The 69814-nt window shown below is 52.6% G+C and overlaps 1 protein-coding gene across 1 annotated transcript; it reads left to right on the top strand.

Moving 5' to 3' along the window:
- The first annotated feature begins 24731 nt into the window (after window positions 1-24731).
- MNT (MAX network transcriptional repressor) lies at window positions 24732-67614 on the top strand. The gene is made up of 6 exons (XM_086475247.1): window positions 24732-24804; window positions 39561-40137; window positions 43113-43154; window positions 43883-43994; window positions 64354-64546; window positions 66145-67614. The coding sequence occupies exons 1-6, from the start codon at window positions 24732-24734 to the stop codon at window positions 66858-66860; spliced, it is 1713 nt and encodes a 570-aa protein (XP_086331373.1). The 3' UTR covers window positions 66861-67614.
- Window positions 67615-69814: the final 2200 nt, after the last annotated feature.

Below are 69814 nucleotides of genomic sequence, written 5' to 3'. Positions count from 1 at the left end.
ACACAGCTCTGCTCTTCATGAGGTCAAAGCTGAGTAAGGGAATCTGAAAGAAGGGTCCATACGTTTATATATAGCTTGATCTGACTGAATGGTTAAAATGTAAGTGAACAGCGAAAATAACATTCCTTTGCAGAGGAAGAATGAAAGACCTTTGGTGAAATACAAGTAGTTTTTCAGTGCAAGTGACATTATGAATTAATCTCTAACAGGAATGAGGGTGATGGTTATAGTGTTCCTTTCCTACTGTCATTCTGTCTCCGGAGCAGAACTTCCTGCTTAAAACAGTCGGCAGAGAAAGAGATGAATACCAGCATTTTAAAACGGCAGGTGCTTTGGTACCGAAGCCTTTGCTGCCAAACAGAATGCATGTTTGTTTCTACATGACCTCTTTATTTACAGAAACTTTTAATGTTTTGCCTACTTCACATGTTTTGTAGCAGCAAACCAGAATATAAGTAGATAATGGGTTGTTGCAGTCACCCTGGCGATGATAAACAACATGCAAAATGCCCAAAAAGGACAGATCAGACTCTCTGGAGCTGAGCTCCGTTTGGCCTTTGCAGGAGAGCAAGGCTCCTGCCTCAGCTTCTTGGCCCTGAGCTTACAGATCCCTGTAGATGTTAAAGCCGAAAAGGAACAGCTTCGATTTACATCCTGATAGTGATTTTCAGTGACCTTTTATGTAAATAAACTCTCCTCCTTCACCCTCCCCTCCTTTTTTCATACCCCCCCAGAGCATCCCAGACCTCTGCCCTTCTGCACCAGCACAGTTTCCCTTCACGAGGGGAATTCCTCACTCACTGTTTCTGGCTGGTTTAAGGTTATTCTGTGCTACTTGTCAGGCTTGGCACACCAGACTTTCTTGACCTGATAGTTTTGATGATTTTTATTTGTGACTCTGGAAACGAAAAGCCTTTATAGTTCCATGTGTAACACTGGCATGAAAGTCTGTGTTCTGCTGTGGTCTGGCTGCAGTCGTGCTACTCAGTCTGTTACACTCAGCTGTCTTTACAACCGTTTTAAAATTGTCCGCTCTACAGTTTAGCAAATCTTCACCTATTTCCACAGATGTAGAAGCAATTCCAAGAAAATTGTGGTTTTGCTTAGTTATGTAGTTTTCCCTGTGCTGCTCTATTCTACACATTATCCATTCAAGTTTACATACGCCTGCATAGAAAATGCATGACTGTTACCATAAACAGTAATTATTTTGAGCCACAACCTTTCTTCCTGTTACCTTCTGGTTTTATGAGCTTCTCTGCCAAGACTAATCAATATGTAAACCTCAGCATGTTTGTAGCTAGTTCATCTTTTTATATTAAAAGTTGTATTTCATAGCTTCCAGGTCTTGTCATTTCATCACAGCTTTCATGATATTCACCTTTTCCTTAACTCCTGCAGGCAAGTGTTTTGGTAATTTAAATATTCTTTTCGGTTTTACAGTTGTTGATAAAAGCTTGCAAATACGACCCGACAGGCCGGAAGATTTCTAGGGAAAGCGCCAAAGCTAAACCATTTAAATGAGGCACTGTTTTAAAGCCTAACTCGAGAGTCTTGATTCACGGTTGGGAATTGCAGGACTGTATCCCCTCTGCTGTTCATTCCCTCTGTTAGCGATACTGCTGTTCCAACCCAGGGAAAGGCGGTAGGGACACCCTGTCGTGGTGTCGGCGCCCCTGGAGCAGCCCAGCTGTGGCACCTTCGCCGCCAGCAGTGCACAGTCTGCGCCGGTGGCGCGGGTCACCGACCTGCCTCGGCCTGCGGCGTGTCTGGCAGCACCGGCATTGCCAGGGGCGACACTCACTGAGGAGAGAGGTCGGGAACAGCCGCAGCAATTCCAGTTTCCATTCTTGTGCCTGGCACCGTGCTTTGCAGCTCGGGGTGCCATTTCTGCGCTGGTAAGGGTTGTTTGAACCCGAACTGGGACTCCTGCTGTCTGTTTAGGAATCCACTGAATCATTTAGACTTGTATTAAGGTTTGTAATCTTGGCTTTGAAAAAAGGAGCCCTGACCTTTGGCCTGTGTCATTTGCCAGGCTTCCTCCGAGCTATGCCGTCAGGTATTACGGGGATAATGAGGTGGAACAATTTATTAAGCTGTCATCCCTGGGCAAACGAGTTACAGTTGTTTTGAAGCCTTAATGTAGTGGTCGCAGGTTAACCGTCTTGTAAAATCCCTTAGGCTTTTCTTTTCAGGTAGGAATAAACTTACTGACTTACCATGTATCACAGAAAATAATGGGTGAAATCTATAATTAGTGTCAAAACTTTGTGGATTTTCATAGGGTCAAGAATTCACTGATGGCTTCAATGCTGCAATTCATTGCCCCTACAGAGCTCTATGCTCGCTTTAGAAGAGCTCTGTCCAGCCCTGCAGTCTGCAGGTTCAAGATCTAAGTTGACAAATGTGTTCACCTGGTTTTGACTGTGCTGCAGTCAGTGTTTTCAGACATCAGACCCATCATTAAGATGATTTTTTAAAAAACTATACTTTTATAACCTTCTATATCCTTAACTGCAAAATTTATTGTAATTCACAGAAAAAATAACTGTGGCATTGACTTGCAGCTATTTAGTGTTACTCAACAATTTGGAAATTATCTCAGAAAGAATAAAGTTTGATTCTAACACAGGCTCAATCAATACAATTCCTCCTAATATGCCTTTAAATATTCACGCTACACACAGGGGATAATAGTTATGTAGTGTTGGCTCGCAAAGTCTGGAAAGTATAGTTTGCCTCAATCTTATAGCAAATTCGTTAAAAGTATTATTTTCAGTATTTGGTATTTTTTATCAGAGAGCGCTGATGACCCAGTGTTTGACACCAGCTGTCTCACTTGACATTTTTTCCTGTTGATAATCATGAAGAATTTCGTATGTGGTGGACATTTGTGGACAAGCATAATTCTTATTGTCCTCTTCAGGACTCAGTTTTCTAGTAGGTAGTAGATCAAATCAGTGTTGTGAATTTAGCCAAAAATCCCACCAGCACCTTTGGCGTGAGATTGCTGGATGCTATGCAGAATGCTTCTGGTCACCTAACGTAAACCATAAGAGCTTTCAGTGCCTGTAAGGACGAATTTCTTCAGGAACAGCTCTTCCAGAGTACTGTTCTTAGCTGAGGCATAGGAGCTGTTTCTGTATGAAGTCAATGAGAAATTGCTGCTCCACAGCTAGAATACAAGGGCAAGAAATCAGCAAATTCGATTTTGAATCAATTAAATCTTCAGTTCAGCCTGGTTGGCAGTTCCATGTGTGTTCGTTCTGCATAGAAATGCAAATTTGCCGTTTGAAAAATGCAAGTATATTCAGATGAATCAAAATACCATTGTACTTTCTTTCTGAACTTCAAATGCTCTTTTTGGTAGTCCATCACATACACACTTGTTTCTATTCAACATTTTCAGCTAGTGTGTGCATAAAGAAAGTTTCATGATGAAAACACCTGCTACAAGTGTGTTCCGTTGCTCTCCAAGCATGTGCAATTTGAACAGTGTGTTATAATCCTGGATTAGCTTTCTTCCCAGCAGATGCTTGCTAAACTGCTGTATCCAGTCTAGATCTTGTGTCCCACGTGTTCTTGGCTTGCTCAGTCTGCACAGAAACACTGTCTGGCTGGCTCTGGGCCTCTCCTCATGCCCTCCAGATGCAAACCAAGTGTCTGATACCACTTTCGGCAGCGGGAGCTACACAGTCTGGTTGCTTAGCCACTATCGTTAGTCCTTGCTTTCTGACTCTTTCATAATAGCGATTGATATGCTGATGTTATTTCACAACTGTGCACCCTCTGCTTCACTGTTTTCTTTGAAGCACTGACAATGGAGAACATCAGGACATTTACGTGCTAACAGCCCCAACAGCAGATGTGATCAACAAACATAAAAACCTGGAGAAACTTAATGCAGATCCAAAAATCACCAATGATTTTGTCAGTGTCTTCTGACCTCTGCTTGACCTAGTTCTCTTTGAGTCTAGAGCTATTCCCTCCCCTTTGCCTTTCCGTAAGTCTTCTTTCCAGAGGACCACGTGGGTAACTTTTAACTCCCTTGTTAGCCGAGCTGCTGCGGGGAGAGCAGCCCACCTAGAAGAACGAATTCCGTGGGGAATTATGCTGCCTAGTGCCTGCAGATTTTCTCATTTGAAGAGGTGATTATCCTGTAACAACCTCTGCCCACTCTTTGTTGCCATCCATTGACAGCGCTGTAGGAATCACAGTTCAATGATACAGCATAATTTTGCAATCGTCTCACCCGCTCTTTTAAAATCAAAATGCCCCATGCAATTAGAAGCTGACCCGTGCAGCCATACGCTGATTAGTCACGTAGTGCCATGTAAATCCTTCTTTAGGATCTGCATTTTGGAAAATAAATCTGCGGATCCCTCGTCTGAGTTGACTCCCCACAGCTGCAGCGGGTCGGTAACGCCCTTACAGTCTCACTTACTATTTTTCCAGTTGTTTTTCTGTCTTCCGATGTGCAATGTCAGTTTTGGTGGTCTGCTCTTTTATTTTTTCTGAGAAGACGGAGAACCAAAAAGTCACTGTCTTGCATAGTGCACACACCCATCTCTCGTCCCAAAGAAACGAAATATTCAGCAGTTCATCCGCATTCACTCCCCGATCCGAGTTGAACTCAGGGCAGCGCTGACAGCCCTCGCCGTCCTCAGCCTTTACCGAGAGTGCTGCGGGCGCCCCTGTTTCTCACACAAGCTGCCATCTGTCTGGCCCACTTGCACGCAGTTGTCCGTCTCGGCAGGACTTATTTTCACGTGCTCCGAGTCTGCGGCGGATCCCGTGCAGCTGCTCCTTTGCCAAGGTCCAGCCACAGCCCCTTTCACAGCCGGTGCTGCCGCGATGCAAGATCAGAGCTTCACCCGCCCGGTTGCCCGCAGCGGTGAGTACTCTCGCAGTGCAAACTGTTTTTTCTCGTTTTGGCAGTCTTCTGGAGCTCCTGTGAACCTGTAAAACTGTCTGCAGCGTCCGCGGGGATATGATGTCATGGTGCCTGTCCAGCAAAAGCATCCTCCCTGTTTCAAATCCCAACTAATTATTATCCACCCAGACACTCCCCATCATAATCCACATAGTCTCTCTCCAGCCCTCCTAGGCTAAGCCAAACATCTTGAAATTTGAGATTCTCTCTCATTTCCCCCAGGCTGGATCTTGTGGTGTTTGCCCAGATTTAGCACGGGCTGTTCCCAGGTTTTGGGATCCGATGGAGCTGCAGCTCCTCCGTTAATCCCTCCTGGGTCACTTGGGCAAAGGTTGGCTTTCATAGACATTAGTCAGCTTTATTGTTGTCGAGGAGGCAAAGTATTTTACTCCTTAGAAGCAAATAATTGGAAAATTAAGCTAAAATTTGATTCATCACGTTGTTTTCCTCTCTTGAAATAATTTAGAATCACATTAGAAGTGACTGATGTAATAGAAACTGGATACCGCACTGGATCAGACCACCCAGTTCAGAATCCTACAGCTATTGAATTTCTTAAGTTTTCTGTTGGTTTTCTCATAATGGGAGTACATCTGGTAAAATGCAAGACCTGAAACTTCACTGGGAGCAAAAACCGTTACATCACACTAGGGAACAGAAAAGCTGCCAGGAATAGAGTTCAGTCCTTCAGAAACATTTTCTCACTCACGGTGGAGTTTCCAGCTTCCAAAGCAAAGTCCGCGCTGGCAGGCAAGCGTCTGTTTGTTCACAAGAAATCCGACTAAACCCTAGTCCAGCCCCCCCTGTGCGTGGAAGGACACGTGTACAAGATGCAGCGTGTTCATGATTTACAGCGTACTCAGGCTGGCAGAAAAGCCGGTGTATCTGGCACCTGGAGGTTTTGTTTCTACCCATGTCGTGAAGAAGAGATAACTGTGGATCTGCAGAGAGTGCAGAGTCGTGTTTGTTGCTATAGTTGAATGACGGATACGGTGGGATAATTTATCAGGCCAAGGTTTTACCTGGAATTAAAAAAACCAAACTAGTAGCAAACTTCCAGGTTAAGCCTGTAGGTCCAAAATGCCTGATGACCTAGTCCAGTGCTAGCAGATTGATTAAATCCTGTAGGCAAGTGCTTAAATATCAGACTACTTGCCTTTTAAATATCCATTTAAAATAAATGGAACTTACATGAAGAGTACTACCTATCATGTTTAGGGCCGAGAGAAAGTCTAAGTTACGATATTGCTGACACCACTATTGTACTGGGATTAAAATATGGCTTTTGATTAGTAAACAGATGGATTTTGATCTGCATCATGAGCCTGAATGAATTTGTTGCCAGTTCTTGAAGCGATTTGTGTTCTTGGAATCAAACTACCAAACAGTAACAGATGTGAGTACATTGAGCTGTCAAGAGCTTAATGAAGTAAAACCGAGATCACTAACCAGTTCTAGAGGAGGGTTAAGGGGATCCCTTTTTGAAAGCTAATTATTTAGGACAGCACACCTGTCATTAGGCAGCAGAAGATACCAAAAATTAACCATTGTCTCGCATGAATTCTCTCTCTGCCACATGTGGTTGAGATGATAGACAGAGTTGTAGCTCAAAATTAATTGAGCTTTCAAATCTGGAGAAAGTGGGAGAAAAGAATTGATCTAGGGTTATTAAAAACAATTGAAATCACTAGCACAGCATGCCTTCCATTACTATGAAACATTTCCTTTTAATTCTTAATGTTATAAAGACATTTTGGTATCCAGAGCAGTGATAGTTAAACCCAGCACCGTAAAAGCAACCGCACGGAGACATCTGCTTTCAGCACGCTGTGGCAATATACAGAAGAGCACGACCTCGCAGGGAAGGGGATGGGCAGTACAGGAAAAACCTGGGTTTTGGGGTCTGCTCAGGTCTCTGACAGCGGGCAAGTCACTTAGTGGTGAATCTGGAAGAGAAACACTTCCCTGGTCCGCCTGGTCTGTGCAGGCTGTGAGCTCCCATCGGGCGAAGGCTGTCGTAGTGTTTGGATAGAGCCCAGCGTAACGGGGCCTTCGTTCAGCCGCAGGCTCCCCGGGCTGCTGTGGGGACACCGTGCCGTGAGCCGGGACCGGTTATACGTATAACGCCTTTGTCACGTGAGTCTGAATGAAGCGTGAGCTTCGTTAGTGGTTGTGTTTGAGCTTCGGCAGCGCTTCGATGGCCCCGGCCGTATTCCTCAGTGAAGGCAGGAGCTGCTCCTCTCCCTGGCCTAAAGATGTAAACGTAAAGTCACAGTTAAAGCTTTGAAGACGCCGTCTGTTGCTTTTTGTCCCAAGTGACATGTGATGTAAAAGCCAACCCATGGGGTCAGGCCTGCAGAGCCACCCAGGGAGCCCCCTCCGAGCCTCGGCGGCAGCCTCCTCTCCCTTCACACGAGGAGGAGCATCAGCCCACGTGGCTGGAGGGGGGTAGATCACCTTCTAGCAAGGGACACTTCTGTTTGCAGTGCTTATTTGATCCTTCCAGTGTGAAAAATTTAGGTTAATCACCAGTCTTTGTTAATCTTGTTGCTGCTGTAAACATAGCCGTTGTGAGAAATCAGTATCTGCTGGATTAAAATCACCTTTTCTGAGTGCTTTCCAGTGAGCGATGCTTCCCGTAGTCGTGCACAGAAGCAGCGTGATCTTTTCCAGTTCTTATTTTCTGAGGGTGTGCAGGGGTGTTGGGCATGAAGCCATCTAGAAAGATACGTAACTATGAAATAATACTGCTGTGTAAATCAGAATTCTGCTGACAGAAAATGTAAGTTTAAATTTGTGTCTAAAATTAATCTTCTCTAAGTAGAATCCATCAAATCTGTATTTCCACGACATCTGCACTGCTCCTCTGGAGGCTGGTGACCATGCCAGTGTCTGCCTGGGGATGGGAGGACTCTTCATGGTGATGATGGTCTGGGGGACATGGTTCTGTACAGGTTTCTCTGCGTGAGTAGTTTTACTCGTGTGACCCATACTATTAAAATCAGTCACCTACTGCTGGCAAATATAGAGGCTTTAAAACACAGGCATGTAAAAGAGGCAAAGTGGCTGGCTGGCAGTAAAAGAGTGGAAGGGAGAGAAAAATCTTTGATAGTATCTCTTTCTGCGGCACGCACACGATGCGCATTTCTGACCCTAGGTCTGCTTTACAGAAAAGCGGGTTTATTAGTCTTAGGAAATTGCTGCATTTTCACAGGAGATTTGGGTGAATGTATAATCGCCTCCATTGGAGCCTTTTATCATTTAGCGTCCTACTGATGTCTGGTTTTCCTCTCCACAGGAATCCTGCCCCAAAATGAATGTAAATTACCAGGCAGAAATCTTTGATCACTCACCAATTACTTCTCTTCCTTTCAACATGTAAAGCTCTGTATGAGGTAACTCCAGTAACGTCAGTGCAGAGAGTAACATTTAAAATCAGCATATTGGGAAGTTGGTTACCTGTTACTTATCCCTGAACAGAAAACCTCCTCTGTGGTTCTTCTTTCATGCTATTCACCTCAGTGTAAACACAAACCCAGCGTGTATGCCTGAATAGCGTTGCTTACTTTCTACATCTACTCTTACAAAGACGTAAATCTTGTAGACAAACCTAAATCTTTGGACTTCGTAGGTTATTTTGGTGAGAAGTAATACCTTCTCATAAACAGAGAGCTTGAGGTGAGAGAGGACTCTCACTTCTTACCTTAAACTTTGTTTTTTTTTCTTGGAAGATGGTGGGAAGCAATAAAATAATTGATATCTGCTTCAGCTTAGCAAGTAAGCATGGACTCAGCTTTAGCACTGCCCCCGACCTCAAGATCATAGGCTTGTGCTTAAAATGCAGGCACCTTGCTCGGCTGGAGCCTCTGTTCTCAAAGGGATCATATTCCTCCTTCAATTTTTGGAACTGTGAAGAGAAAGATTTACTTTCCTTTTGAATGAAGGATTTTTCAGTTGTAATTCTGCGTGATTTTTATATTTGTAAAGATTTAGTGATACTTTCGGAATGGCAAACTCCATTTTTGATGTTGAGCTGTCAGGATGACTCCAGCCAAGTTACATGTAAAGGACTGAAGTCACCTGTGAGTTGCCCCTTGAAATGAGCTGGGACAGCAAATCGCCATGCATTGCTCTTTACAGGATTAGGGTTTATGTCTGCAAAATTTAGACCTTCTTGGCTGAAAAGAGTTCAGCTGATTCATGCTGCCTCACCAGCGGTGGCTGCTGGGCGGGGGGCTGGTTGAACCGACTGCTCGAGCGGAGTGAGGAGCGGCCCGACAAGGACCGTGAGCCACTTCCCTCTGCCAGGAAGCCGAAGCCAGCATTGCTGCTGGGAAAACGCGACGTGGTGGCATCGCTGTGGCGTGCGGGAACTTAGTGCCCCAGCGCACAGAGCCCAGGCCCTGAAATAGCCGCTGCGTGCACAGAGGAGGAATGGGAACTGGCAAACGTCCAGCCTGGGAAAAAGTGGTGCTGGAGCTGCCGATGCTATGTCATGCTTTAGTTCGTGCTGCATTTACACTTGCTTCACCACGTTTCCCGTCACTTGGGAATTATTTAACAGGACAATATAGACTGGAAGAAATTTCTTCTTCAATATTGACATTTTACACTTTTAAACAACTTCCTTCTACCCACTCTTGTTGAGTTTTAACATATTCTCAAGTTCTCATCTTGTAGTAAGTTTAGGGGTTTTATTTTTTTTAACTCTACATTATCTTACTTATCCCTTCCCAGAGGGAAGTGTCCCACATACCGAATCCAGCAGAGTGGCAGCCACAGAATTAGACTCTCACTTCCCCTGTGAAAACATTGCAAAGTTTCCCTTGAATTTTGTTCTACTTTCGTTAAACCTGTACAGTGATTTTTATCTTTAGAGTAAGTTTTACTTACTCCTGCACTCCCAAAGCAGAGATCTGAAAAGAAAAGTGATTATTAACTATTTATATTACAGTAACTATTAAAAAGTCCGGGGGCGTTAGTGTGGGTACCACTGCAACAGGCAGGCCTTGTCACGGAAAACAAGCATTCAGGGTAGCAAAAGCCAAACAGCACCAAAACAAACGGTGGGAGGATGAACAGAGAAGGGTGAGAAGTCCCTTTCCCAAGGCCACAGCAGACCCAGGACTGAAGCCGGGGTGTCACGCTCTGGAAGCGGGTGCATGGCGCCCTGCGGAGCCCGGCAGACAGCCTGCGGCTCCGGGGGCTGCCGGGTGCGGGGGCAGCAGGGCTGCTGTGCTGGGGCGCCCAGCCGGGAGAAGCGTGGCCGAACAGCCAGCAGAGCAACAGCGAGGGTGGTGTGATGTACTGGTTGGGTTTGTAAGCCGGGGAGTTCTGTGTAAGTGCAGGTGTGCGCCTGCCAAGCGGCCTTACGCTGCCCTTGGTGTGAAACCGGCACTGAAAGATACGCTGACAAAACCTCCCGGGTAAAGGCAGCTTACGCCTGCGCTTGCGCTGTCGAGCCACGGCAATCTTTGTGTTGGGGTGGATCAAAGCTCCCGACTGCCGTGCTGGTGGCAATGTTTGCACTTGACTTGAGTCTTTAGATTTAAAAATTCATTTGACGATTTTTACAGCAGCGTGAGTACTCGCCCTGGATCAGTTACAGGAGATGAGCAAAGTACCTTGGAAGTGGGAACCGCCGGGTTCTTTCCAAGGCAGTAACACCAGCATCACTATGAGAACAGTGCTTTGCTTTACACCCTGATCAGGAATCGAGTCCGTGCAACCAGCGCTTTACGTTGCTCTCGTTGTGGTAGGAGGGCTCTGTGCCACTGCAGACTGCTATTTTTCCATGAATAAAACAGTTCCATTAGGGTTTTTTAGTCTTCTTTCACCCTTTATTTTACAGCAAAAAGAAAACTTTTCCTGCTAGAATGTCTTGAAGTAAATATGTTGTAGGAATTTGGTTTTGATGGGTATTTCTTCATTCATAATCAGTAGATAAATACATTAAGCTGTCTTTATCTGGAGGGATTTGAAAATCATGTTAAACCCAACAGTCACATCACCGCTCAAATGACATAGATCACTTACAGATTGAGGTGCTCCCTCCTCCCCCAAGCCACAAAAACCTTTCGTAAGGAGAGGTGTTACCACCCGCCGCCTGTCTCTCCAGCTGTCAGGATCCTGAGTCAGTTCATTAAGAACGTGCAGCTTTTTAAATTGTGCACCTGATTGTGTGTTTTCTGGGGACTGTTGAACTGAACTGGAAAATATCCTCTCTGTGCTTTTGGCGGGTGGGTGACGTGCCCTGCTGTGGAGGAACGTGCTCTCTCCATCACTTCATCACTCCCCTGTAACTATCCCTGCTGGAGCCCGGGCTTGCAGGCGCTGGCCTGGTGCTGGCTCAGCTGCCTGCCCTCTCGGAGCCCAGCTAGCCCAGCAGTGGGCCCTGAGAACCCAACCAGTACATCCAGTGGGCAACAGCTGTGTGCTGGGCTTTACGCTGGTCTGGCCTGTACGCTGGGCTGTGCCCCAGAGCAGTTTCAAATGTCTCTCTGTTTGTTTGGGTTTTTGTACCTTAGAAGAGAGTCACAAAAGATTCCAGTTAAAGATAGGGGGAAAATGGATTTTCTTACCTTTGAAAGGTGTTTTTTATTTAGAGTTCAGTTAGAGCACAACAGCACACTGAATATACAGTATGCTGTTCGTCCTGTGTGCAATCTACAAGAAAAGGAGCAAGAAAAGAAATAAAGCAACTTTCCCTATGTGTGCATTTAAAAGCAAAACCCAACACTAACGGACACTCAGGGGACAAAATAAACCGAAGGGTGGTTCAGCAGCGATCATTTCTATTTGACTGGAAAAGCATTCGCAACAACCCTTGCCTTTTGTCTAGGCGACAGCCCGTGCGGGGAGAGCAGAGCTTCAGCCAGCTCCTGGCTCTTCAGCTTCCAGAGCTGCTGGCTTGATCCGTTGGGTTTGTGATCGTTAGTTCTGGTGTTACCTAGGGGGGTCACCTCGATGGAAAACGTGTGAGTGAGCGAGGAGCAGCGGCTCAGCCATACGTCTGCGTTCGTGCACGTCGTGTACCCCCTTCCCTCGGAGCACCGCAGAGGGCTTTACGTACACCAACAGCCCGTGCCGTGCCCACCCCGCTGGGAGCCCACCCCTGCGTTACGGACGAGGAACGTGTGGTGCAGAGGAAAGGAGCTTGTTTAAATCAGAGGTAGCTGGAATAGTCCAGCACAAACATTTCATTTCGGACCCATTGCTCTTACTCTCCTTCCAGTCCTCCCTGCCACGCTCGCAGGGTGAAGCCATGGAGGGATGGTGCGTGGGGCGGGTTTGGGTGCCGGGGGCGCTGCCCAGCCCCTGCCCATGCTGCCCTCCCCATCGCTGGCCGTAGGCTCCTTGTTGGAGTCATCCAGCAGCGGCCCTGGGGCTGGCTCGGCCGATGGGGGGTCCCTGTCCCTGCATGTGTCTGTGTGTCCGTGTCTCCGTGTCTCTGTGTGCGCACACGTGTGTGCACGCGCGAAGCTGCAGCTTCCTGGGGCGGTGGGTGCAAGGGCGTTTCTTCGGGGGGCAAAACAACCTCAAGTTGCTAGTGCAGCCCTGGGATGCAGGCAGGCTGAGGAGCACAGCAAGAGCGAGAGCCAGCTAAGCAGAAATATTGGCCTACATTTTTTTCTCCTCCTGGTGGAAGGCATGCGAGTTTCTATGGCAACTTGTGTTTTCTGTTCGTCAGGCTCTTCAGGCCTACTGACTCACTTCTGGGGGAGCCGCTCAGAGAAGAAGGATTGTTTTCTTTCCCTGCCAAGTCAAGTGGCTCCCTTTCCGCAGCCCACCGCTCTCGTCTGGGCTCGGCCGGCCGGTGTTGGAGGCTGGCGTGGCTCCGCAGAACCGTTTAGGGCCACGAGAAGGGACAGTCAAACGTTACCACATCCTCATCCCCTTGAGAAATCACTGGCAGTGACTGAGTTGCTGTGCTTTACAGGGGGCCGCCAGCCTAGCAGAAGCACTGGGGTGCCTTGGGCCGGCTCCGGCGATGGCGAGGGAGCATGGTGGCTCCCAGCATGCGGCCATCGGCCCGTTCGGGGGAAGGCGCGAGCTGCTGCGCCGGTGCCGTGCGTGGACCAGAGCACGCCCGACAGAAGGAACCGAGGCCTGGGGGGACACTGCTGAGAGCAGCCGTCTGCCCCGGTGGTGGCGGTAGGGGGATCGGAGCTGGCGAGGGCAGGGCTCAGCGGAAGGAGTGGACGTGTGCCCAGAGCCCAGAGCCAAGCAGCGCAGAACGCATTCACTCCTCAGCACCTCTGTGGTGACAAGCCTTTTTTTTTCCTAATCTACTAGTCCATTTTGTCTTTTACTGCCATATGAGATTGTCAGCCTGGCTTTAACAGCTACATCCCAAATGCCTTCCCTCACGCAGACCAGTGTCCGTTGCTAAAATATTTGATTTATGGCTTCGTGGTGGCATCTTGAGCTTCCTGGATCAAAACTTGCATGGGAGTTGCCTGGCGTGCCGTCCATGGTCTCACCTGATCGCCCCAGTTTTTCTAACTGGGGACCTTCCATAGGCAGAGCCCAGGGATGCCGAGTAACCATCTTTCCTTGAAGTAGAGGGGGAGCTTTGCCTCTGCTTCTCTCAGGCTCCGCTGAAATTTCCAGCTATTATACCCCAGAGAACACCCTCACACGACCAGCAGTTCTTCCACAGCTTTTTCTTTTGCTTAATCACAGACATACAGTACACTTTAAGGGAGATTATCTTTACATTGTTAGCTTTAAAATGCAGCCTTCTTCTGGCTTTGCAAGGTCACGGCAGCTATCTGGTTAAATGGTAGAGCAGAAATAAAACGTTAACGCAGCATGACCTCGGTCAATCAGTTAATCTTTCTCTACCCTATTTACTCCAGCAAAATAAAAATCCATCCCCACACACTGCAAAGTGCTTTGAGATCCCGGGGTGAAAGGTACATCATAAGCCAGAGTATTAATTATTGAAGCCCTATAGGATGCTTGGTACTGGAGGGAATACAGATGAATTTACTGTCTGTCTGCTGATGTACTTTGGTGGCAGTGGCACAGCTGTCAGTAAGCCGCACAGGCTGGAGTGTGCAGGCACGGTGCGTTGCTTCTCCCTTCTTGTGATTCATCCCACTAAGGTTTAGCAATGACCGGGAGGTACGTGAGGGTTCGAGCAGCAACGGTGCTACTACTTCAGGGAGTAAGAACATTTAAAACCACTTATGTCAGCATTTTCTATAGAGCTCCTTAGTACTTGCACTTGCAAGGGGGAGGAGGGTGGGGGTGCAGCCAGCACGGAGAGCCACAGTGTGTGCTGCCAGCCCAGCGTGTGTCCCACAGACTGGTGCAAGTGCTGACAGAGCGGAGCCAAAGGCTCGCTCCTCTTGCTCCGTGCTGCAACTGCAGTTCTTGAGGTTCTGTGGGAAAACCTGGTCATAAATTGCTTTTCTGGTTGTTACATTAAGCTGGATTATGCAGCGTGAAGCATCGATTTTTAGATTTCAGAATGCTGAATAATTTATGGGCACACTGCCTCCTAAACTAGGTTGTGGCAGGTTGATTGCTCTGGCCCTTCTCAGAACAGATCCAGACAACGACTCTTTTAAGATACAGGCAAACTCGGAAGTCCGTACTTTGTCGTGTCTGCTTTAAAAAAGGGGGGGTCTTTCCTAACATTGTGTTATGTTATTGAGGTCTTACTTTATAGTGTCCAATAGCGTTATCCCACTGCAAGCACAAAGCATGATTTTTAGAGCTGCTGTTCCTTAAAACCTGCTTTTGCTATCATGCTGGTTTAATATGGCCATATATTACAATATAGAAATGTTCAATACAAGCATGAGTACATATAGGCAGAAAGGGAAAATTGTATTTTTATGACCCATGCAGATGTTGATCATAAATCTAAATGAAATCCTTTTTCAGAGCTTTCGTCAAATTGAATTGGCTTGTGCCATTCAAAAACGTCTCTTTTCACACACGTATGTTGAGGAACACATTTAAAAATGTATTGACACCTAAGTTCTGTAACTGGGTGTTTGCACTGTCACTGTGCAGAGACTTTGTCTCCGAAGAGCCCAATACAATCCTGTAGGGGTTTAAGTCATGTACAGATATTAATGACAGGTATGCAGTTTCTCTAACAACTTCATTTTATTTTGAATATTCTGCATCTTTACTGACTGAAGCAAACAGGGCAGAATGTGTTGATTATCCTCTTGTGCTGGGTCAGCTTTGGTTAAATCATGAAAAGCAAGAAACATCTATTAAGTGTGCTTTTGCTGAGTCCTTAATTTAAATGAACTTGCAGGGAGCAGCAAATATTTTTTCCTCCCATTTTCTCTAGAGCAGTTTCCACGTCCCTCAGAGGTCACAGCTTCCCCAGAGAGGAGCCTGATGCCTGAGAAACGCTGCTCTGAATGAGTCCAAAGGCTGATATCCAGCAGCACTCTAATAATCTCACCTAAATACAGCAGCCTCCATCCATCAAATGATTGACCCTATATATGAAAACCCCTCAGTAATTGTAATCACACAATGCCGTCAGCAAACTGGTCTTTACGCCGGCCTTTACCAAGACGGTGCATTATCCTCACACAATGAGTTATTGACACCGTGTCTGAGGGTGACATTTACGGTGGGGTTATTGACAGAGACTGTTGGGAGCTGGAGAGAGCTGGCTGCTTACGGCGCTTTGCATCCTGCCCCGGTCGCGCCTCCTCACCCTCGGCTTTATGAACACGGGGGCAGAGATCGCTCCCCGGCAGGGCCGAGGCAGCGGCCAGGGCTCTGCAGGGCAGGACCGAAAGCAGGGGTCACCTGGAAGCAGGGGTCACCCGAAAGCAGGGGTCACCTGGAAGCAGGGGTCAGCCCCTTTCTTACAGGGGGAAACCCCGGGTGGCCCCTGCCACCGCAGCACTGGCTCTCTGCCTGCTGATACCTTGCTCGGTAAATCAAGGCCTGTCTTACACCAGTCATCCCTCTCCGATGCCCAAGGTCACTCGTCCACTCACATCCTCATCTCTTACCTGGCTGTTCCACCAGCATGTGGTTGGTTTGGTTTTATTTTCATTGTAGACTTGTACAGCTTTTAGTGGTTCTGCATTAAAGACGAGGACTAATGTGATGTATACAGATCTCCCAAATGCTCTCTGTGAATTTAGCAGTCCCAGATAGAAATTGTTCCCCCCATATTGCTGCAGAAAGGTAAGTGCAGTATCACAAACCATTACCCAATTAGTTGATCAGTCGAGAAATGTTTGCAGAATTGAAATGATATCAGCAAAAAACCACAACAGCGCTGACACGATGGTGGCTTTGAAATAGAAAATGATAGAACACCTTTATTATAATACAATAAAATAAAATAAAACCTCATTGCTATTTATCGTTAGATTCGAAGCTAGTGGTTGCCTGCTGTTAGACAGCTCTGCAAGCGCGGGCGCGGGGCTTCGGGCACCCCGGGCTTTGCTGCTGCTGCTGCTGCTGCTGCGTGGGATGCTGCGCTCTTCCCCCCGCCCCCGGTGCGGGGTGTCCCTGGTGCGGGGTGTCCCGGTGCGGGGTGTCCCGGTGCGGGGTGTCCCGGTGCGGGGAGGGTCCCGGTGCGGGGTGTCCCGGTGCGGGGTGTCCCGGTGCGGGGAGGGTCCCGGTGCGGGGAGGGCCCCGGTGCGGGGTGTCCCGGTGCGGGGTGTCCCGGTGCGGGGAGGGTCCCGATGCGGGGTGTCCCGGTGCGGGGAGGGTCCCGGTGCGGGGTGTCCCGGTGCGGGGCGTCCCGGTGCGGGGTGTCCCGGTGCGGGGAGGGTCCCGGTGCGGGGGGTCCCGGTGCGGGGAGGGTCCCGGTGCGGGGGGTCCCGGTGCGGATGCCCGGGCCGGGCCGGCCGCAGCAGCGCGGGCTCCATCTGCCGGCGGCTGCCGGCCCTGCCGGGGCTCGGCGAGGAGAGGCCTCGGATTGCGGAGCTGGAGAGCCGGGGGGGGCCCGAACGGCCGCCCCGGGGGGCCCCAAACCGCCGCCCCGGGGGCCGGGAGAGCGGCGGGAACGCGCAAAACCTCCTCGTCGGGGGTCGGGCTCGGCCCCGCAGGGGGCAGCCGGGTTCGGGCCGGGTTCCAGCCCCGTGGGCAGCCACGCGAAGCAGCGCAGAGGCGAACCCAGCTCTGAGGGGAGGATACGTGGGTTTCTCCGCGCATTCCCAGGTGGGAGCCTGTCGCTGCAACAGGCGTTTCACCGCAGACAAGCGGGCAGCAGACCGGGAAGACGCGCTCAGGGCTTGTTTCTTACTTGGGGGTCGCTCCCCAGACCCGGGAGACCTCAGCGTGCAGCCTCCGGACTTCGCATGGACCTTCCCCCCGCTATTTATCGACCCTTCTGGGAGCACTCTGCAGCCGACTGCAGTCCGTGGCAGCTACGCGGCGTTGCCTTGCTCGGCCGTGGGCACCAGGTCAGGGCTTTACCTCCACAGAGATGGGCGAAGCTCCTGCTGCAGCGTCTCAGCACGGACCACAGCCAGAGTCCAGATCCTGAACCAACGTGCGAGGAAGGACCGTGGGATTGAGCAGCATGGCCCCAAAAGCCAGCACTGACTGTGCACGCTGGGGGCCCAATAAGTACTTCTGAAGGCCAGAACGACTTTTCGGTCCCGTCCAGCTGAGCCGGTCTCTCTCAGGCTCCTCTGGTCGCACCGTGTGCCGTGGGCGGTAGAACTGCTGCGAGTGGCGGTGGGAGAATGCAGCCAGAAGGCAACGCGGTGACGGCGACGGCGCTGTCACGCTGCCGCAGCCCCTACAGATGGTTGTCCGAGTATCTAAGGCTGGTTTGGCAATAATAGAGATTTTACTAACGTCCATGGTACTGACGTGATAGACACCAATATATCGTACAGAGCTTTGGTGTCCACAGGAGTGACTGAAAAGTGGAGAGTGGCAAAGAACTATCCTTAATGCTTCTGGAGAGTTAATATTAATACACCTCACAGTCAGACACTGAAAGCAACTCAGTCTGTTTGGCTCGCCCAAAACATCAAAAGCCAATTGCATTACAAAATACAAGAAGTTTTCTGTGAGGAAACACAAGGTACCTGCACACAATCAGTTCCTGAGAGGGCCGAGAAGGCTGTAACGGGGCCGAGCGGCTGGCCGCTGGATTCAGGCTTCCTCAGAGGGAAAACAGAGCACGGCTTTTTACCGGAGGCTGTCAATAGCCACTGGGACAAGTGGCAGTGCTGACTGCTCCTGCTCACCGTATTTCCAGGTGACCACTAGGTATTTTTCAGAAGATACACCTTAGCATAACGGAAGCCGTCTTTATGTCATGCTGAAGTTACTGGACCAGTATGGAGGTTACTGGGTAAAACTGGGAGGAAACAGAGACCTTGTGAATCCAGCACTTCTCGATGCTGCCCCAGGGTGGATGTCGGGCGCTGCTGTGGGGAGGAACGGGGAAGATTTTCAGCCATATCTGCAGGTCTGTGTGAGATCCATTCATCCCATAAGTCCTGCCAAACCACTCTTCATGAATTAAATATTTACTGTAAGAATTTATTCATCATTAAGACCATAAATAAAAGGATTACAGAGAAAGTTAGAATGGTTCAGTCAGGAAAGAGCACTAATTATTTCCACTGTTGTGGGTTTTTCTGCATTCAAAACTTGAATTTAAAAATGAAAATATTGGGATAAATCCCGCTTTCATGTGAGTACAGTTGGTGTAATTTCTTATTCAGTGTGAAGCCTGAAAAAGAAGAATAAACACTCATCATTTATGTTCAGTCATAATTTAGGCCCTGAGCAATGAAGTATTTAAGCAGACGACAAAACTTTAGGCAGTCAAGTATTCCCACCGACCCCAGAAGGATTATTCCCAGGCTCGAAGTGAAAAGTTGTTTATTCAGAGCAGGGGAAGAGCAGAACAAAGCGAATTCCCGAGCACTGGGAGCTGAGCCGCGGTGCCCGAGCTGGGGAGAGGGGCGATGAGGGTTTACAGCGCGGGGCGCAGAACGCAGAGCTCCGTCCCCGCCCGGCCACGGGCTCGCCGGGGGTGACTCCCGGGCTGGCAGGGGGGCGTGTGGTCTAGGATGAGTCACGTCACCTTGTCCAGTCCTGCCCCAGCGGCCCAGCCTGATGCAAGTGCGTGTGAGGGTGTGGCACAACCCAACGGCCTGCGTTGCTCATCCTCCTTCCAGTTGAACTTTTGTACATACTATGAATAGTGACAATTATTTAACTTGAGGAATCAGTTTAGCCGGGGTTCTAAAAGACATTTAGTGTGCTTGCATTATCCAAGGTGCTCTAAATTCTAATCAAATACAAATGATTTTGCCTGAGATGTTTATCTTGCCAGCAAAAAGCTCCCATTTAGGGATTATTTTTTCTCCCAACAGGCAAAACTAGGAAGCGATATTCCATAAAAGCTCCTTCCTGATGAGAAAAAACTCAGAAGACAGGTAAGGAGCGATGCCTGCAGACCGGACACAGCTGCACGGCACGACTGTCCACAACCGGCAGTGAGCAGTTAGGGGCGAGAGCGTCGGACAGATGTGGAGACCGGGCTGCTCCGCGGCTGCAGCTGCAGGCGACGGGGTTTCTCCAGGGCTGTGGCACAGGTTTTAAAGAACATCCTCGTGCCAGCAGCGTAAACACCCGTCAGCTGCTCCCCGCCAGCCTCAAACCACCTCCGGCTCCAGGCACCTCCTGCCAGGAAATGAATGTGAGTAATTTCTGAACCGGGGGGGGAAAAGTCTTAGTGATGAGTATTGCCAGAAAGCTGAACTTACTGACGGTCACGTGATGCAGAAATTCTGAGGATGGTTTTGTGGAAGGAGAAGCTGTGAAGCTGTTTGCTGCATAGGCAGAAAGGAAATAAGCAGAATAACAGGAAGGAGATGGTCGAGTCTCCAGCAGCATTGCAGTTATTCTTCCAAATCTGCACAGCTGAAGCTGGTTTTTATTAAACACCCCTCACGTCCCTAGTACAGAGGATGATGTTTAGGATATTGGGTGATCCTCGTGGCACTTCGTGTGTAGGTGGCATTGTAAGAGAGCATCAACCTCAAAATGGCCATTTTTCATCTCCCTTGAAATCTTGTCTCTTTTTTTGCGGGGGGAAGGGTCGCTGTAAGGAAAGATAATGAGACCTGTAGTCACAGCATCACAGGCTGGTCGGGGCTGGAAGGGACCTCTGGAGATCATCCAGTCCAACCCCCCTGCTAAAGCAGGTTCCCCTACAGCAGGTCGCAGAGGAACACGTCCAGGCAGGTTTTGAGTATCTCCAGAGAAGGAGACTCCACAATCTGCCTGGGCAGCCTGTCCAGTGCTCTGCCACCCTCAGAGCAAAGCGTAAAGTAAGTAACCACTGGCTGTTTCCCTGCACTATCAATATATGAATATCATGATCATAATTATACCTAAATAAATCTAAACCCATTCAAACTTTATATGATGCCATCAATAACCCTGAAAACAAAGAAATGCATTTGACTGCGTACAGTAAGCCTTTGCATTTGTTGTGCCATTCAAAATGCTTAAACGTTTTTTTCACAGCCCAGCTTCCCATTTAAGTTACTACCCAAATTCACCGCTCACGGTGTATGGGAGCAATTTCAGTCATGCTCAACTCCATTAATTTTAAACTTTCTACAGCCAGAACATAGTAGAGATTAATATCTGAACACCATCTGAATATCATCCGATGTCATCTGACTAAACAGGAAATTATAAACAGATAAGAAGTTAAAATGCCCTTGGCATTCCCTCGGAACGGGTAAAAAGACACACCTCTGAACCTAGTGCATACAGGAAACAAAAGCTTTAAACTCCCAGAAGTTACATCTAACCTTTGGAGAAGATGAAAAAAACATTAGTCAATGATTTGACTGAAAGTTTCTGAGCCATAGGTGGAAACCAAAGGGCCCTCCTGCACCCGCCGAGCCCCAGCCGTGCCCCAGGCTGCCCCAGTGCCACCAGCAGAAGCCGCAGGAGCCGCTCGCCCTGGGCCGGCTGTTCCAGCCCGCAAGTGATGCCCGCCCCGGGGCTGCTGCCGGGAGGAGCCCAGATAAGGAAGGGCAGCGCAACCCCGAGCAGAGTCCGGGAGGCCGGGCGGCCTGCGGGGAAGGACGGCTCTGGCTGCAGACCAAGCCGCTCTGCTGCTTGGCGTCCTCGGCCCCCAACGCCTGCCTCTGGCTGGTTGCACAGATAGCCCAGTGTCTGCTCTTCACAAGTGTGGGGCGTAAGGGGGTAGAAATTGGAGCTCTTTGTACTTTTAGCACATTGCTGCAAAGTTTTAAAAACTCGTAAGTGTTCACAAAGTCCGTCCAAATAATGTAAGTGTTCTGGTTTGTGGCTGTCCCTAGTAACGGAGTCAAATGATTCAGCGAAAACCTTTCTTGGTATAATCCTCCAGAGGTAGATGAATACACAGTTGATGGATTTTGGATGTGTTCCCAAGCTGCTGCATTGGTTGGGTCCAAAAACTTGCAATAAATTAATTTAATCAGGAAACATCACTCCGATAGGAGTGTTTAATGGCACTGGTTTATACTTTCAGCTGCCAAAGTCAGGAGCCAGCTTAGCAGTCGAGAGCCCACAGACCTCAAGGTTTCAGAACAAACAACTCTCCTTGGAGATTAAAGCGTTGCAAAAGAAGTTACCAGACAGGCAGAAGGGAAGTTTTGCCTCCTACTAAAGCAGTTAACCCGGCACAGGACTAAACTGTTCAAATGTATCCGAAAAGGATCCTTTTAAAAGCTGTGCTCCAACACGTACACCCTTTTGACCACTGGCCATTGTGTTGTCAGCGAGCTCCTCTAGTGATGCATTTTTGTGGGTTTTTTAATCTCACCTGCTCAAGCCCGAGCCTTTGCAGCCCTCGCAGGAGGGCAGAGCCGGCAGGTCTCCGAGCCGGCGCTCTGCAAGGGCCCACGTTCTGTGCCTGGGAGGCGGCGTTTGCGAAGCCGGTTTGATCGCAGAATGGCGATTCCTTCTTAAGACTGAGGCCATCTCGGAGAACACTCGGTAAACCCGTGTGGTTTGGAGGATTACGCACAGTATGAAGGACAGGAGAGAGGCGGTGGGAGAAAGGATCTCTGGTTTACTGCCCTTACCCACATAGACCTGGTCTACAAAACTGCAGCCCACGCCATCAACTTAGACTGCAACAAATGCTTGTCCCAGCCGTGGATTTCAACCCGTGTTCCTCTCAGACAGACAGTCGGTCACCCTTTGGTGCTTGTTACCCCGCTGTCTGGGCGCCCAGCCTTTTGAGGTGCCCCACTGACCAGTCTAACAGCTGGAGCCCGGCGGTCCTGCAATACGCATAGCAAAAGCAGCACCAGCTGCAGGCCGTCCTGCCCACAGCTCTGCTGGTTGCGTGAGCGTTGGCTTGCAAGGTGCCACGATCAGACAAACCTGGGTTTTGAGGGTAACATATACAACACATGGAAAATATATGTAAATATGGCCAGGTTACAAAGGGAAGGACCTAGGAAACGTCAGATTCAGTTTGCCCTGGAATAGCTTTTACGGAGCTCTATAAGGATCCATGTATTTTATGACTGACTCCTGCTGGCAACCAGACTGCTTCGACACAGGCCTCCCGCGGAGTTCAGCCCGCAGCCTGGACGCCCGCTCTGAAGGGTCAGGGCTGGGCGATGAAGGGCATTCATGCTGTTAAAACGCCTCCGTTTCCTGCAGCAGCTGCGAGGAGCGCGCTGAGGCGATTTGCAGAAAGAGGACAGATGACTGAAAAGCAGCTGAGAAGTTCCTCGGAAAAGGAAGCCCGTCCCTGCATTAGCTACAACGGCCTGGCGGTACCGGGTGAGTCCCCAGCCAGTCGTGTGGGGCAGGGCGATGCCGATACGCTCGCCATGGTGTGGGGTATTCAGGTAACGCAGAGTGAGGTCACGGCCAGGCCCGGCAGGCAACGGCCGCTTCCATCCGCAGAGAAGGATCTGGTGCGTGCGCCGTGAGCGAGGCCACCAGCCACACGCTGGGCGAGGAGGACGAGACGACGTCCTGACGGGCGGGCGCGGGCGGTGTGGAACGGGTGCACCCCCAGCAGCCAGCCCCAAGCTCCACAAACCAGTACGGCCCAGCTCACGAGGGTTTGGACTTGCCGCCTTCAGTGCCCACTCCTCACTGTCGTTTTTGGTCTGTACATTCCTTAAGCTTTTTCAGTAGAATGAAAATTCTCACATGAAAATCTTTTCTTTTTCCAATCCCATTCCTTCCATAGGAAGCATTGTTTTTTTCCAATCAGTTTTTATTTCCTTTTACTTCAGTATCTTTTCCCAGCCCAGAAACCTAAGTCAATCAGAGGCAGACACTTAGCACAGAAAATTTCAGTGTGGATAATTAGAGTTTAATGTAGTTTTTTTGCAAAGGGCCTTACAAAGGAGAAGTCAGCCGCCGTGACCTGTAGGCAGCGCTTTCCGCTCCACCGCGAGGTGTTTCCAAAAGCGCAGGCACTACGCGTGATGACTTTCTGTCGATGCTTTTCAGCAGGCTCCCTCCTCCCTTGCTTTTCCTCAGGATTTTCCTTCCCGGGCAGGGGAGCCCGACGGGCCAGAGCCCCCCACGGCGAGCTCCCGCTGGCTGGGGAAGGGTTCTGCGGAAACGGCGCAGAGGGCAGGCCCTGGACAGTGACCTGCTGCCAGAAAACCCGTGCTCCGCCCCAAGCCTGGTGCTGACCAGACCTTTTCTGGGCGGCAGCTGGAGCGTTTCGGGGGGGGGGGGGGGGGTAACCCACGCCGCGCTGGCGCGCCCGGTCCCTACAGGACGCGCGCTTAAAAAAAAAACAACTTTATTTTCTCGGCTGGGGGGTACCTGCGGGCATCCCCCGCGGGAGGCGGTGGGGAACACCCGCCAGACACGCAGCCCCGTGCGCACGGGTCTCTCTGCGGGCGCCGAGCAGAGGCCGAGCGCCCCCGCACCGCTCCCACCGCCCCCGGTGCGGGGCGGGCCGCGGCGGCGCGCCGGCTCTCCGCCGCTTTGCCTGACTCCGCTCCCTCCCTCCCTCCCTCCGCTCCCCGGGGCGGCTGCCGGGCCGTGCCGCGCTGACGGCCCCGCTCGGGCAGCGGCGCGCCCTGCGGGAACTTACTCAGAAACGCGGATTTCGGTGAACGGCCGCTCACCGGGCCCCGCGGCGTCTGACCGACGGGAGGCTGCGGGGGCCGGCGGCCCGCGAGGGGGGTGGGGGGGGTCGCCACCGGGCCGCTGCCTGCCCCGGGAGCGCCGCCCGTTCCGGCCGCTCTGCGACCCGCGGGGCGGCGGCGGGTGGGGCGCGGCGCGGCCCCTTTAAGGCGCGCGGCGGCGGCGCGGGGCGCCCATGTGGAGGTGCTCCATGCCTTGTTGTCCTCCGCGCCCATTGGCCCGCGCCGCGGTGACATATTGTAATGGGCCGCGAGCGCACTGCGGGGGGAGGGTCATCCGGAAAACCCGGCGACCGGAGCGCTGCGCCGCCGGCCCGGCCCGGTCCCGACCGCGCCCGGCGCCCTCCCGCGTCCGGCACCCGCGCCGGGGCGAGCCGGCAGCCGCGGCCGCCCCGCGCCGTCGGCGGGGCCGTCGGGCCGCCCCCGCGTCTCGTCGGGTGGGTCCGTCCTCCACGTCCCGTCCCGCCCCGTCCCGTCCGGGCGGCGCCCGCCGCTCCGCGCCGCGTCTTGCCACCGCCCGCCGCGTAGTAGCGGGGCCGCGCCAGCGCCCGCCTGTTGTGTTTCTGTTGCCGCCCGCCATCTTGTCGCCAGCGCTGCTGCCGTCGGGGCGAGCCGCGGGGCGGCGCGGCGCCTGCGGCCGGGCCCGCGCGACCGGGAAGGCGGCGGCGGCGGCGGCCGGGGCCCGCGCCATGAGCATCGAGACGCTGCTGGAGGCGGCGCGGTTCCTGGAGTGGCAGGCGCAGCAGCAGCAGACCGCACGTGGTAAGGGGCCGGCCGCGCCGGGGCCGCCGCCTGACAGCCCGCGGCCGGCCGGGGCGCCGTGGGGACGGGGGCGGGGGCGGTCGCGGCGCTGCCGGGGCGAGGCGCTGCCGCCGGGGCCCGGCCGGGGGCGGTGGCGGGGGGAAACCCGCGGCGGGCGGCTGCCGCCGCGCGGGGAAGTGACAGGGCGTGCGGGGTGGGGGGGGGAGGGCGGTGTGTGGGAAGCTGGAGGGGGGGGGGAGGGGGGGGAAGCGCGGCGCCGCCCCGGCGGGGGCTCCCTACGGGCGGGGCGGCCCCCGGTGCCCCGGTCCCCGTGGCCGCGCCGGGGGGCGCCGGCCGCCCCCGCCCTTCCCGCGGGCGCGCCGCCGCGCGCTGCGTGTCCCCGCGCCGGCGGCGGCGGCGGAGGGGCGGGGGCGGGTCCGCGCCGCGTGACGCACCAGGCGCCGCCCGCCACCACGTGCGCGCGGCCCCGCCCCGCTCGCGCGCGCGGAGCGGCGCCCGCCCCGCCCCGGCGGGGAGCCCCGTCCCGCCCGGCCGCCCCCCGCGAGTCCGCGCCCGCCCGGGGCGGGGGGGGGGGCGGCGGGGCCGGGGCGGGGAATCCCCGCGGCGGCTGCCCCGTTCCGCCGGGCCGTAGCGGCTGCCCCAGCGCCGCCCGCCCCGCCGCTCTCCCCGCCGGCCCGCTGCGCCTGGGGGCGGCGGGCGTTCGCCGGCCCTGCCCCGGGCTCCTGCTTCGGCTGGGCGTGGGGCGGGGGGGAGGTCGGTTGTCGCCCGGCAGCGCCGTGGCCCCGCGGTACGGCCGCCGGCTGGTGGGTTTTGCAGAACGATCGCCCCCATTGTTCCGGTGATGAGTCATGGATGTTGCGGAGCGAGAGCTCGGAGACGTGCGGGGGCAACGGCTGCCGCGGGCGAGACCCAGCCGGGCGTTATGGTGCTCCTTTCGCAGCCTGCGGCCCGGGCAGGGTGGGTGACAGAGCCCCGAGCGCCCGTTCCGAGCCCGTGACAATCCCGTCGCCGTCGGTGCTCGGTGGCCCTTGGCGTTCGCAGCTCGGTGGCTCGCAGACGTGGAGGTGCTCGGGGTGTCGCAGAGGTTGAACGCTGGTGTGGGGCAGGGCCGTTCGTTAGACCTGCTGCTGGGGGGGATTTTAGTTATTATCCAGCTGCCCCGCGCTGGGGGGACGTTTGGTAAATGGATGCAACTGGTGAGGCTCTGGGACACGTGGGGACAAGTGTGGACTGCGGGGCAGGAGTCACCCAGGTCTGTTGTGTGGGGTGACCTCGGGAGGCAGAAATGACTTGTAAGTGGGACACGAGCAAGGCAATGCACCAAAGGAAAAAGGGCTCTGTCGTGACAAGGAGCAGCACGCGAGGAGGTGGAGACGCTGTTTTACACCCAAGCCCGCTCCGTTTCGCTCAGCAGCCAGCGCAGCACGCCCTCGGCTGTGACCGGGTGCCCTGTGCTCCGCTGTGCTGCACCCAGCTCCCGTCTCTGCTGCTGCAGACATGTCGGGGCCGAACGGGCTGGTGGAGCGGCAGCGTCAGTGCAAACGTGGCTACTTCAGGGAAGTGGTGAGCACCAGGAAGATGTGTGGCATGAGAGGGAGGAGCCCGTCGCTTGAACTTTGGGTAACAGGAAGATGTCAGGGGAGAGCACAAGCAGAGAAATAGCTGGGGAGGACTGTCCAGGCAACAGTGAAGTGTCCTAGATTAGCTTCCTTCCCTCGCTGCCTTCCTCCTCCCCCTTCAGATGGGCGTTCAGAGAAGCTTTACGGTCTCCTTGACACCCACAGTTGCACTGCCTAACTCTGGGGGTCCAGTCTGGCCTTAAAATCAATCCAATTTGGGAACAGCATTAAAAATGTAAAATGAAACTGATTTAAGGCTGCTGGAGGTGCTGAAGCGTGCTCGGCCTCGGGCGGGAGAGCAGGACAGGAACCTGCTCGGGAGTCCCTGCTAATGCGATGGTGAGCTGCTCTGCGGCCGTTCCCCGGGGGGCTGCCCAAGCTGGTGTCCAGGCTTTCCCACCACCGAGGTGGTAAAACACCGTCAGCACTTAAGCTGTTGCTTTTTCAAACCTGGGAGTAAAGGAGGGATACATCTTCCATTCAGCCAGACGTTCACCATCGTGTCTTTATGAGGAAGAAAACAGAAGGAAAAAACAGAGAGGTTTAGAAGAAGGGAGAGCAGCGTGGCTTTGGGAGGGAAGAGGGTTAAGGCACGGCTGGTCCCCTTCGCGGGGATTCCCGGTGACTTGGAGCGCTGCAGTGCTCGCACGTGAAGACATCCCACGGGAGGCAGAGCCGCTGGTTCTGCCTGCCCGGAGAGCGCCGTGGCCACGTCCCGGCTGGACGGAGGCGGTGGAGGACTGTCTCCTTGTGCGGCTTGTGGCGGGGAAGGAGAACTTTCTGAAAAGAGGAGGGAAGAAGGATTCCCCGAAAGCAGACAGCAGTTGGATCTTCACGTTCTCCTTGGACTTGCCGGGAGGTCAGGCCAGCAGCTTTTGTCACTGCTTTGTGCTTCTCTTTGTGATTGATAGTTACCGGGTGCAGCTTGAATAACCTCAGGCTTTGGGGAGCAGTGCGGGGTACAGCTGCTGGGAGAGCTCCGTGGGCTCACCTGAAATGGAGCCCCGTCCTTCAGGGAGGAAAGTGGTGTCTGCGAAGCTGTGAGATCCACACCTACCCCACACCGGCCCTCTCCTTCCACGTAGTGCACGGGGCTACATGTGACACCGGAGACCTCTGGGGATGCGCCAGGGGAAGGCCAGCGGCGCAGGCAGGGTGCTGGTGTCCCCGGGCACCCGGTGCAGGCAGCGCTCGACTCTGGAGCCAGGTCCTGCTCTGTTCGTGGTGCTGCTGGTTTCCATCAGCACGCGTGTGCAGCCCAAGCGCTTTCAACCCGGGCGCAGGAGCCGCAGAACGTCCCGTTTCCCCGGCCACAGCCGATGCCTTTGCTCAGCTCCGCTTTGGTTTCCGACAGGTATGTGCACGTGTGGCTTTTCCTGCTCCTTCAGCCTCTTCCGCCAGCGGAAAGTTAAACCATGTGAGCTTTGCTTTTCTTCATCTGGAACCAGAGCAAGTCTTGTTCTGGGCCGTCGGCTCTCTGAGGGCTGTTTATTGCTTTGGGGAGTTGCTTGCGACGCCGTTGGGGTTTGCCTGTGTGGCTGGGGTGAAGCCCTGCCGCGGGCCTCGCTGACCCGCCGCAGGGACACTCGGGTGGCTTCTGATGCGGAGCCTGCCCTGCCATCAGCACCCGGTACCTGTGGTGTCACTTCTTGTGTCCCTAGGGAATCAGGCACTGCCTACAGCGTGGTTCAGACTGTGTTTACAAGGTGTTTACCCAAAAGCCTGTTGAATACTACGTACTATATACGTTAGTATTTCAGGTCACGTCATTTCAAATTGCTGAAAAAAGCAGAGTTGAAATGCATCGGCTGGAGGTGGTGGGGTGTGGCAAGGTGGTGCAGGTGTGGTTGGGACCTCAGTGCTGTGGGGATCCTCGAGTTTACCGTTCGTTGGTAAAGCAGAGTTCAGACTTCGCTGGAACGTGAAGGACGCAGCACAAGTGGTTGGTTGTTCCCTCCCGAGTAAACGGGGAGCAAGTGAGGTGCAAGTCACAGGCTAAGTTAGAGGGAATTGGATGGTTGTTGATGAAACGACTGCCCAGCGACATCTAATGGCTTTTACATCTCTAGAATCTTCACTCTCGGTGACGCTTCCACAACATAAACATTTCTGCTCTTTACTGACTCAAAATAGTGGGGTTTGGAGGCTCTTTTGCTCATTGCACGTCCCAGTTTGGTCCCGTCACTGTGCTTGGTTTTGCTGCACACGTTCAGCCGGGCTTGTGTGGCTCGGGGGTCGTTTCTTGCGAACGCGTGTGCTGGATTTGTGTAGGTGCGCCGAGAGGTGCAGCGAAAATGAACCTGCAGCGGTTTGGCGTGTCATCTGTGCTCCTGTGTGCACACTCGGCAGACCTGTTCTCCTGCATGGTGACAAATGTTCTGTAAATGGTGCTGATGATAATGGTACTTGGATCTCCTTAGTTTGCGGGGAGGAAACCAGCAGATTTGGGGGAGACGAGGGGGATGGTTGATGTTACACATTTCTTCTTACAGTGTCACACCACAGGAATGCAAACCATAACAGACACACCCTGGACATACACCGTGTTGGCCACGTAGTTCAGTGCTTCTGATTGTTTTGGGGGTCAGGATTTGGAAGCTCTCTTGTCTCATCCACATCTGCGCTTCCACGCTTCCTAACGCCGGTGCTGCTCACCCTTGCCTGTAAGCAAGTGGCTCACGTGCACGTGAATGCCTGGGTCTACACATGCACAAACCCACAAACCCAGGTCCTTTTTCTGTCTGGTCGTTTGCAAACTCCGGAGACGTTTGACTTGAACTTTGGCTGATTTCTCTGAATTTGGGTTAATCCAAGAATGTTTCATGATCTAAGAAAACAAATTTATTTATAATTGCAAGTAACTAATACTTGTTTTCTTAGGGTTTTTCCCATAGATACTCATCCACAACCCGCTCAGCTTGCGCTCTCTGCTTTGCTTGGTGCTGCTCAGTGGTGTTTCTAGCCCATTGAACGTTGCCAGCAAGGGCGGTGACCGGACAGGGAGCGTGGTTCTGGTCTTTTCCCGCCTCATCTAACTGCGATTTTGGCACACATCTTAATTGCGTGGGATCGATAACAAGATGTGTGGTGACCAGAAAGATTTCCTTTGGCTGTAGTGCCACCCGCCTGGTGCTGATGGGTGAGGAGGGCAGCCAGCTCACGCCCAGCGTCCGCGTTTCGGCAGCAGCTTGGTGCTGTGCTCGGTGTGGGCCTCCGCTGGTGTCTCTCCGCAGGTCTCATCAGTCTGATGTGAGACACATCTCCAGAAATCCCGCAGGGCTTTTAGGGCACAGCTGGCTTTTGCCTGGCCTGGATGCCCACCGGTCCTGAGTGTCTCTGGGTGCCTGCGGCCATGTGCCTGGCCAGCGCGGGCGTGCTGCGGGCTGCGCATCCGCCGGGGTTTCTTTCAGGAGAAGTTGAAGCATCTCCTGACAAATCGCGCAGTGTTGATCTTTTTCCAAAGGCTTCAGGCACACGAGAGCTACGCTGCAGCCCCGGAGGATGCCCCAGCGGCAGGTGGAGACGGCTTTGCTAGACACGAAGGCAAGCTTCGCTCTCTGGAGTCTGCGTAGGCCTGCCGACACCACAGAATAAGCTGACGGCAGGCTGGCTTCTGGGAAATAGTTGCCTCACGTAATTCCTAACCTATCTCGTGGCTGAGGTGCTAGCCCAGCTGGTGTGCTCACCTGTTCCCGTATGGTTTTGTCCCTTTGCAAACCTGGCGTAGGCCATCAGGCTGGGCGGTGGAGGGAAAGGCAGTCACGCCGGCTGCGGCAGGGGACCCCTTCCAAGTCTGCTGTTGTCGGCACAATTCATCTCTCTTGATGCACTAAAGTTAACTTTTTTATCCGTGGTTTTGGGAGGCAGCACTGTGTCACAGGCCAACAGCCGGGCTGGAAGTTGGGAATCTGCTTTCCTTAACCTCACTGATGGCTCTTTCTGTACTGTGGGGCATGTCACTTGATTTTTGTCTATAAAACGCTGAACTTCCTGAAGACAAAGTGATATAAACATCAAAACTTTCTTTTTCTTTCTTTTTAAGTTGAAGAGAGCTCTGATCCTCTCAGTGGTGTTTTATGGCAGTGAGTCCCACAGTGTAATCATATTGAATGCGTGAAAGGGCTCTTTGTTTTTAACTTGTTGCTTTTGAGGTGTTTGAGATATGTAGTGCTGGGGCGTGGGCTGGCTGCCCACCCTGCACGTGGGTCTGGGGGCTCTGGTTCAGGGCAGAGCCACACGTGCAGCTGCAGTCTGAGGGAAGAAGTAAAACTGCATGTAAGTTGTCCTTCGTTTCCCATCTTCATCCCCTCCTGTCTTCTCTACACAGGTATGCTTAGAAAGGGAATGGTAATACAAATACAAAATACAGCATTCGGAGCTTGCGGGCCTTCCTTGCCAAAATAAAAAGCAAACTTCTGTTCCATTGTCTGATAAATTGTTTCGCCAAGGGACATCAAAGCATTTGTAGTCCTTTGTTGAGTTTTGCAGCGCTTCTGAAGGGTCGCAGGTGGAAGAGCTGAGGTGCAGGGCTGTGGAGTGCCTTACCTAAAGCTGTGCAAGGCAAGAAGTAAAGTTGAGCGTTCTGGTTCCCCGTCTCCTGTCTAGCTGGGTGTGGAGGCTGGAGCATAGAAAGCCTCAGGACTTACTAAACATCACAACATCTCCTGACTGGAAGCTGCCTGCATTACATTGCAGAGGATGGGATAGGGATGAAGAAGGAGTGTTCCGTACTGAAATCAGGTCTGTCTTACTGCAGATGGTACAATCCCCTGTACTTGCTAGTTAAAGATTCCCTTGGGCTTTCCCCGTCCTTCCTTCGGCCTCTGGTCTCTTTCACAGGAGCACCTGATAAAGAACGTTGTTTGCTCTGTGTTTCTGTGCTCAGAGTTATATTTAGAAGTATGATACATGTCTGATGGCCCCTCACGAGAGCCTACCAAGGTGGTGCTAACCCTGCAGAAGGCGGTGGATACGCCGCACGTTAGCACGTGTGTTACGCCTGGTGCATAACATAGATAGTGCTACCAGGAGCTGCGCCTCAGCGCTGTGGCTGGTAACGGGATTCCCAGTCGCTGGGCAGTGTGTTCGCGTTTCTGTGTGTAGAAGAGGCAAGGGACAGAGAGAGGCTGTCCAGAGTGACCTCGGCAAGATGGAAGTGCATCCTTGCTCACGAAGTCTCCAGACCAATCTGTTGTGCAGCTCAGAAGACAGCAGGGTTTCCCACTGCAGCACAAAATACTCCCTGGTTCAGGATCCCGGCAGGATCTTGCTGGTGAGGACATGCTGTAGTTTTAGGCGTGATGTGGATCGAGCTCTTGTCCATTTGCAGGGAGCTGAGTGAACAAAGACCAAGTATTTTTGATGAGGAACGCCCGTTTAGTGCGTGCCTGGAGCATTGCCAGGTGATGCTGTAGGTGCAGGGTTCTTGTGGCGAAGGTGGGCACAGTCGCAGCGATGCTGTAATGCGTGCTGGAGGAGGATGCGGCCTGCTCCGAGAACCTGCCCTTCCTCTCGGGGCACCGTCACGCTGACTCCGTGGGTTAGATGTTACCTTCTGTGACAGAGCGCAATGTGTGTGCGAGTTCAGAGACGGCAGGGATAACTGCCCTGGCGCAGCCACTTTGGGTGGTCGAGGAAAGCTTCCGACTCCTGTGTGCGTCTGTTGTGCTTTGATGGGCCGATACCCTTGGATTCTTATTTCCTTTTTCAAGTATGGAGACGGGATTCCGAGGGGTAATCTGCACGTTTCCATTCCTTTCCTTGACAAGAGAGCTGACTAGTGTGAGCAGCCCGTGAAAGCAACCCCTGGCACAGCCCTGGGATGAAGGTGCAGCAGTGGCTGTTGTTCTTGTCATGGGGATCGAGGAACGTGAACTGGTGTCGAGCAAATGTGCTTACCTAACAGGCTGGTAATTAACCGACAGATCCAGTTTGGCCATGACTCAGCGTGTGACTTGAAGTCATTTAACCTGTCTCTGCCTCAGTTTCTCGCATCTGTGAAATACAAGCAGTGTGTTGTCTGACTTACAAGCGGTCTGCAAACTTCTCTATCCCGAGGGTCTGAGACCTGCTTGCGACGGTGATTGAAGTGGGGTCTCGCAGTCTCTGCTGTGGGCATGTCAAGTGTCTGGGCTTTTTGTTTTGTTTTAAGAGGAGGTAGTTTGTTTATAATACAGTTTATTAGGTCAGCTCCTGTTTACTGTTCTTTTCCCACCGGTACATTCAAAGCGCATCGTCGTTCGCTGTGTTTCTGCGGGCTCTGTGTGCCACGCTGTCCCGGGGCCCGAAGGGTGGGCTGCCGTTTCCTCCTGTGGCTTGGAGCAGGTGGGGTTGGATCCTGCCTGTTGTCAGTGCTGCTTTTTGCTCTGAACTGTGACACAGAAGCTGTCCAACTTGCAAATAACGGGTTATCAGGACAATTCACTTTGTCTCCCTATTTCTTAAAAATGCCGGTGCCCAGCGGAAAAGCGTCGAGACAGCATCTCGCGTGGAAACCGCTCCGCTGGTGGTCTGCCCGGCCGCAGCTCCTCGGATGAAGGAGCAGAGTCTGCCGTCAGTCGCGTGCTGCTGGTGCCCACCCCGCCTGTGGGAGCCAGCGCTTTTCGGCGCTCTATCCTGGGTTCCACAGGGCGGTACGACAGGAGCTGTGCGTCAGTCCAGCCTGCCGAGCTTCGGTGCTGCAGCAGAGGCGCTGCGCTGTGTGCTCGGCACCTCTGCGGCTTCAAGGCACTGCGGTGGTCTCTGTATGTATAAGACTGTCCACGGTGGTTTTATTTTTTTTAGCAGTCTTGATCTGTTTTCTTTTCCTTTGTAGTACTGCTAAATCCTTTGTTTCTTTCTTCTGTCCACTAAGAGTTAGTTGTAACTAACAGGCAGCTAAAATGACTGTCTGGAGCCGATTCAGGGTTTCAGTTTGAGCACTGAAATAGCAGATTAAAGCACAATGTAAATTATCTATAGAGATTTGAGAAGCTGTTGCTTTGAGAAACATCTGCCAGGTATTGTTCAGTTACGGTCGGTTCTTCTTTGGGGCTTGGGAGATGAATGACAAGATTTCTTGAGGGTCTCTCCAACCTGCCTTTCAGTATTCCAGGAGCCGCGGTGGTTTTGTTGAAGGGAAATACTCCCTTCCTTGTAAGCCATCTGTCTCCATAAAGTAGGAATAAAGCATGTCTGCTCCCTAGATTTTATCAGGCGGGAGGAACATCTTGTCATTTCTCTAATTTGTTGCGCGTTTGGATACTGAGGTCACTTCGATTTCTAGGAGTTACAGATAAGCCCATCAGGCTGAAACCACTAATGGTCTGTACTGGTTGGTACTAAGGCAGAGTGGTTCGTGTGAAGGCTGGTTTTCCTTTGCTTTTACAGGTATGACGTAAGCGTGTCATCATCCCCTGGCTGAGAAAATGGAGATTCAGTTATTTTTGTTGTTAATAGTGGACGGTGACGTCGTGTGCAGATAAGGTATGAAGAGTGTGTGGTGTGCCGGTGCAGTGAGGAAAGCTCAGCAGAGAGAGTACCGGGCAGGAGCTAGGGTCTCTAAAGCCCTGCAACTGAAATCCCAGGAGGGCTGGCTTGGCTCTCACTTCTCTGGAGTCCGTCACAAGCTTCTGATTCCTAATCGTGAAGCATTTCGGTGTCCTTTGTGAATGGCACGCTTTTAAAAGGCGGTTCAGTCTTTCTTTAGGCATACAGAAGGGCTGTGTCTCAGGGCTGCCGCGTTACTGACGGAGAAGCGGCGGTGAAAAGGGATGGGTGCCAAACAAAGTGGGTTTAGCAAAGATGGGAGAGAAGAGTTGGGCTTGTGTTGTGCCGTTGTCGGCCAAAATTCGGAGGGGCTCAGAGAAAGGGGTCACAGCTCCAAAGGGGTCTCAGTACTCCAACTTGTTTCTGGCCACTTGAAAGCGCCAGCGGCTGTTTGCTGGGGTAGCCTCTTGTGTCAGCAGCCTTAGTTATGACTCAGAGTTATGCTGGCTCAGGCTGAGCGTTACTGGTCTCCAGTACTGCTGACTCTGTTCTTATCTTCCCTTTCCTGGTTCTCCCCACCAGAGTCTGGGACCTGCAGAAACAGAAACCAGCCTTCAGGCTCCAGCATGTCCTTCCTCCCAGCAGATGTCCCCTCCCCAAGCGTGGCTGGGCTGGCCTTGGAAATGGAAAATATCTGTCCCCAGCACTTTCCTGGTATGAGCCAGGAGTGACTCCTGTGGGTGATGCTGCTGTAGAACCGGAGTGAGTGAAATCCAGGGCATGCTCCTGTGGGTCTGTAGCAGTTCGTGGGGTGCAGAATAACCTCCCAGAAGCATTGAATGATTCAGACAGACACTTCAGACTGTCCAGAAAATGACACCACAGAACTGCCGGTGCCTAATTGTTCACAGAGTTAAGTTATATTTTCTCTCTGTACTGGGGAGGGACCTTTAAGGAGTTAAGATGCTCGAATACGTGAAGGCGCATGCCGTTGATAAATTTTGAATACAGATAGCGTCCCTGGTACAAAACAGGAGCATTAAAAAGGGCATTAAAGCTCCTTAAAGGCATGCTCATGCAGTGCTCTGGCAGCACGACTTAGGCGGGAGGCTCGGTGACATGCTCGGGTCGCTGCCGGCCCGGGAGGCGCGTGCGGTTCTGCCTGCACGGCTGCTCCCTTCGCTGGCAGCGCCTGCTCTTACAGATGGGCGGTGTTTCCAGGGCAGGCAAAAGGGAGGAGATAAATTTAAACCAGACAGATTATTAGGTAACAAAGTTAAGAGTGCCTGGCACAGTGTATTCCTGGACCATCAGGGCCCTAAAATAGCACCGGTCCACCAGTCAGGAACGCTGACGCTGTTTGTGTCCTCCTGTGACAAGATGTGCTGTTCCCTCCAGTTGCTGCTGGCGTTGCCGTCGTCCTCCTTTACGGTGTAGCGCCTCAGTGGCTTGGCTGGGAAGCTGAGGTCCCCCGCTCTCATGACGTAGGCAGCGTGGTGTGGGCAGGGTGAGCTTCCTTGTCCCCTCGTGCCTCGGCTTGTGGTTCAGACCCCCTGCGGGTTCGCAGGGCTGGTTCGCTCCCTTGGTGTGTCAGTCCTCAGTCCCTTTGATGAGAGTGTCAAGAAGGAGTGGAAGTGGCACATGATTTTGGTGCGTGCCTTGCGGCTCAGCCATCCCTCTTAGCCCAAGAAAACGCCCAAAGCCTCGTGTCCACTTTCTGCACGCTGGGCTTGCAGGAGCTCGTGTGCCCAGGGTGCTGCCCGTGGAGGAGCGAGCCGTGCTGTGTCGCAGCGCTCGGCGCGCTGGTTACCCTTCGGTGTTTCTGTCTGTATCGGTGAAGAGAAGTGGGTGAACTTACTTCACACGGAAAACCAAGGAGCTCTAGGGGGCTTTTTTAAAGCGTGTCGTGAGTTTGTTTGCAAGGTGTGAGTACAAAGTGAGCAGGGGACAGAGACCTTCATGGCTCCGTGCCGGGTTTCTGTCCTGCAGCGGTGGGTGTGTTAGGAAGAGGTGGCTTAGAGACCCTTCAGTCCTCTTGCTGGCGGAGGGGTCCATAGCCTGGTTCCTTTTTGCCTGCGGATGAGTCAGACCCAGAGGACAGTGGTCACCGGTGTCAGATTTTGGCTAAAAAAGATCCTTGAAATAAACTCTTCAGCTCAAGGGAGCTCAAGATTTGCAGGACCAAAGGCCTCGTTGGCAGCTTGTCAGCAGCCCGAGGGCTGCACCTGCTTTGCAGAGGCACTTACATAAATATTTCTGATCAGTGGCGCGTGCTCGTAACCTCACATTGCTCTTCTCTCGGCTCCCCCGATGAATGGAGGTTGCTCGGTGTGGGGCTTTCACTGCCGACCCCTGCTCGCGCGCTGGGAAGCGTTGCCGTCAGCGCAGGGCTCACCTGCAGGTCCTAGACCCTCTCCCCTGCTCCAGAAGCCGGTGCAGGAGTGAGTTCAGCCCGGGCAGGTTCTGCTGTCCTCGTCAGACCTCGAGCAGTGCCAGGAGTTTCCATTAACTGACGTCTTTGCCGCTGCCCTCCTGTCCGGCACGCTGCACTTGTGCATCTGGGTGGAAGCTGTGGGGTCTTTCCCCCGGCGTGGGCCGGCCCCCGGGACGCTCTCCCGCTCCCAGAGCCCGGCTACCTGGGCCGCCCCGGCGCTGGCCGCGGGGCCGCCCCGCGCACAGAAAACACGGTTAGTCAGCAGGTCACCGGGGTTGAATTTCCTCGGGCGCCCTGTGCCAGCGCCGTCACGTTGGCGCTGGCTGCAGACCAAGTAGCAAAGTGGAGCAAAAGAATTGCGGACAAAGGGCTTTTATTTAATAGTTATTAATGTTGTTTGGTTGAACCAGGCTGAAATCATCGGTAGCTTAAGATTTATGTGGTTTACATCAGGGGATTCCTGCTGGGGTTTTTCCCACCCTGCCCCGCTCTACTTCTTCCTTTAAGGAAATGTTGATAATTATGTTTTCTCAAAATATTTCAGGGTAGAGAAATACTGCATTCAGGCTCTGAGCTTCTATTTAAACAGCCTCGTGTTTTGGAGTCAGCCACATCTTGAGCTCTCTTACCGCCCTACTTGGTGCTACGAGGAGTTGAATTAAGATTTTGGATGTGGGTCTCGGGCAGACAAGTACTCTGTGGATGTGAAATCCTTCCAGATCACTGAATTTCACATGGTGCCTTCCGAAGTGCCGCAGGGTCAGAGCCTGGAGGTGCAGCCCTGGCGCTGGAGCTCGATTTGGGTGTTGCTTTCTCCTCGTGTAGGTGCTGGACGGTATTTACCCTGTCAGCTGGGCGCTTGGCCTCGTTCCTGGTCTCGTGAGGCACGTGTGTTCGGGCTGTTGCTGTTGTTGAGCTAGGGCTGCTAAGGTTTGTACGGTTTGAAGTTCCCCTCCTCCCCCCCTCCGCCAGCAGGCACCGTGCCGGGCTGCCTTCCCTGAAGCTGACGCTAGCAGGGTTGGGCCGAAGCGCTAAGATAAAGGTTGGAGGAAATACGACGTACGCTGCAGAAATCCTGGGCTGAAGGGAGCTTCAGGAAGTCACGTCCTCTGTGAATCGGGGACAGTGACGCTGGGCAGTCATGTGTACCGAAGGCACTTCAGAATCGGGAATAAAGGGTTTGTTCCTTGTATTGCTCTCTCTTGCTTTTGCACCTCACCCCTCAAAACCAAAAGCTGGGTGAGAAAGTCCCCCGGCAGTGGCAGGGCCCCTCAGGTGGTGTGTGAGGACCGGGCAGCTCCACGGCTGGTGGGGTTGCCTTAACAGTGGGCCCTTTTCCCCATGTTCCCGTGTTGTATCTAATACAGCGTCTTCTTGAAGATAACTGGGGGTCTGAGCGTAACCTGGTAATTCCAGGTTGCAGTATACATGCTTTTCTATCAAATTTCCTAAATATGGGCTCTGACTTCAGCGTTTAGGTCAAGCACAAGCTTTTCCCGTGGGCAGGTTCTTTCGGGACGTTTCTTAGAGCTTCTGAATTACCTGATCCTGGCCACTGTACAAGACAGGACACCAGACTGTACGTGTCATTTTTCTGATCCCTTGCTTGATGACGCAAGGGTTTATTTTCCAAATATTTGTATATTACTATGAAGAAGTCATAGCTGGAAGCACACTGTTGGTGCACTGTTTTTGTAACTCCTTGGAGGCCGTCAGGAGTGCGATCTGCTGAGCTTCATGGACAGCCGGTTTGGAGATATTTGATTAAGGCTGTGAGATGTCTAGATGCCAGGGCCACTGGCGCCACAGGGCTTGTATAAATAAATTTCGTTTGTGCCATGTTCACACAATTAAAGCTGGAGACCTGGATCGCATTTAATGAGGTTTATTTTGCTAGTCGGGCCACACAGATTTCATTTACTTTGTCTGGTGTTCTAAAAACATACAGGAATGTGCGCTCACAAAGCCAAGTTTAAGAACTTGACTAAAATCCCCAGCAGTAAAGAAGTGCCCTGACGGGTTTGTGTCAGTGTGATGTCCATCGAGCTGAGGTTTACCCTTGGTGGTATGAAACACAGGTATTCTAACCAAGGCAGCCTGCCCTGCCCTGCCCCGCGTGGGTGGTTGTTACAACCAGCAGCAGCCCTGCGGCTGCTCTTTGTCTCTCGGCCGTTGGGTGTCCTGGGTCCGTGCTGGGAGAACTGGGAGCGGGGGACACCCGGCTCATGAGGTTTCCCTGTCTTCCGCCCACTGGCTCTAGTTTAGGAGGCGATTCTGAAACGCACGTTTTTGTCCCAGGATGCTGTTAGTCGGGGCTGCTCTCTGGGCTTGTCCTTACCTCCCTGGAAGCCAGCGTCAGTTGTCCTGGGGCTGTCACAGGGACGGGGCAGGCTCCTCGGTAAAATGCTCAGTAGCTCTTTGCCAGTTTAAAAACAGAAGAGGAAGAATTGAAACTGTTTTGCTGTGAATTGCTTTCTTCCGCTATACAAGAGAGCACAGCGATGTGTTTATGTATGGACACAAGCAGGGAGGGCTTTGGGAAGGGCTTTCTTCTTTGTAGAAGGCGGCATCACTTGGGGTGCTGAGTCCATCCCTGCGGGCTTGTGCAAGGGCAAGCGGGGACTGATCCTGCACCTACACCAGATCCCTCCAAGAAGTGGGCACAGGCTCCCGGCCAGGTCCTGCTGCAGCTCTCGAAGGTCCGTTACCCTTGTTCAGCTCAGTAATGTTGGTCCTTGGCAGAAAGGCCTTGCCATTTGTGGGGTTGGACCTTGGGCCTGGGGAGTGACTGGATCAGGCCGTTTCTCCCCACGCAGTGCTGAGACGGGGGACGTGAGGGTTGTTCGGGTGGTGTCTTGCTTTTCATCTGCTGCTGCGATCGTGGCGCCCCTGGAAATGCTGGGGTTTCTGCAAACATGGGATGAGCCAGGAGTCGCCTCCTTGGTCTTGGGAGCTGAGCGTGGGGGCAGCACGTGGTTTGGATTTAAATAGTCCCTGCTGGAGCGAAAGGGCAATGGGTGGCAGGGGCGGCGTGGCTGGGACACAGGGTGGATCTCCAGCCGGTCCTGCCATGGGCTCGGGGCGTGCCGTGGCCGGGCCACGTTACCCCCGGGGCTCCCAGTTCCCTCTCAGAAGCGCAGGCAGTCAGTCACCAGCCTGGTGAGAGGCCTGTGGGTGGGGAAGGTCAGGGAAGGTCAGGGAAGCGCCATTAACCACTGTCGGTCTTTCTCTTTCAGAGGAGAATGAGAAGCACGAGAAGCTCCGCCTGGAGAGGGAGCAGGAGCAGAAGAAGGCCGGCAAGGCCAGCGCGCCGCGGGCGAACAGTGCCATTCCCCCGGAGGAGCCCCGGAGCGAACTGCTGGTGCCCATCTCCCCCCCAGCCCCGGCCCCCCCACCGCCCCCGCCCCTGGCAGCCCCCATTTCAGTCATTCCCATCCCCGTTGTCACCAGCCCCCCCCAGCAAGCAGCCCAGACCGCCCTGTCCCCGCCGCTCGTGCAACGCCACCAGCCCCTCGTAAGCACTCCCAGTGTCACTAAGGAAGCCTCTTCGGTCGCGCCAGTCATCCAGAGGCCGCCGGGCCCGCTTCTGCCGGACGGGAAAGCTGCTACACCCCCGTCAGGCAGCCCGAAGCAGCTCCAGCATTACGCGGCGCCGGTCCTGGCCATCTCCCAGCACCATGTGGTTCAGCAGCCCATCCAGCCCCAGCCTCACCAGCCCCTGCAGCACCCGGGAGCGCCCCCGCAGCTCGGTGCTCTGAAGCTGGCTCCAGCAGAAGACATGAAACCAAATGAGCAGAAGAAGAGACCTGGAGGGTGAGTGCACCTTCTGTGTGGAGGCTTCTGAGAGGGACCAGACAAAAATGATACCGAAAGCTGCATCGACCTGGAGCAGCTGCTGCTTTTGCAAAGAGTTGTCAGATCAGAAATACCAAGATCTGTGGATGTTTGGATGTCTGTTTGGTTTTTTGATGGCAGGGTTTCTTAGCTTGATGTTTTTTATTTTTCCTCCCCGACTACCCACTGTAGGATTCTGTACAAGGATTTATTTTTTCCAAGCCAGGACTGTATTAGGAAGCAAGTCCCAGCACTGCCTGTCTGATCTCAGGTGGCATCTGGTATTATGTTTGGCAAAAGATCTCTGCTTATACTGGTCAGGGAGATCGTGCAGCAATGCTGCTTGCAGGAACTTTCTTGAAAACTGGGATGTGATCTGGGAGGTTTTATTTCCCAGGACAGAGATCACCTTAGCTGCTGTTTCAGTTTCTTAGTGCTGTAAGTGCTAAGGGCCTCCTGCTTGTTCAGAACGGCTGCAGCTGGAAGGGACTGAAGGCTGTTTAATCTGTCCTCAACCTTGGACAGGACTTGTGACTCTGACGTTGCTCCAGGTTAGTGTTTGTCTAACTTGTTCTTAAGGCCTTCGGCGGGTGGATGCTCTGCCTTCTCTTTAGGCGGTTGTTTCCAGACCGCGGCATCGTAATACATAGTCTGGTATTACTTCTTGTGGCCTGGGAGAACAAACTGTTCCCTTCTTTGCAGCAGGGTTTTACCTGTTTCCCTTGGCCCCTCTGTCTTGCTTCCTGCAGGATAAATGACCTGGGTCTGTTCAGTCTTTCCTCCCGGGCCATGTTGTCTAGAGCTCTGACCATCTACCAGCCTGCAGCGGGGAGGTAACTCTTTGCAGAGGTGCTTAAACCACTGTGCTAATCCCGCGGGGGCTGGGCAGAGAGTCGCCCCCTGTGTCTTGCTTGTTCAGTGCAATAAAGCACACGTACCCCTGGTTTCAGGGCAGGGCTGGGGATCTGGTCAGGAGTTCAGAGGAGGTGCTGGAGTCCAGCCCTTGCTGTGCAGTGCAGCAGCAGCAGCCTTGTCCCACTGCAGTATGGCTCAGGCTGCCGTGCTGAGATAGACCCAGCAGAGCGGGAGGCCCTGCCAGTCGCCCCAGTCCACCCAGCCTGAACGAGCGCCAGCAGAAGAGAAGACGAAATGCAGTCCTTTCCGGGCTAGTGACCTGCTCGGGAGAAATGTTTTGGCCAAGTAAAAATCTGGCCTTGCCTTTTGCTTCCTCCTGGATGGAGCTCAGCATTTTGTACTTATCAGAAGGTCAGGATGTGGCAGTTCACTCTCTTTTCCCCTGGTCCTCTGGTCCTTACGGCATTGGCTCTGGGCTGTAATGCAGAACTGCTGTAGCCCAGGCGTGAGAGGAGCACGAGCGCAGGGCTGTGAATTGGTACCGACCTTCCCTGTGGACAGCCTCCATGCAAGGAGGGGTAGTTTCAATATCATCTTGTGGGAGCAGGAAGAGATGTAAGATGTAGTGCACAAAAAAAGGGTTTATAGTGTCCTTTGGGATGTAGAGGTCCCAAAATGCAGAGAGGGAAACAGCGGAAGTAATGGAGGTAAGAATTTGTAAAGACAATGGCCTTTGCAAGATGCCAGTATAATTCCTCTAAGATTGTGATCTTCAGAGTCCGTCCGTAAAACCCTCAGCTGCAGAAAAGTTAAGTATATTTGTGCTCTAATCAGGGGAACCTGTCACTGACGTGGTGTGGGTTCAGGTGGATGTAGAGGGGGTCTGGCACAGGGGTACCAGTGGGGGCTGCGGGGAGTTCGCTGTCTGAGCAGCACCTGCACGGGCAGCGGGATGGCTGCACCCACACCCGCGCCAGCGCGCTGCTCTCGTGCCGCCGCGCCGAGCCGCGCTCCTGGGGCGTCGGGAGGGCTGCGTCCCAGTGCGGAGTGCGGCGGCGCCGCTGCGCCTCTGCCGTGATGGGAGCGTTTTACCGTGCGGGGTGTCTGGAGCCCTTGGCATAGGCACCCCGGGACAATACCCGTGTGGTGCAGAGCGGGTTGGAAAGGATTCCTGAGCCGCGTTTTGACGGGTTACCCCAAGGTGCGTGCTCCTTGTCTCCCCTTTAGACATAAGCAGAGAAAAAATGTCTTTTTCAGCCTGTAAATGCTTCGTGGGAAAAGGCTGTCAAATACTTATTTTTAAATACCTGAATATTTATTAAATATTAACGTACCTCCCAAAATGCTCACCTCAGTGTTGGTGTATTTTCAGCCAAAGGCACATAATTACTTTGCATAGTGTATGGAAGATATTTGAAATCTCTGGGTGTCTACTAATGTGCTTTATCACCACTGTAGCTGAAAAACTAAGATAACATGTGAATTTATTTGGCTTTACTGAAAATATTCCTCCATTTGGAGGCGTGGGGACAGACGAGAGCCCCAAAACCCAGAAGCTCGCCCCGGTTCTTCCTTCAGCAGTGACTGGCGGATTCCTGGATTACTTCATTCCGTATTTACGCTCAGCTGTGTTATTTCAGGCACAGTAAAAAACTGAAGTGGTTTGAAGTACGTCTGCCAAGTCCCGTACACTTTAATTTGAAGCTGCCTAAACCTTACCCCACTGGCGTGTAGGCGTAGATCAGAAATGGGTCATAATCTGGGCTATCTAGAACTGTACAGATAGGTACAATTCGTACTGTGTGTCGTTGATAGTAGCCGTGTCGGTGTATAAATGCACACGTTATACCTATGGGTATCCTGTGTGCAGCATATGTTTGTGCCATCTAATATGAATGTAAATATGGATTTTATCTTGATACAGTACAGGTAGAAACATATATGCAACTAATATTAAAACAGTGGTACCTGAGCACCTCTATTGCTTTGTCATACTTGCCTGTATCTCCTGGACACACACACGCTGCTGAAAGTACAGGTTGAATGGTGGCAGTTTTAAACCTGACACTGAGTTTATCTTTGTTCTGTTTGGGTTACAGGGTTGGGACCAGGGAAGTACATAATAAATTGGAGAAGAACAGGTGCGTAGAAAGCCAGGGGTTTGATTTTTTTTAATTGTAATTCCCCTTCCTTTTTTTTTTTTCTCTTTTTTTTTTTCTTTTTTTATTTTGGCCTATAATCTGTCAATATTTGTTTGGCTTTGGCGTTTTGTTTGTTTGTTTTTTAACAAATAACCTGAACAAAATTCTTACGACTTTTAATGAATCTTGCAGTATTGCTTTGCTTTCTTATAGCTCAGTTCTGCATCTCTCGCTTCCCAGTGTGTTTTACTTAACTGTGTAATTGCATTGCATTAACCCTGCAAAGCCCTGATCCCGCAAAGTAAATCCCCACGTGCATAACGGTGTAACTTCTCTTTTGATTTAAAGTGGGGAAATAGCCAAGATCAGGGGTCAGTGTACGGTGTGACTACCAAATAAAGACCAGTTCCTGATCTAAAACTCACAAGTCTGGCTAGCTGAATCGGATGTGCAGTGAAAGTGGAAGCAGCAGCACAGGGCGATGAGATATTTCATTTAAGATTGCACGGTTGTTTGCTAACAAAGCTAGGACTGGAGTCCAGGCGTGCCGCCCCATAGCCTTCCCGCTGGATTTGCTGGTGCCGCTGTGACTGCAGGTGGCCCCGGGGGCTGTGTGCACATGTGTGAGTGCTTTGCTGGATTAGGGCCCAAAGAAGCTCCAGCCCTCTGCCAAACTGACCTCTGGTGTGCGCTCCCACCGGCTGACGAACCACCTGTGTTCTCTTTAGACGTGCGCATTTGAAAGAGTGCTTTGAGACATTAAAGCGCAACATCCCCAACGTAGATGACAAGAAGACCTCAAACCTCAGCGTCCTAAGGAGTGCCTTGCGATACATCCAGGTACGTGTAGCGCTCGGGTCACTGTCACTGTATAGACTTGATCTGCCGAAACCAGAGAACGGGGCTGACTTTGCTTAAACCGAGTGACTTCTCTGCTTCCTGCAGTGCAAAGGAAAGAGGGGAGAGAAGAACTCCTGTTCTTCCTTCTCCTCCCATGCGAGCATAGCCATTTATAAACTCCAGATTTCCAGAATGTTTGGTTCTTCTAGGAGCACTTGCTCCACGCCTTCTCCTTGCACTAGAAGTTCGTAGTTAACCACAGGTCATCCGTACCAGCGATGATGACGCAGCAAACTGATAATTCGGATGATGTTAAAGAGGGACATCCAGGCTGTCTAAACTTAAATTGCCCCTTTTTGGACTAAGGTGAATTCTAATCCATATGTTTTGGGGAGGTTTTCCGTGTGCTTAACCAGAACAGACAGACTTCCATGAAGGTTTTGAATGTCAAGTTTTTGATGAGATGGAGGTGTAAGTACAGGTCGTTTGCTTGGAGGCAGGGAAAGACTGGCATTTGGGGTTGCAGCGTGAAGCTCTGGGTGGATGGGGTACCGAGAATGAGTCTGGGAGAAAGTAAAGATAAAATTTGGTTGTTGTGTTTGCAGGCTGAGTGAAGTGTTCGTGTTTGCTTATTTAATATTTGTGAAAGTGGTTTAAAGTAGCACAAAAGACATTGTTAGAGATGTTCTCTGAGACTGTGGAATCAATAGCATGTAATGCAGTTGAAATTCATCTGGACAATGGAAGAGTTGCTAGATTTACAGTGCAAATGAAGAGCGCCAATAGACCTCGTACGGTTTGGCTGGAATAAAGGGTGCTGAGGGCTGTTTGCAATGGGCTTTTCCACAGTAAAGCGTCATCTTTTTTCCTCACTTTCTTTGCGTTTTCCTCAGTGTCTCTCAAATACCATTTCATTCCTGTGTTCAGAAGTACTGGACATTGGTTACTTGCGTCAGCCTTACTTTGGAGAGACAGTGATTACTTGTCACCTTTCAGAGTTAGACCAGCTCAGCCCTTCTCGTTAGCCCTCACCAGTGACTTCCCTCAGAGAGCCTTTGGTTGGGGCAAATTCTAACGGTACCAGGCCGCTGGAGGCTGGCAAACAAAATTAATTAATCTGTGTTGCTTAAAAAGGTCGGTTTTGGAGATGTGGTTGTATTGCAGCCTGATGGGCATTAGAAAAGATCTGAGCCTGTCATTTGATTTCAGGCAGGCTGGTGTCGGTAGAGACGAGCTTCCATGAGCAGCGAGGGGGACGGCGTGATGTGATCGCCCAGTGTTGTGTTTGGGAGTTGGTGCCAGAGTCAGGATGTCACCAACGGAGCTGTTTCTGGGATGATGGCTGACGCTCTGTGAATGTTGATGCAGGTGCAGACCTATCCCTGAGCAGACTCTGCTCTCTGGCAGCATTTTTATTCTGTGCTTTTGGAAGACAGCTTAAAATTCTCTTTGAGGATGTCGGTGGGGATGGCTGATTCTTCCTCTCTCTTCTCTGGATCCGTTGTGTTTTGAGGCTTAGACATAATGCAGTTTTGTGCTACCTACAAGTGTGTGTACCAGCATCTCTGTAAGTTGCTAGGAATTAAACTCTCGCATGTCCTCTTAGGAAGTGTGAACTACTTTTATGATGGTCCAGAAGGTTCAGAGCTGCATTTTGTTTCCTTTAAGTTTCTGCCACTCGAGGTCCGTTTCAGTGCTGCCTTTGAATTGCTTTTCCCGGCATGGATCCATTCTGGGAATCAGAATGGCTGGGATCAGGTCTGTCGACCGGACTGCTCTGGTGTGCTTGTGCTGTTCTGTGTGCCCACCATCTGGGGCTGAAGGGTGTCTCGGGGTGGTTTAATTGCAGTGTATTTCATCATTCAGTGAACTGAAAATGCAGAAGTTCTGATGGTTAATAGTGCAATATTTACATCCCGGTGTCAGGGACCGTCACACCGTAGGTGGCTCTATCTGCACAGCTCCGGTTTACCATCTGCGCTGCCTGTGTGTGCCACAGACATTGTGGCTTGCGGGAGGAACTGCTGTGGTGACTTGTCTTGGGTGTGTGGTGCCGGTGCCAGAGTCTCATAAACTCCCCTGGTTGCCCACGTTCCCTCTGGGCTGGCTTCGGGGAGCGCGCAGGCAGCAGCCCTCCGCTTCTCCCACCAGTTTCAGTGCAGAGAAATGGAACTCTTGTCCAAATGTTGTCTCCAGCTTCCCACTCGCAGATGGCTTCACGGGTGACAGAGCTGGCTTTGTGGTGGACACGCAGGGTCGGGGCTCTGCAGGACCCCAGCACCGAGCTGGGTGGGAGGGGTGGCTCTTGCTGGGAGCCGGCAAGGCGCGGTTGTGGCGCGGGAGGTGTGTGCAGGAGCAAAACCCCGCTAAAGCCCCGAGGCTCCGAGCTGCGGACGCAGAGCCAGCTCCCCTGCCAGGAGCCCGCCTGGACCTGGACGTGCCGCAAAGGAGAGCTGCCCCGTCACCCGTGACGGCCCGAGGGTGCCCGCAGCACCGGGACGGGGCCAGCCCACGCGCTGCTGCGTCCGTCCATGTGTCCGTCGAGGACGTGCGTCTGCCAGCCAGCCTGTGGCCGGGCACCCGCCTGCCGCGGTGGCGAAGGTCAGGTCCTGGCCACCCGCCCTCCCCTCCGGCCAGGAGCTCCCGTGCCAGCGCCCACCTCCACGTGTGCGGCAAGCACGTGGCGGGCACCAGCCCCTGCGTGGTGCGAGTGCCCGTGCGGGGCGGCCGGCGAGCAAGCCGCGGGGCAGCGCGGCCGTGCCTGACCCAGCACCGGCAGCGGGGCCGGCTGGCTGCCTCCCGGGCGGCGGAGGGGGCACGGCCGTGCCGCTTGTGTAACCTCCTCGCTGGCACAGCGTCCGCTGCTCGCGGCGCCTCGCCTTCTCCCGCTCTCGCGGGGCGGCGAGAGCCTCTCTGGCAGCTGCTCGCCCGCGTTTGCGAGCGGCAGGGAGTGTCCCGAAAGCAGAGTGTTTTCCTTGGCAGCGGCTTCGCCGTGGGTCTGCGCCGGGATCACGGGATGCGGTTGCGCTAAAAGCTTGAGCGCTCTGTTTATTTGCCTGAAAAAACCCAGAGTGTTAGAAATCTGATTTGAATTTTCAGAGTACAAAATTAAAAGTTAATCTTTTTTGGTTTATTTTTTAAGTTCATTTTGAATTTAGCTTTGATCGGTCTCGACAAAAACCAGGTGCGTCAGTTTGGGGATGGCATGAACCACCTGCAGATGGTGCTTGCCCCTCCCCGGGGTGGGCACAGGTGGGACTGCAGACTGGGCTGGGGTGCCTCTTACCAGCTCAGGTGGGATGAAATGAGTCTCAGCCTAATCTGCAGACCCCAGAGCGCGGAGTTGGTCATGGTTACAAGAAAAAATAAAAGAAACATTGCCTTCTTGGCAGCAAGTCACACACGGGGCTCAGTGTGTTTCACTCGACAGGCTTGGTGCTTGCCTCTCTCCCTTGAAGAGAGAACAGGGGAATTGTACAAAGAGTTAAAGGTAAAACTCTTACTTTCAATCTAGCAAAGCAGTTTTTCACTAAACGGGAAAAAACGACCCAAAAAACCTACTCAAATGAGCCTTGCAGAGGAGGAGTGCAGCGTGCTGGCCGTGGAGCTCTGCTTAGCTGGCGATGTGTGCCCTCAAGGAGTATGACAGTGCACTAATTGTTGCAGCCTCTCTTCCTGCAAAGTCTTTTTTCTCCGTTCCAGCTGGAACTTCTTAGAAACAGGCTGCGCGTTTCCTTGGCTGGGTTTAAATATTTGTATCTGCATCAGATCAGATAAGTCGGAAAGTTAAATTCCGAACTTCCCATGGAGCTGTCATTTTAATTTATCCTTAGAGTTGGGCTTGTGCTCTGCAACAGTAAATTAGAATGTCTGCAATTAAACATACTGTTGCACAAAGGAAATTAGGCTGAACGCAGCTGGAAGTTAATAATCCTTTTAAATGGTGATTCAGCTGTAGGCGGTGTAGGCTGTTGTGCTGAGGCCCTCGGCTGAGGGACTTGTCCCTGCGGGTCACGGCAGCGGGGTGGGCTCCGGTCCCGAGCGGCAGAGCCTGTGACGAAGCGCGTCTGTTCACACGGGCCACCTCGCCCTTCGTTCTCCCCTTTCCTCCCTGCAAACCATGAGTGAAAATGCTGGAGGCCTCCGGGAAGTTTCTAAGGTGCTTGAAGTGACGTGGGAAAAACCGGAGGGGGAAGGACGTGCCTTGAGAGAGCAGAGCCCTGTCCCCTCGGCTGGGACAGGCCAGCACCCGCCGCCGGAGCGGCGTCCTCCCGCAGAGAGCCTGTCGCCTCGCCGAAGGGCCGCGCTGCCAGAGGGACTCGCCCAGCGCTTCACTCGGGCTGGAGAAGGCGCTGCTGGGCTGGCCGGGGCGCGGGGCCCTGCGCAGGAGGCGTCGGGCGCAGTTCGTCACCGGGACGCCCCGTGCGGCTGGGCGTTTTGATTTGATTCTTTTTGAAGGATTCTTTGCCCCTTAGGAAATGTTGTAATCATCTTAGTTGGAAGCTAATTGAAGCCCTTAAGCAAGACTATTTTCTCTTCTGTGTTCTCAAACTGTGCCTGTCGCTGTGGTACCTGAACACCTTCCAGTTTCAGGGGTTATTTTCTGTTGCTTATTTAGCGTAAGACGCCATCCAGGCGATTTGCTCACCGGGTGACACAGGGACAGCCAAAATGAGACAGCGCAGCCGCAGCCTGGCAGATTTCAGATCACACTGCAAGTCCTGCTTGTTTGCCAGTTTCCCCTCTACAGCTAGAGTCAAATGCTGACTAAATAATAACGAGCTTACAAAATAGGAGACAAAGCTGAGCTTCCCAGGGCGTGCAAAAGGCAAACAGTAAAATCCTTTGAAGATTGCAAAGCAGGGCACTGCTGTGATCCAAGCTAGTGCATGTGCTGCTCAGGTATTGCAAAAGTGTTTGGGGGGGGAAACGCCGCGGTGATAGATGTTGGGCATTAGTCCTACAGAGACGTGCTTGCTCTGTCTAAGAAATAGGCTTTGCCTGCAAATTCCCAGGAGTCACCTACCAGTCCTGCTTGCTGCCTGTAGTGTTAGAGATAGAAAGTAGCTGCGATGAACTTACGATCTGTAACGTGACCAGTTTGTCATTTCTTGCCTCGGGAAGGGCAGAACTTCTTTCTCCCCGAGAGGCTGGGGTTGGCATTGTGCTCCGCATCCCGCTGCCTTGGCGGGGCTGGAGCAAGGCCACTGACTGACATTAGCTAAAAACCTGCCTCTAGGGCCATGCCTGTAGTCTTCCCAGATATCACCCAGCTAAATTTTTGATGCAAACCAGTCTTTTGATTTTTTTGGTTGTACGCACTTAGAGAAGTGTATAGGGGAGTGGCAAGGCTGTTTAAAACTGGAATGGGAGGCCAGCTAGCTAGAGAAGTGTTTTCCCAAAGTAAGGTATTCTCCATCTTCACTGTGGAAATCTTCCCCTTCCAAACCCAGCCGAAGCTGGGGCAGGTGCTGGGCTGCAGCTCCCTCCCAGCTCCTCTCAGTGAGTGTAAGCAGCACCCTACAGTTCCCGAGGTCTAACGCCTTTCTCAGGAGCTAAAAAAATATTGTTTGTGATTCCCAAGTAAATTACTGCAGTGTCCGTTCCGAGGGAAGCGTGCCTCGTTTCCTCATCCCTTCGCAGACGCAGGTTTCCTGAGCTGACCTGGCTTCACAGGGCCGGGCCCTGGCCTCGGCTGACCTGCTGGCTGGGTCACCGCTGCCCAGATCGATGTTACTGTCCTTTGTTGTATGTAACTGCTTTAGATTGGAGGTAAAGCAAGGACAGAAGTTCGTAGGTCTCAGGTCATCGTCAGATGGAAAGAAAAACCATGGTTCAGCAAACTCAAACCCTAGGCGTAAAGGGAGAAGTGATTGTCCGGGGGGGTAGAATGGACTCCATCCCCTCATAAACAAAACCCCACAGTCCTGCAGTAGAGGACGTGTCGACACCACATGACGTCAGTGCAGGAGGCTGGTTCAGGTTTTCACCGCTAGCACGTTGGTTATTTCGATTTTCCTGTGTCTGCTTCCTCCTTTCCACTCTGTTGGCAGCGTGCGCTCTTCTGCCGCCTCTCCCGTCCGTGTGACACGTTCTCAGCCGTCACCGAGTAAGCTGAGAGCGCAGGATGCTGTGCAGGACAAACAGTAAATCACAGAGCTGATTCCTGACCTCCTGCCAGCAGTCGAAATCCATCGTGGACTGGCTTACCTGTGCTCATCAGTAATGCTGATTGTTTACGTGAGATGTTTCAACTGTTTATCCTCACCTAGTCTGTCTTGGCTTTCCAGACTGCTTGAAGCAACATGCTGTGCACCTGAAAATGATGCAGTTTCCCATCTATGCCAACAATAAACAACAGAATTGGCTCCCTCAAGGGCAGAATGTGTACAAAGTACTGTCCAAGGATGCCTAAATAGGGCATGTAAAAAAGTCCGTTGTGCTGTCCTTTTTAAGCTGATTGTGTGGACAGACCAGATACTGTTTTCACATCTGTTAAATTTTCCTCTTAATAACCACAGCAACACTTCTTCTTTTGGTTTGGTTTTATTTATTGGTTGCTTCCTCAGTGCCTGAACACAGTAATTCACCCCTGTCTAGTGTAGAGGACTGGTGGGGTTTTAAATGCTTAAGTTAAGGTTTAGCTGTTACGTGGGCAAAGGAGGGCACTGCAAACGTGCCGGTTCCTGACGCGGGGAGGTGCCCTGCCACGGACAGAAACCCCACACGTCTGACTTTAGTGTTTGGTCTTGGACAGAGAACAGAACTCGTTCACATTCCAGCACTGGCAGCTGGATTACTGATCAAAATGCACAAACCAAACCATGATGCTGAATCTAATTAAATTCCCCTCCTTGAACAGTGTAGCTGTAACTGTTATTTTTTTTATTCTGTGCCAGCTGCTAGGTGAATATACTTGTCTTCTGTAAAACTCGCCTGGTAAGAGCTGGGTCCGTTAGTGCTTTCAGTGCCTCCTTCATGTGAACAGCCCTCACATGCCAAGCAGTGCTGCTTCGTGTTGTTTACTTGACCTGATCAATTGATCCTATCGTGTCTAATTAGCCTGAATTTCATTGCTAATAATAAAGGTTTCCAGCAACAATAGGCTGTGGTCATGCAACGTGGTGTCATCTGTAGATTTCATAAAGTGATGAGAAAGAAGACTTTTAAAAGAATAATGTTTAGTAAAGTAAAGCAAGTTGGAACCCGCTTATAAATGTGCAGCAGGTGAGAATTAGGATGTAGGGCTAGTCTTCCGCTGGAGTCAGTGGGAGTTGTTGACGTGCAGCAAGTGCAGGGTCTTGTTCCTGCCTTTAGTGGAGTCGTTGAAGAATTGATTTTAGCTTCAGAGCCCCAGCGCCGGGCTACATCGGTATGGGCGGTGGGGTGAGAAGGCGGGGGATGCTCAGAGAGCTTCCAGTCCCTTGGCGAGGGGTGTGCCAGCCTGAGCCAGCCAGAGTTTCCACTGCCAGGCGTGTTTTAATAGCTGGCAGCACGTTGCCTGGGGCTGTGCTTAGCCCCCGGTAGCACTGACACTGGTTTCCCTTGCACGGTCATTGAGTAGAAGAAACGTGGGATTCCCGTCTTGAGTCGGTTTGGTACTCGAGCTGGCACGTCTGCCAGAACTGATGTGGGCTCCCAGGCAGCTGTGGACGTCTGAAATGAAATCCTCTGCCATCCCTCCCCAGCTGCAGCACGATCTGCCCGAAGGGAGGCTCCATCCAGAGAGCAGTCAGTGGGGTTTTATTTGCGGGAGCGGCCACGAAACATGTCATACAGTAGTGCTTAAAAACGCCCAGTGCTTGAACCTCGTGTGGTGGCGAGTGGAAGCTGTTGCTTAACCTTTGCCAAAAGGGGTGGTGAGGTTTTTTTAACGGTGTCTCACTTGTGACTCACACGCGAGAGTTTGGAAAGGGTAAACAGAATTACAAATCTTACGTGTTTTTTTAATGGCTGGAGAATCTGCATCTATCACGCTGCTGTCATTTAAGTAGTAGTTTAAAGAGGCACTCAAGGTTGTAAAAACCAAAACAGCCGGTAAGTGGAGCACAGCACGGGGTTTCGAAATGATGGTGGTGGTGTAGCCTGTTTGGGTGCTGTGGCTCGTACCGGTTGTCATCTGCTGTCAGAGAGCAGGCACGGGAGAGAAGAGAGCGCACGTGACGTGACGAAAGCGGTGATGATTACAGCTTGATCGCATGGGCTTGATATTTGTGTGGAGTATCGCAGAAGTCACCTACCTTTAAAACCATGCAAAGCCCCTAGACAAACGAAAACCCCCCGTGACATCATAACTGTTTGGTTTATTTCGTGGTTTTGCTTTTCCCTGAGAGCCTGACAGGGAGGAGGTCAGGGGCCGGTGGCACGAGTTACAGGGGGGGTTTGAGTTCCCGCTCTTGTAGCAGTAGCAAAGGTGTGTTGATACTCTTTAAAGTTACAGTGAAGTAGTTACTGACCGATTAAAATTACAAATAGTTGCAAGAAACCAATAATCAGCTGCGTGTGCCGAAGTGCAGCAGAGCTCAGCCCGTGCTGTAGGGAGCCTTGCAGCTGCGGGTGTCGGTGGCGGCCCTGCTAGACCTTGCCAGCCGCGAAATAATGAACGAGGGGGATTTTGGAGCTGTCGTACAGCAGGAAGTTGGTATCGGCTTAATCTCCTGTTGCCGTGTTGGTGTTACTCCGATGTGGTAGAAATGCTGATAAACCATGCTTTGGAGGATGCGGAAATAACGACGATTTTTACAAGGCTGCCTGTCTCAGTTGTTGTTTATCAAAACTTAATAGTGACGCTGATCCTGCCCGTGCCTTGGACTGGCCCTGCAGATTCTTGTGGTTTTATCCAAACACTTTTCTGCGTCCAACTGTCGCTTCTTTTGTGTCTGTTCTCTTCGCTGTCCCTGCAGGGAGCACCTGCGCAGGCTGTGGGAAGCGGGGTGTCCTGGTGAAACAGTGAGGCTGCTTCTGCACAGGATGTTAGCACATGCATCAAATAAACCAGAAAGTACAGATTATCTTTTCTTCCAGTGTCTCTTTCTTTTATCTGTCTTAATCATGTTTTACGTCACTGTGAGTCAAAATACTGTATCAAGTTTAGGTTTAGAATGTCCGTTTTGCTGTGGACTTCGTCCTGTCTTCTTGAAACCCTCTTGGTGACATGCTGTTCATTCAGGGACAGCCAGAACAGCACCCAGAGGAGAAGATACAGCCACAGTCTGATAACGAGGGTGTCAAGTAGGGACTGTTGGTCCTGTCATGCTGAGATACATCTTGATCTGAATAACAAGGCTGCTCAGGTGATCTTGAGACAGGATTTAGGGAAAATTAGGTCTTTGAAAACTATGACTCTGGTGGAAAGCAAAAGGTGGATGGCAGTGACCTGCTGCCCTGTACAGAGTAGGTGCGAGCTGGGTGCCATCTGTTGGGCAGGGACCTGATTATTCGCTGTATTTGTTTTTTAGGAGAACTGTCTCCCTGAGGGTGATTGTGCAGTTTCTTGAGACATTAGAAAGAACAACTTTTATTTTGCTCTTATTCCCAAAAGGCTGAGATCTTTTGAGAGGAAAGGGTCTCTAAGAGATTGACTTCATTCTGCAAACGTTCTGCAGCGATATAGATGTTGGGTGGGTTTGCAGAAAGCGGGTCGATTCTTGCTGGATTCCGCTCTTTCAGAGCAGAGTGTGTCGTGATTCAGAGCTCATCGTCCCCAGCAGCTGGCACCTTCCTATCACTTCATATTTGAGAATTTCATGGGACTTTACCTACTCTAAGGCAGTCTCTCAGCCCAGCGGGTGTGCTGCGCTATGCAGAGGAGCTTCAGCCTTGGGACCACCTTCATGAGCAGCGGTGGGGAGTCTGAGTGCCGGCGTGTGCAGGCACGGTGGGCACCGCACTGCTGTACCAGCCAGCGCTTGCAGCCCTCAGCCCTTTAGTGTGGAGGCAAAGACTTTCACTCATGGCCTTGTACAGGTGCTGGAGTCAGTTTGTCTTCAACAACTGGGTTTTACGTCCTCCCTTTGCCACTGTGGCCATAACAATGAGGGAGGGAGGTTGAGAGAAATCCTCTGGTGACCCAGATCTGCTCCGTGGGCTGTAGGTGGAGCCATCAGGATGGGAGTAACTGGTGCTGACCTCCTTACAAGGATGGAGGAACAGGGAAGAGAGGTGGTGCGGGCGGATGGCATCCCTCTCTGAGTCACCAGGACCTCGGCCTCCCAGACCCGCTGCCGCGGTGCACGTGCGGTGGGGTGATGGTCCTGCTGGGGAGGGTGGTTCTGTCGGAGCTCACGGTTGTTGGGACCACCATCGCCCACCAAAACTGTGTTTCGGGAGGTGTACTCCTCTCCAGGAGAAGCCCCTCACCTACCTGCTCCCCGGGCAGCTGCTCAAAGCCTGGGCAGCCTCTGTGGTGCGATGCGCAGCTCACTGGTGCGTCTTGCCCGTTGGCCGAGCCAAATAGTAGGAATACGAGCAAAGGGAGCGCCGTACCCGGGGCCCATCCAAAACTCGGCTTTCTCTCCCACAGCGGCTGCTGTGAGATGCCTCCAAGAAAAACACAAGAATACTGCAGCAAGCAGATGTAGCGATAATGTGTCTCCACATTAATCTCCTCCTCATCTCCAGCAGTAGGAGATCTGGCTGTAGCTCTAAAGCGTAACTGCGTGCTGCCCTCCAGAACTGCTGTCTGTACATCATCACGTAGGCTTGGGAAAGGCTTGTAAGGGTCCCGCATCCAGCAGTGGTGTCAGTAATAATAATCGCTCCTTGAAATGCAGCACGCTGCTTTTTTGCTTGCAGAAAATTATTACAGTTACACCAAACAAATTAAAATAACTTTCTGAATAATAACCACTCCAGCATTTCAGGGTCTTTTGGACATCCAGGATCCATTAGCATCATTAAAAATGTCTTGCTTATTTCAGGAACGACAGAGACTATTTAAAAAAAATAAAAATAGGAAAACTGAAACACAGGACCCAACTTAACACCTAGTTATTGCAAATAATACTTCAGTTTGTTTTTAACATTGAATTTCTCTTAACCTTGGGAGTCATATCAAAGAATAAACCAGATCTGCTAAACCGCTGGAAGCCAGCATGGTTTTGGTGATTGGCCCTGGGCATGGCCCTGCCTTGCCCTGGTTTGTGTCTGTACTGCGTGTCCCAGTCATTTGCTGCTTTTTTTTGTTGTTTTTTTTTCTTTTCTGAATTTATTCTTTGCCTTCCTGATTTGGGTTCTCCCTACCCTCTACCCTAGTAACTGTTTGTACTTTGTCCAGAGAGTGGTGCTGCAGGCGGCTGGGTGCTCCTGGATCTGCAAGCCCAGCGCATGTAGCCGTGTTTCAGCCGTGTTTTTGTTCCAGGGGTGTGGCCCAATGTTTTTTTGTTTTTGTCAGGAGGCTTAAGTGGTAGCAATGTGCAGATAATAAATGTAAATAACAATGCATGTTCTCATTTTCCCATGATTTCGCTGCTCCAGGCAGATTTCCTATTCTGTGACGTGTTTCTGCCTAGATCTTAATCTCTTCCCTTGCAACTCCACTGAACTGGTGGGTACCCAAGGCCGCGGTGGTGACGAGCCCCTGCCCAGCCCAGCCCACTCCTCGCGTACTTGCAGAGCCGCCGGAGCAGCCCTGCAGCAAGCGCCGTGCTGTGCTCGCTTCCTGACGTCGCCGCCGCGCTTGCTGCCTGCGTGCGAGGGGGAAGTCACCTCCCGGAGCTCGACAGCGCTTTGGCTGCCTGCCCTGTCCGGGGGTGAAACGCGGGGACGAGCTGGGTCACGAGGCTGCTGGCCATGACCCGTCGGGTCTGAGAGCTGTGGGCAGACCGGCACCGGGGGCCTTGTCTCCTTTGAAGGATCTACAGGGTAGCAGCCGTGCCTGGGATGGGATCGGCACGCTGGCTGCAGGGCGGTTGGACCTACAAGTAGGGCTGGTCCCTGTTTCACCTGGCGAGTTTTATTTTGGTTTTGGTGCTGAAAGCGTTGGCTTTGAGAGATCCGGAGGCTGTAACCGGTGCACGCAGAGCGGCAGCCTGCAGTCCGTGCTCTGCTCCTGCCCTCCCTCCACACCCAAGCTGTCACCGCTTGCAGTCCCTGAGAACGGGTCGCTGCAGGGCCCCCTCCCCACCTTGCCCCCGGTGCTGAGCACCTCGCGTGAACACCTCGGGGCTTTGGGTCGAGCCCGTCGTGATGTTACGTGGTACCTGGGGAAAGCGAGGCCGTCATCCCGTACTGAGCAGAGGCTCTCAGGAGAGCTGCTGTACGCCAGCTGGCTGGGTGTAGCTGCACGTGGGTGATTTTAGGGGGGCAGCGTGCGTGGGCGAGCGGCTTCTGCCCTGGGAGAGCGCAGCGGCAGCTACGTGGGTCACTGCGGTGGTGCCGTTGTGCCGCGACCCGTATTCTCCCGGTCGGTGGTACCAGGCTATCGCATCCGGCACCGCTGCGGGATTTCATCTCCGAGAGCCAGCCGCATGAAGCAGTTACCATGGAAACCGTGGTTTTGGTTCCCGTGGCAACCAGATGGGGTTTCGTGCGAGCAGAAGGAGAGGTGCTGCATTACCTCTGCTGATGGCCTGATCCTGCCCGGTGCAGCTTTCTGCAGACTGAGGGGCCCGTGGGCTTTGGCAGGGGCTCAGGTCCGGGGTGCAGGAGCGGGCCCTTTGCAGCGGGCTCCGGTGGTGCCGTTGCCTTCGCTGGCGCAGGCAGCTGGTGCGTGCCCTCGCTGTGGAGGCTGGGGACACGGGGGGCACCAGCATGATGCCATGGGGGGAACCAGCTCTCGGTGTTCCTGCTTTCCTGGGCTCTCCTTCCTGGCAGCCGGTTGGGTGGAATCAGCGCTGCGCTTTAAACGAGCTGCTTGTCGCACCTGAGGAACTTCATAGAAAATCTGGCACGATTCGGAGTAGGAATGCCCCACATCACTGCAAGTGCAAAACCCCAGAGTGCTGCGGGTGAGCGCAGCACCTCTGCCAGGAGAGTCGTGGGCTGTTTGGGGACTGCAGGTTCCTCAGCATCCCTCTGCCTTCTGGTGGCAACATCTGTGGAGGCAGGCTGGTGGACTACTCGTGCTGTAGATCTGTTGCACCGTGGCAGTCCCTACGAGGGTAAAATCCTTTTCTTTGGATTTAGCTTTTTGTCCATTATATATAGGAATGAAAACTCCATATGGCAGCAGGAAGCCTGAGCGGCTGGGTCGGGTCTGTGCGGAGTCGTATGGAGGCCCTGCAGGTGGGGTTGCTGCTTGGGGACCTCCCCTGGCCCAGCAGCTCCTGGTTTGCTGCAGCGGCTGCCTTCCCAGTCGCAAAGAGTTAAAGAATCTGGCTCAAAGTTGCAAATCTCTTTCGTGGTTGCTCATTGATGAGGAATTTTTAATCAGTGAATGCCATGTAATAGAACACAACAGCTGAAATACGCCTTCGGAAAAGCTCATAATTGAAAGTGTCTTTTTTAAATTGCTAATATAGTGTTTATAAGGGGAGCTTTTTAATAAGAGCTTTTAAACTTTACTAATGCCAGCTACAGGGCCAGCATTATTCTTGAGGCAAGCACAGAAAAAGCATCTGGGGCGTTATTTTCAATCTTGACATAAGAATAAGCAATTACAGCCAGCTATAAAATGGAAAATTCTTTAAAGTGACAAATGGCTGTTGCTGCTAGAGACAACAGTAGTTTGTGCCTGGTTTGTTTACCAAATAGTGGCAAGTGGGATGCACACAAGGACCAAATACCAGCTCTGAAACAGCGAGAAGAGTGGGCACAAAGGAGCGGAATGTCACAACTGGTGTTGCATCGGGTGTTTGCTGTCGCTGCAGTTCTGCTGGTCTTGCGTTAATAATCCGTGCGGGTAAAGGCTGCTTTGAAGCAGACAGCTACGCGTAGAGGAGGGAAATCAGATCCTCACGGGGAGCAGAAGCAAAGCCGTGTATGGATTTTAATTTGGTCACTGCCGTTTAAATCAAAGATGAAGGGACTCTTCACCGCCGCCCTTGCTTCCTTGGCGCCTGCGTGCAGCCGCTCCGCACCGTGCGGGTGGTGGCTCTGCTGGAGAGGGTCACGGTCAGAGCTGGGTCCCGGGCCCTTGGTCCTCCTCAGGCATTGCCGAGCCAAGGGCTTGCTCTCAGCTTCCAGCTCGGGCGTCTTTTCCGTGGGAGCAGTCTTGGACTTTGTATTACACACACGCTGAAGTGTGGCTGCTTGGTTACAGCACCTTTTGAATTCCGCTTTCGTGGTCAAAATTGTTCTTGCAGGGGTGCTGATCCCTGCAGCAGATGATTACTGCATGCTTTATTTGGCCTCAGCTCCCTATTTCGCATGTGGTTAGCAACTAAACTGCGAGAACTGTAAATGATCGGAGTGAAACGATCGACTCGTTTTCACCAGAGCCAACAAAACTTCCCAACCATCAAAAGCCATGAATGGATTCACATGAAAACGAGGAAATAGGTGATTTCTTCCTGGGGTAGATAAGCTTCCCCCGCATCAGGATTGGGGTTTACTGGCTCTTTTAAGTGAGGCTCTTGTGGAATTATTTTAGGTGCATAGGTGTGAAAAATAAATCACTTTTAAAGTTGTAGCTTCCTTACACTGCGGAGTAAAAGTTTCCGCGGCAACCAAGGCTTCCAATTTCTTAACATTAAAAAAAAAGAATCCCTACAATCATCGCTGCACAAACATAAGGAGAAGGGTCTGTGCTGAAGTTTGTTGCTTGGAAAAGAGCAGTCTCGGGGGGCGGGGGCGTGCGTCTGTTGAGCTGGCAGGAATCGTGCTGCCTTCCGTGGTACACGTGGCTGTGCTCAAACCAAGTCTCGCCAGCTCTGGGTGGCGAGAGCCCCGCTGCCTCGCACAGAGCAGGGAACCAGGACCGCGGGCGGCCGCACCTCGCCTTCTTCAGGGGTTTGCAGCTCCCAGCGCCAGTCGGTCCTCGCCGCTCTCTGGGCAGGAGGGGACAGAAGGGCAGATGACTTCAGCGACTTTTCCACCATGAAGAAACGGGATCGGTTTTTCACGAGCCAGGTCAAGCGGATGGGTTCGCACCAGGCAGCTGCCGGCGCGATCCTGGCTGCGTGCTGCTTCTCTGGCTAAACACAGCCGCGCGGGGTGGCAGCGATGCCGGCTAGGTGCAGGGGGAGGAAGGGGCGCTGGGTCTGCTCCCACCGGCTCCGTGAGGTCAGTGTTGGCTTCACGGGGAGGGACCTGTGCGCGGGGAGGGCCTGGGCAGTGAGAGCACTCGCCCACGCCGGGCTCTCTGCTAAGGGAGGTGCTTTCCCTGAGCACTTTCCCTGGCCGTGCACAGGTCCTCATCCTCACCAGGGACTAAGTCCGTGACATAACACGAATCTAGGCTAAGCCTGAAGCTCTTAAAGCACGTAACTGCCTGTCGGGAGGAGACTCAGCTGGGGTTTTTTTTGTTAATTGTTTTACATTCAGATAATTCAAAGTCAGATAAACTTTGAAATCACAGCGATTTTTATCTCTCTTAGTGTCTCCCAGCCCAAAGCTGCAGCAAATACAGAAGGGAGGGGGGCAGGGGATTTTAACAACAACATTTGAAGTCTAGCTGCACGGTCAGCGCTGGAACAGGGACTCCAGGCCTGGACACACAGGGGTTGCCATAGGGCTTCTGAGGGACCACGGCTGTCCTCAAGCCCATGTTGTCTCTGCGAGTGCTTGTCCTGTCACCCTGGGTGAAGGGACTGCTGCAGTGAGAAAGGAGTCTGCTCTGGTGGTCCTGCGGTGCCCCGGTGCTCGTTGAGCTGCTCGGTGTGTGGCAGGAATTTTTGGTCGGTTGATTACAGCTATGAGGTTGGGACGGTTTGGGTTTTTTTGATACTATGGTGTTTCAGATTCAGCTTCACCTGGGCAGGAGGGACTCCAGCTGCCTCAGTTACCGAGCCCTCTTGCCTGCCAGCTGGTTTCCTGCTCCGACAGGCAAAGCCATTCAGTTTGAACTCTTCTCAGGATTTCTTACCTTTTAGTGCAACCATCCTTGAAGTAGTGACTTCCAGGAGTCTGGGGGACTCCAGACCTGTCCCCTGCTGCATGGACCATGTCCTGAGAGAAACAGCGAGTCAGTGCAAAGGAAGCAGCATCTTCTGGGGATCAAGGGTTTGAGTCTTCAGGCCTGGGTCAAACCTGGGGATGTGTATCCTTCAGGATCTTGGCAGACAGCGTAACTGTCACCCCAGGTACCAGCACCTTAGCAGAACCTTCACCCTCGCCGTTCCCGGCGGCCGGAGAGGTCGGCTGGGTGGCAGTTACTGACCTGCAGCTGTCCCAGACCCACATGCCTTTGCCTGAATGAAATTTCAGACCTTGAAAGGCAGGTGGTTGGGCACTTGTATGAATTCCTTTTATTGAAAATTAGTTCTTAATTAGTTACTTTGTTGGATGTAGTTGCAGGGTCCCCTCTGCCCGTGTCAGCTCTAGCCTTGTTCTGTTGGAAGATCCCAAAGGTTTGGGTTTGGTGAAAGGACCGTCTGTGTGGCTGCTTGTTTTAAACCTACTGTGACATTTTTTTTGTATCGCGTAGGATCCGATGTGGTAGTGCCGCTGCTGTAAGAATTCCTGGTTTAGAAAAAATGTACTGGAGACCAGCCCATGTCTCTGAAGGTATATTCTACTGGGGAGTAGGTAGGTGAGCAAAGTCAGAATGACTAAGGTTTGGCTGTCGCTGTGGACTTCCTGCGGGCTGACGGGAAAACCTGGCACCTGACCTGGGCAGGATGATTTGCAGAAAATAACCTGTCGGCAGACAGATGCTAGAGAGCCGTCTGCCCCGGGGGCTGCTGGTGGTGCTGGTCAGAGGGGACGCAGAGAGACATGGACCCACCCTCTTCCATACCAGCCACTGGTGGGAAGAAGTACGAAGGCAGGAGGGTCCCTGCTCGCTGCCCGCTCTCCAGCAGGTTCCCGTGGCTGCTGCGCAGCGGGTCGGGGCCGGGTCTGTTCCTGCTCCCAGGCTCACCCTCTGCACGCACGCAGCCCCGCCGAGCCGGTGCCCGCAGAGAGGGGGGCAGTGCTCAGAGGGGAGCTGCGGGAGGCTCCGGTTAATCACACCAAGTTCATTATTAGGCCAAGTAGCAGCTCAGCCGGGAGATCCGTCTTTACCAAGCGAGCCGCAGTCAACTGCGTCCTAGAATAGTTTTAGAAAGATTACTGGTGCCAGCAGAGACTCCAGCCCATCTGCTCCTCCAGCCTCCCCAGCAGCTCCCCTTGGAGAGCACCCAGCCTTGGAGCGCGCCGCCCGGGGGGGCCCTTTGCCGGAGCCCCGGGAGGAGCGTGCGGGGCTGCTGGGAGCTGGCACTGGTCAAGCCCTTTCCCAGCCCGGGGAGGGCTGGGGCTGCCGGCAGCGCGGGGGGAGGCAGAGCCCGTGGGGCTGGGCTTGGAGCAGCGCCACGTCCCCAGGCCTGTGCCGGAGGAGTGGAGCACCCGGAGAGTGACAGCGCGAGCTCCCTGGTTCTGCTCGCTGGGAGGCTCGTCCGGATGCTTGCTGGGGGTTTGCCTGCCTTTTCAGTAATTAAAAGTTTGTAGCTAATTACCAGCCGCCCTCTGGTACCTCATAGTCGTGCTTTCCTCTGGTGCTGGGAGTCTTCTCTCGCGGGAGAGAAGCCAAATCTGCTTGAATGTGCTTGTGCGCGATGCGGGTGCTGATGCTGCGGGGATTTCTTGCTTACTCTTCCCGGAAAGCTGTGTCACTGTCCCCTGTCCTTTCGTGATCGTGCCCTCTGAGGAGCCCCATGGAGGGTGTGCTGGGAGAGAAGTGCTGCAGAGAGGGGCCGGGCTCCTGTCTGTATGCAGTGACTTTAGTCTCGGGCTTTCTCCTACTTGTCTCTTCCTGATCAGAGGGTAAAGACGACAATGTCCAGACGAGTTCTGCTCTCACATATGTAAACCTGAGCACAGGGGCGTGCACCTTCCCCCTTGCCTTAGCTTTGCCCTCTGTGTCCCACCCCATCCCTTCAGCTGCAGGGACATCAAAGCAGCGAGAGGGACAGAACTGCCCGTTTCGAGAGGCTTTTAGCTGAGCTTGAGCCAGCTGTGCCAGGAGGCGAAGCATGAGCCTCGTAGAGGCGAGTTGTCTCCATTTACTCCTCTGGATTGTGCCCTGCTAATAGGCATTGTTTGGCCATTTTAAAAATCCTTCCTTTTTTTTGTTATTATCAGGACAAAGGTACCTTTATTTTTTTTCATTTTACTTCTCTGTATAAAGGCAGGAGCTGCCCTGGTCATTGTGTTGGCTTAGGCTGAATTAAAGGCCTGCCTGAACAGGGTTTAAAGTTATTCCTGGCTAGCTTTTATCTCAAAAGACCAGCAGAACCATTGAAACGCATGAGGTCAGGTGCTGATTGCAGTTGTCCTGGAGGACTTGAGAGAAATAAAGAGCATGCATTCGGGAGATCATGAGTCTGAGCTGCTGCCACTCTGCTAAGTGTAAGGTTTGCTTTTAAATTCAGTGCCTGCCAGCGGTGAGTGAAAAAGAGCATCCGTGCAGGCTCTGTATAGCGGGTGTTTTCAGAGGGTGTATGGGATTTAGATTCCCAATGGCGAAACTTAGCTTTGGAAAATGGACAGGCTACACGTGGTTGTGCAGATTTCACTTATTTTGTCTCTTTTATGCTTATAGTAAGTGCTGACCTGGGCTGGGGGACAGGTTCTCTGTCCTGTCACTGTTCAGTGCTACACTACTGGCTTAAAACCTCATGAAACAGTACGGTTTGGGAAGATCAGCTCTTGTTTTTCTGCTGCACTGCTCAATAATTGATCCCCGTCGGATCGAGGTGGTTTGTATTTCCCGTTAATAGTGCTGGGAGTGTTGGGCGGTTTTGGGTGCTGTGCTGACTGACGCAGCATCGCTCCCCTTCCCTGCCGGAGAACGTAGCAGATCTCCAGCGCCGAGCGGGCCCTGGCAGAAGAGGAGAGCGTACACCGTTCCTTCGCATTTGACTTCAGGATTTCCCCCGTGATGCGGGGTGGTGTTGGCTCTGAGCCATCTCTTCTAGGTCGGGAGCTCTTGGGGTGATGTGTGTTGCTCAGAGGCTAATTAGTACTTGGGCTTTTTCTTCTGACCATGTAAGAGTTCCCTCTCCGTGATTTATGTGCTGGTTATGGAAATGCACTGTGATTTTGTGTAGACCTACTTGGGCTTGTGTGCCCGAAGCTTGTCTTTTTTCCCCAACTACTGTCGGTTGGTTTGGTGAAAGATACTATCTCTTCCCGTGCACCTTGTCTTTGAAATACTTCAGTGTGTCTGTGGTTTTATCTTCCCGCATAAGAGCAGAGTTTTCTGCGTGAGGTTTCTGTCTTTGTGCAAGGACGTGGGGTATTTTCCACCTTCCTCAAGCCGTGGGCCCGCAGCCCGTGGCTTTGCAGGAGCCCTGCTCTCTGGGTGGATGCTCCCTTTCCTTGGGATGCTCGGGAGCAGATGTGTGCATTAAAAACGGCATAGCCCCGCTGTCCGCACGGCTCACTGACAGTGGTCTCGTGTCGTCTCACCTGGCGATCAGAGGGAGCTGCACCCATTCCCCTCCCTTTGCCCCTTCCCCTGTCTGTGCTAAACCCTCATCCTCTTCAAGTATTTCATGCGGCGGGTGAGGCGGGGCTGGTGCTGGGACCTGAGTACAGGCCCTGTTGCTCTGACTGGCATTGAAGTGCAGGAAGGAGCTGCCTTGGGCTGACAGAGAAGAGAGGAGTCAGGTTTTTGTTGCTGCGCCTCCAGCAAATACCTGTCTGGGACCTCGGACAGCCCACGGGCTCTCTGCATCCACGAGTTGTTTGTTGGTGTCCTCACAGGGGCTCCTCCTTGCCAGGGTTGGCGCAGACGTAGGCAGTCAGCAGGGTAGAGGTGCTGTGCTGGGAAGGGTCTGGCGTCCACCTTACAGAAAGGAGTCGTAGCCATAGTTCAGCACCCTCAGCTCTTAGTTTTCTAGTCCTGTTGGGGAGATTACAGCAAAAGAGGAAGAATGCAGGAAGAAGATTCCATTTTTTGTCTTTAGAATGGCAGAAATAATGTTTTTTCAGAGAGAAAGCCTTACAGCTTTTCCTGAGGAGTTCTAGGCTTCAGTTTGCCCTGAAGTTGAAGGGGCTCACACTTGATGTGGTTAAGTGTTTCCGTTTTGGAGGCTCATCAGTTTTCCTTCAGAAGGCAGAAAGCAGTTGGCCAAAGTAACCCTTCAGGTTTTCCTGGCCAGCTCTCATCCCTTCCCTTTCTGCCTGAATTTAAAAGGCATAACTCTATCTGAGCATGACTCACGCCAGCATGAGTGGTAGTTAAAAAACCCACCTCTAGACCTGAGAGTGACCAGGTTAGTGTAGATTATATTGTCTTTGTTCTCCTTATATTTATTTTTCTTCCCTTTGTCTTTAGACTTTAAAGAGGAAGGAAAAAGAATATGAGCATGAGATGGAGCGGCTGGCAAGAGAGAAGATTGCTACCCAGCAGCGACTGGCAGAATTGAAGAATGAGTTGAGCCAGTGGATGGACATCTTGGAGATTGATAGAATTATTCGACAGACAGTTCAACCAGAGGATGACCAGGCATCTACCTCGACAGCATCAGGTACCCATAATTTTTCTCTTCTTGTAATTATCACTGTACATCACTGGCGCAGTTACCTAGTGGTGGTGGGGATCTTCATTTAGCACTATCAAGGTTTCTTTGCTTTCAGAATAAAGTAAATGCTTTTCAGGTGGTTTGTAATCACTGCTCTTGGCCTAATAATACACTGCTGCTTGTGTGAAGGACACTGAAACTCGTGCATCGGCGTTAGGGAGATGCGAAGCGCAGGTTTGCACGTTCAGTCTGCCGGTGCCTCGCGTGGAGATCCCTGCCTTCGAAACTTAGGTTTCCTCTTGCACAACCGCGCGTCCCTGCTGGTTAGAACGGAGTGGTGTATGAGCACCCTGATGTATTTATGCGTGGACGTGGGAGGGTGTTCAGCCGCATAGAGAAGAAGGAATTGATACAGGAAAGATCACCAGAGCACCTGAACGACTTAATGAGCCTTCATGTTGTGTGAAAAGGATTCACAGTGAAGATGAAATGATACTAAGGAATATCTGACGTGTCGTTCCCAGTAAGACGTTTCTGTGAGGTAGGAGAGTGCATGCTTGTCTCCGTACCAGTGATCTGCAGCAGGAAGAATAGGCAGTCCGTGGCTGTACGGTGCTTTGCTTTCCGGAGACGAGGAGGCTGTAGCAGTCCGTGACCATTTGCAGCAGTTACTTCAGATCGTGACAGCATTTGCTCTTGGCGCTCCGGGCAGACGATGCAGCGGGTTCCAGGAAGGAAAACCTGAGTTTTCTGTTTCATTCAGGCTTGTATCAGGCTCATCACCTTTGAGCATACCTGCAGACTTCAAGTGTAGGCTGGTGGAAGTTGAGAGTAGGAGTGCTTTGTCAATAGGAGTGTCAGCCGTTCACCTCTCCAGCTGGTCCCTGCTGAAAGTGATCGCTTGGAGCTACTCCTAACCGCAGAGCTTGCGGAAGGGAAGTGCCTTCCCTGGTTCTCCTGCCGCTTCTGTACCTTCCGAGGTTTTTAATCTCTGCTGCATGGCTGGCTTTAGAGCAGGCAGTGCCAGGTGCCCTGCTCGTCTTCCTGATCTCCGCAGGGTCGGCATGTTCCTGCGTTGCTCCGGTAGTTCCTGCACTGGACGAGAGTCCGTTTTCCAGAACCAGAGGAGGAACTTGCTGCCGTGTTTCTCTGTGGCTGTTTCCTTCCTGCTCTGAGAGCAGACGGGGTGGTACCGATCGGTGGAACAACCGGAGAGGAGAGGCAACCCTGTTCCTCTTCCCAGGAGGAGCCCTCTTCAGCCCAGAGGGCAGCCCGGGGCTCTCCGTCTGCCTCTGCTCGCGTGGCTTCCCTTGCCTGCCGAGCGAGACCTCTCAGCCTGATGTGAGCGTCCACTCTAGCTGGGCTTTGAGCTGGTCTCACCTGCCTGGCCCACAAGCAGGGAGGAGAGGGGTGTGCTGCCCCACTGGGGCTTCGTGGAGCCTGCCGTGCCGTGCCGTGCCGTGCCGTGCCGCCTGCCCGCCCGTAGCTCAGTGACTCCTCCTGCTGTTGTCGCTTCCGCCTGTGCTGCCTTTTAGGGAGGCTGGTTAGTCCAGTTCGTGCTCTGCTTTCTTTTTATGGGAGTTTCTTCCTTTCGTTTTTTCCAGAGGGTGAAGACAACATGGATGAAGACATGGAAGATGACAGGCCAGTGAACTCATTACCAAAACTAACCCAGCGCCAGCACCCAGAGCTCCTGAAAGCCGTCCCTTCCAACGCTGCTTCCCACCACCCGGCGGTTCTGCCTCAGCACCTCTCCATCCAGCAGAAACAAACCCCAGCCCACGCACAGCCTCCCATCCAGACACAAGCACTGGTCCAGCCGCAGGCGATCGTCCCTGCACAGACTCACATCGTGGCGGCTTCGACCGTGCAATCGACTGTTATTGCCCACACCGCCACTACCCACGCTTCGGTCATTCAGACTGTCAACCACGTGATTCAGGGTCCACAGACCAAGCACATTGCTCACATTGCACCTTCCACGTCCAGCCCTGTGCAACTTACCACTGCTGCTCAGCCTATCGGCCACATCACTGTGCACCCAGCCACCATCAACCACATGGCCCACCTCGGCCAGCAGCTGCCCATCTACCCTCAGCCCGTGGCCGTCAGCCAGCCCGTGGTGAGCCACATCGCTCACACGATCTCGCACCAGCAAGTGAATGGAACCACAAGCCTTGGCCAGCAAGCGGTGATGGCCAAGCCTGCTGTAGGAACCCAAGTTGTCCATCACCCGCAGCTGGTTGGGCAAACAGTGCTAAACCCGGTGACTATGGTGACCATGCCATCATTCCCAGTGAGCACGCTGAAGCTGGCCTAGAGGGGATCGTCCGACGGCGAGGTCTTTGTGGGGAACCTTTCCTAAACTCCATACATTCCAACCACGTCCGACTCCGCGGGAGGGAAGTGCAGAAAGCGCCGGGTGGCAGGATGCCGGGCTGGGCTGTCCTCAGCCGCCCAGTGACCAGCCTGCCGCTGGCAGCGAGAGACGGGGCCTCTCTGCACTTGAATTTTGCTAATCCGAGGAAACTTCAAAGACAGTTGTTCATGGTGATTTTTTTTCCTTTTATGTGTAATCAGTGAAATATGGATATGATGTTCTTAAGACTTTAATTTTCCCCTTTTATGTGTTGCTTCTTTGTAGAATAAAAATTGCTGATCTCTTTATTGAGACGTTGCGTAGAATGGGAAAAAAAATCATAGAAGTCTATATTTATATATATGTGTGTATGTGTGTGTATATATATGTATATACATATATATATAAATATAACATTTGAAGAAGGCCTTTTGTAAGGTTGATTATTTTGCAGGATTATTAGACAAAATTCATTTTTGGAGGAAGAAGACAGAGTGTCCTCTCTAAACAAGAAGCTTTTAAGATAGATGGTTTGGTGGACCAGGGTACATATACAGTGACAAAAGAAAAAAAAAAAAAGTTAAACCATGTTAAAGGTATTTCCCGTCAATATATTACATTTCAAAAAACCATCTAAAATCACTGTGACTTGTTACGGCATTTTAAGGAAATTCTCTGTCCTGTCTAATAAAAGGAAAAGGAATACACAACCGGACTTCATTTGTTGCAGTTTTATAAATGACTTGATTTTTATAGCTCTGTCAAAAAACCAATGTTTTTTGTTATTTTAATGGTTGGCAATGTTTTGTTCGGATGTTTTTTTGGGGGGTTGTTTTTGTTTTGGCTTGGTTTTGCTGATACAACAATGGATTTTGCAGGTCTCTGTGCACGGCACTGCCCCGTTTCAGGATTCCTCGTGCCAGTCCCAAGCCCCCAGGATTCGTGGGTTTGTTTTGGTTGTGCAGAGGCAGATTGGTTGTGCTGGCACCTCGCGGTGTGTTTGTCTGGCCTGATAGAGTGGAACCTGGGACAAGAAGACCAACAGAAATTAGGTAGATGTGCTGCATGGGTTACTTTTCTTTGTGTCTGTTCCTGAACGGACCACGTGTTAGCGTGGGAGTCAGTGGGTTAGAGAAGGGGTAGATGTGCATGTGGTATCCTCTGAAGTGCAAGCGGTTCGGACATCTTTTTTTCTTTGGAAGGGGGGGAAAAAAGCCCTAGTCTTGTTGTGGGATAACGGTGTGCTCCAGGAGATCCGTGCGTGAGTCGTGTCTTACAGACTGCGGTGAGACGTGCACCAAAGAACACCCCTCGTCGCGAGCCGCCCCCTGCTCCCCCTGTCTGGCGGTTAGGTCAGACCTCGCTGGAGGCAGTGCCGGGCTCCCACGGGGCCGCGAGCGGAGGGCTGTTGTCTGGCTCGGCGGGTGCGTGCCCGCCTGCCTGGGAGGTGGCCTGGGACGTGTTCCGTCGCCGACCGAGCGCTCTGGTCCTTGCGCCTGCGCTCTCTGCGTGGCCCTGCTGCCAGCCGTCTCTTTTCCGTCTTCCTCTCTTTTTAACAGCCAATACTCCGCGGTCCGTGAGGCGGGATTCCTGCCGCGGCCGACGGAGGTTTTCCTTGGGGCAGCGCGGGAGGACGTCCCGGCTGGCCTCTGACCAGGCGCGCTTCCGAGGTGACACCCGTTGGGAGGAGGAGGAGGCGCGGTGGGCCGAGCAGTCGCACCTCCGCTGTGCTGCCGGCTGCGCCTGGTTCTGGGTCGAGGTGTTCCACGAGAAAACACGATCCGTAGCCTGCCCAGAATGCCTGTTGACTCCAGCAGGACTTCCGTCTGGGGGTGGGCTGCTGCCAACAGTGGCAGAGGTTTAATTAAGAAAACTTGCCGGTTCCACGCTGTCCATGCTATGGTGGGAGCTGCTGGAGGCAGGAGGAATTCCTGCAAACGGAGATCAAGTGTGATTGTGCCTTCTGAGCAGAGGTGGCTGAGAATTGCATTAAATCTGTTGATAAAGCCCTGGGTTGCTCTGTAGTTAACGCTGCTTTTTTTTTTTTTTTCCTGCATCCTTGAGTCCAGGAGGCTCCTGCCGGTGTCGCTGGCACGGTTTCTGCAGCAGCATGGACAAATCTTTAAGGATTCCTTATCCTTAAACCACGTGTAAACAGATGGTTTGTTCTCACTTCTCGTGCACCTTTAGCGCTGCGGGGGTTAGCAGAATCGCCAGGGCTTTATCTTCTCCTCCTACATGCGGGTGCTTTCCCAAGCACCTTGTGTTTTGTGTCCCAGTATTTCGGAGATCAGCAGTAGGTATCGGGACAGTTGCTGCTCATCAGAAGCTCTTGAAAACAGTATTTGCAACAGGGTCACCTCCCTTCTTAGGAGGAACCGTGTGACTTTGCCTCCTGTAGCTGCGTTAGGAGGGAGAGGAAGCATCTTGCTGCCTTTCTTCACTGTTCCAGCTCATAAAGGAACAACACCGAGGCAGGAAGCCTCGCTCCTAGTCCTGAGTGGCCGAGCTTATTGAAGGAGAAAAAGCCCGGACTGGGAAGCGGGGCTCAGCACACGCGTGTTGGCCGGGAGCCCCTCCGTCCCGCCTCCATCCCTCCCTGCATACTGCCCTGCGGGAGCTGCGGGTCGGTCCTGCTCCTCTCGCGTGGCGTTTGGCGTGACAGCCGCCTTTCTGCATTGAAAACTCTGCTCCCCCCTTAACCCCGCTGGCTTCTGATCCCAAGAGAAGTACCTGCTGGTAGCTGGCAGTGACCCAGGCGTGCAACTGCTCCGTGTTTTCCACAGCAAACCGTGGGGGGGGTGGAGGGAAGAGTTCCTTGGTATTTGATAGCGGCAAATGAGCTTTCTGGTCGGTTATTTAATGGCCTTTTCTGCCTGGACAGGTGACGCTGCTGACCTGCTCATCTCTTACTC

This window comes from Leptosomus discolor, chromosome 18 (assembly GCF_034619465.1).
Source record: "Leptosomus discolor isolate bLepDis1 chromosome 18, bLepDis1.hap2, whole genome shotgun sequence".
Lineage (NCBI taxonomy): Eukaryota > Metazoa > Chordata > Aves > Leptosomiformes > Leptosomidae > Leptosomus > Leptosomus discolor.
Note: the sequence above shows the minus strand (reverse complement) of the source record. Positions and strands in the feature narration are given on the sequence as shown.

Excerpts from the sequence above, each read along its gene's own strand:
- MNT (XM_086475247.1), top strand. The coding sequence starts at position 24,732 with ATGAGCATCGAGACGCTGCTGGAGGCGGCGCGGTTCCTGGAGTGGCAG. Across the intron at positions 43,995-64,353 it reads GTGCCTTGCGATACATCCAG|ACTTTAAAGAGGAAGGAAAA; the intron begins GTACGTGTAGCG and ends CTTTGTCTTTAG. Across the intron at positions 64,547-66,144 it reads ATCTACCTCGACAGCATCAG|AGGGTGAAGACAACATGGAT; the intron begins GTACCCATAATT and ends CGTTTTTTCCAG.